Raw genomic sequence first — 59714 nt, 5'->3', positions numbered from 1 at the left:
CCTCCCTTTCAAACATCTTCTAAATTTGTTGTGACCATTTGAGCTTGAAGAGGGTGTTGTTAGCATGGCAGTAAACTGGAGAGCAGAGAGATTGTGCATCACTGATATTACAAAATACTTTGCAAATAGTTGATGTGATTTTGTTATTCATAGTCTGCATGTCCCCAGTTACAGACAAATGGGCAACTGGGAAATAAATGCTTCCACTGCTTATCTTGTGTCAGGTCAGGCACTCATCAGGTGATACCTTCTGATGGCTTAATGAAGTCACCAGAAAGGACGAGAGCTGTCTCAGAAGAGGAGCTTGATCAAGGGAAAAGAGAGAAAGCTAATTTACCAATGGGATTATTTAGAACTTATCATCATTTCCCTTTTTAGACCCAATGGTGATTTATTTACATTCTACTACTTTCTGTTCAAGATTTCTGGAAAATTTTCAAGGTACATCCTAGAACTACCACACGATCTGACCAAGGAAACCAAGTGGATGAGGCCTTCTATAAACAAGTAGGAGCATCTTTACATTCACAAGCCCTGTCCTCATGGGAGGTTTCAGCCACACAGATATCTGTTGGAAGGACAGCAAAGCAGGGCACCAGCAATCTAAGAGGTTCCTGGAGTTCACAGTTCCTCTCTCCAGGTGGTAAAGGAATCCATAAGAAAAGGTGTTATGCTGGACCTTGTCCTCACCAAAAAGGACGGGCTGATGAACGATGTGAAGCTTGAGGGCAGCCTTGGCTCCAGTGACCATGAAATGGTAGAGTTTAAGATCCTCAAAGCATCAAAGAGTTTATGAAGCAAGATCGCTACTCCGGATTTCAATAGAGCAGAGTTCATTCTTCAAAGAATCTGCTTGGTAGAGTGTAATGGGATAAAGCCCTGGAGGGAAAAGGGGCCTAAGAAAGCTGGTCAGTATCCAAGGACCATCTCCTCCAAGCCCAGGAGCAGTGCATGGATGAACAAGGTGCTCCTGGACTTACTTGGCTGAAAAAGGAGAATCTATAAGTAATGGAAGCAAGAATGGGACATGTGGGAGGACTACACAAAAAAGTGTTTGAGCATTTCTGGTGTCCCCAGCAGGGGGGAACTGCTGATGTGAGTTTGGAGGAGGCGGACAAAGATGGTCATAGGCTGGAGCATTTCCCTTATGGGAACAGGCTATGAGAGTTGGGGATGTTCAACCTGGGAAAGAGAAGGTTATAGGGAGACCTTATAGCAGCCTTCCAGTACCTGAAGTGCCATACAAGAAAGCTGAGAAGGGACTTTTTATTGAAGCTTGAGGAGAATAGACTCAGACTGGATAGTGGAAAGAAATTCTTTACTGTGAGGGTGGTGAGACACTGGAGCAGGTTGACCAGGGATGTATGTCCCCTCCCTGGACGTGTTCAAGGCCGGGCTGGATGAGGTTTTGAGCAATCTGGTCTAGTAGAAAGTGTCTCTGTCCATGGCAGAGGGCTTGAAACTGGATGATCTTAAAGATCCTTTCCAATCCAAAAAATTCTGTGAATCTGTGAATCTTTATGAAGGTCCTTATGATTGTCATAAACCCAGATTCAAGAGTCAGGATGCATTGATCCTTTTACAGAAGATAAGACAGTCTTTTATAACTCAGGAGGACTTCAGTCCAACACTGGTAGGAAACTCTTTATTTAGACATATGTATTGACTTGGGGTTTCAGGATCATTTTAAAAGGTGTGTGGGGCAATGACAGTTGGCAACAGCCAATCTGTAACAAAGCACTAGGATCACAGAATCACCGAATCACCAAGGTTGGAAGAGACCTCAAAGATCATCAAATCCCACCTGTCACCACAGACCCCATGACTAAACCATGGCACCCAGTGTCATGCCCAACCCCCTCCTGAACACCTCCAGGGATGGTGACTCCACCACCTCCCCGGGCAGCCCCTTCCAATGGCTAATGACTCTCTTGGTGAAGAACTTTCTCCTCACCTCGAGCCTAAACTTCCCCTGGTGCAGCTTGAGACTGTGTCCTCTTGTTCTGATGTTGGTTGCCTGGGAGAAGAGACCAATCCCCACCTGGCTACAACCTCCCTTCAGGTAGTTGTAGAGAGCAATAAGGTCTCCCCTGAGCCTCCTCTTCTCCAGGCTAAACAGCCCCAGCTCCCTCAGCCTCTCCTCACAGGGCTTGTGCTTGAGGCCTCTCCCCAGCCTCATTGCCCTTCTCTGGACACATTCAAGAGTCTCAATGTCCTTCTTAAACTGATGGGCTCAGAGCTGGACACAGTACTCAAGGTGTGGCCTAACCAATGCAGAGTACAGGGGCACAATGACTTCCCTGCTCCTGCTGGTCACACTATTCTTGATGTATGCCAGGATGCCATTGGCCTTCTTGGCCACCTGGGCACACTGCTGGCTCATGTGTAGGCGGCTGTCAATCTGCACCCCCAGGTCCCTTTCTGTTTGGCAGCTCTCCAGCCATCAGTAAAGACAAATGAGTTAACCCACTCCATCTGACCTCTGAATGTAAAAACAGATCATTCCATTCACTTGCAAGGAATAGAGATATGTTGAAGAGAATGATGACTCAAGTGTTCCTCTCTATGCAGAAGAATTGCCTGAAAAAGTGCAGAGTGGGAGTTTTTTTCACCTCTGTTGCTAGCTCAGTATGCACTCAATGCTTTCTTGCTGCTTGCCTCTGTGAGTCATGTCTGATTTGCATGAAGTGTCAACAGACAAGGGATGAGCTTGACCTTTTCTTTTTACCCCTTGGGCTGACTCAATGCCTTTCTGGCAGCTGTGCAAATGCAATCACTCTGTGGCCAAATAAGCAAAGAAAAAATGTCCTTGAGATCTCCATTGCACGGTATGAACATCAGCATAGCATGTGGCCTTTACTCTTTGAGATCCTGAATCAGGCACTCGAGATATATCAAAAACAGGTGTTGGATATATTCTTACTAAAAGCCCAAATGCTTGACAGCCTGCCTTTCCTGTTGCCCTGTGGCTGAGAAGGCTGTAGGTTGCAGATCAAATGTCTTAGCAGAAGAGGAAAAACACTTCATACAAGAGGTTTGGGGTTTCACCCTGGACAGGATTCTGAGTGCTTTGCAGAACTGCTCTCAAATTCCCTGGGTGTTTCTGGTCTCATCTCACAGATGTCACACCACAGAGCTGATGCCTTGTGATGATGTGGATGCTACCCTGATCAGCAGGTCTCTGTTAAGGGTTGTTGAATCAGAGCAGCACAGTAGTGTGGTGCACAAGCAGGTAAGTTATAGAAAAGAAGGGATTTTTTAGGTTGATCTGCTGATCCTAGTGAACTTCTTAGGGTATGTCCATTTTATCTGATAATGAAACCAAATAGAAACATGCCTCTTGAGAAAAAGAGTTAGAAGCAAAGACCTGATGTCCACACAGTACATGTTTTGAGGATTCCACTTGTGCATGGTTCTACTACAGTCCCATGAACTCAATGCAATTTACAGCTGCAGATTTGATTTAATCCCCAAAGAATCCAGTTTGCACACTCTGGGCCTGTTTGCCTTCAAGATAAACAGAGCTCCATGAAGTCTGGGGCCAGTTATACTTTCTCAGCCTGTTGCTGATAGTTGTCATCAGCTAAAGGGTGTTATTTGGTATCCTGTTTTTCATCTTAGATTATAAGTTCCTCTCCTAATAGTAGCAACTGCTGAAAGACCTGCATTTCCACTCTGCATCGTAGGTATGACTTGGAAATCCATCTGTAAACAACTCTATACAAGTTACTGTTGCACATTCTTGAATGTCAGCTATTCTGCATTTTTGTGAATATAGTATGAGCAGGAACAAAACTGCAAACCTGGTTTTAAAGACAATATCTAGGGAGTAGAGTCTGCTAAGTTTTATAGAGCTACATAATAAAAAAAGTAATTCCCTGTATATCTTATTGGAGTAAGATTTAAAGAAATTATCTGTTTTCCACTTTTACAGAAAACAAGATGATTCTTAAAGAGAATATCCTAGAATATCAACTAAAATTGATGAAGAAAGCCATGCTCACTTTGTGCTGGATCCTAACATTTTTTGTCAGTGGAGCAGAAGCTAGAGAGATTGACTTGTTAGGTAAGAGACTGCTTTGGTGAGGTTTGGTATTTGTGTTGCGTTCTGACAGCTGCAAAAAGTGCATTTGCCATGCATTTTTCCTGTGCCTGTTCAGACAAACAGCTGTCTCTAGCCTTTCAGCAAGCCTTTTAAGTATTGGTAATACAGTTTACCCTAAATATGAGTCAGATTTACTTCCCTAATGATAAGAAAATGGCAAATGTAAAGGAAACTTTCTGGGAAGAAAATGGAGCAAATGAATCACTTCTGTTGATTCCTTGAAATCTCCAAGAGGTGGTCTAAGCCTATTGCAGGGGAGAAAGAAGAGAAAGGCAGAGTGAGACCCATATATCAACCTTCTACTTACACAATGTATCTGAAGAAACTTGATTCACTTCAGTTCACAGAGAGGAACTGAAAATGCAAAGAGTGTCCCAGATGGGTGAAACTGCAGTGAGTATCCTAGGCGGGCAGGTGAGTAATTGAAGATTTCAGCCCCTCCTATTGCAGTGAAATCCTGCCATACTTTCAAGGATTACCACGTCCTGACTGGCAGGAGGCCTTGCATAGCAAGATCAGTCAGCCTTTAGAAAATCTGAGGTTAGGATGCGTGTCCACGGCTTTCATAATCCATAAATTTGTTTCATTTTAGTGACAGCAACTGAAACTTAAGAGGAGAAAGGCTTCAAAGCAGTGAGACAATTGAAAAGCATTGACAGTGCTTGTCAGACTTAGTCTAAGTAGGGAGTTCAGTGAGCAGGTGCTTCTTCAGGTTTATATCAGTCCCTCCTAAGTGCAGGGGTTCTGGAGTAGCTAACTTTTAAAGTTCCCTTTCAACCCAAAGCTTTCTATGATTTCTCGTTAACTTGAGGAGAATACAACAGCTGTGTCTGCTCTTCTACAGAGTTGAGGTTAACACCCATGGGAAAACCTTCAGTCACTAAAAATCTTGGGAAGTCTTTGAATAAACTTTTGAGAACATTGGCAGATTTCGAGTTTAAAGACACAATTCTCCATTAGCCCAGCATGTGGTCACATAAAAAAATCCTTTAACACAAAGAAAGGCAAAGTTGTATTTTTGTAGTATTCCTAACTCTTCATCGTTGTTGTTTTGTTTTTAAGTATGGTGAGCATGTGTTTTTCATGTGGTGCTGATACATTATTGTCCTTCTTTTCAGGATGTTCCCATGTTGAACCTCTGTGGTATCGTGCAATTAGTGATGAAGAGTTTGTTTTACAATGTGCTTTACCAGATGGATATGCTTCACACAGTTACAACACCTCACTTCCAAAACAACACAAGGTGAAATGGTTCTGGAGTAAAAAAGATAAAGAACCACTGAAAGCTATCAAGGAAAGCTCTAATCCTGTTCTCCAAGCAGATGCACTTTTGTTTAAACCAATAAAAGACAGGGCTTCTGGAGTGTATGTCTGCATGATATGGTATGTAGCAGAGCAAAAGGCTTATATTTCTATACAGGAATTGTTTTACTTCAGTTCATGTATTACATGTTTAACTTTTTCCCCCCCTACATCATTCAGGGAACAAATCCCCTGTCGCAAAATTGTTTTGGAGGTTCAAACAAAGGAGGTGGCAAAATGTTCAGGTTATGACACAAATATACTGTATCTTCTTGCTGGCAATGGAAATTCAATAACTTGCCCTGGGACAAAATGCTACAACCATATGAAAAAGTCAGATGTAAAATGGTACAAGGTAAGAATCACTTTCTTGAGTATTCAAAAAAGTGGAGGTAATGCTTCTGGTCTAGTTAATGATTGTGTACCATAAGTTCTTAAATTCTTCTTTGGCAGATGATGCAGTCTGAGAAACTCAGCCCAAAAGCAGAAGATGAAATTGCTACCTATGAAGCCCTTATATAAGAGTTTTGAATAAATTCACCACACCCAAAATATTATTCCATGAAACAGAATCCTAGAAGTACTTTAGCTAAGAGTTTGAAGTGTTCAAAATCAAAATAGGTTCTTTACAAAACTGGTATATTATTGAAATTTAAGTTTTGAAGTTTTATTAGAGCATCTTAAGTTCTGAAAACAGCAAATACACCAAAGAAAATGTGGCTTTGTTAGAAAAAACATTCTTTTAAGATTAATTTTTGAATTGTTCTTTCCAAGGCTCCTGTTTTGAATGAAACACTATTTCACTGAAACATTACTGACTTTTTTCAAATGGCCATTAAAATAGTTGCAAGCTAAAATTTTTTCCTACTCTGTTTGCAAGGATTGTAATATACCTTCTAAACCCTTTATAAGTGAGCAAAATAGAAATAACTGAAATAGCAATTGTTCTTTTTGCTACCTGGTAGTATTTACATTTTTATTTGGTCAAAGCTATTCTTCTTTTACATTCAAACTTTAAATAAGTTACACTTTTATCTACATCTAGATCTTAAACCCACTGAATTTAAGGAGCTTTTTTTTCAGTTTTGCATTAAAGATCATCAAGTTTCATCCCCCCCACTACGGGCAGTGAGACCTTCCACTAAACCAGACTACTCAAGGCCACATCCAATCTGGCCCTGAACACCTCTAGGGAGGGAGCACTCATAACCTCCCTGGGCAAACTGTTGCAGTGTCTCACCACCATTACTGTAAAGGATTTCTTTCTAATATCCAGTCTAAATCTACCCTCCTCAGTGTTCCATCCATTCTCTCTCATCCTACCACCACAAGCCTTTGTAAAAAGTTCCTTCCCAGCTTTCTTAGGGATGAACCTTGTAGAGTAGGGTTATTGGCTGGATGTGGTGATTCTGAGGGTCTTTTCCAACCTGAACATTTCTGTGATTCTTGTAAGCCCCCTTCAGGTACTGGAAGGCTGCTATAAGGTCTCCCCAGAGCCACCTTTTCTCCAGGGTGAACAGCCCCAAATCTTGCAGCCTGTCCCCATAAGTGAGATGTTCCAGTCCTCTAATCATCTTCATGGCCTTCCTCTTCCCCACTCCAGCAGTTCATTGTGCCTCTTATACTAGGGGCACCTGAACTGGATGCAGGACTCCAGGTGGGGTCTTATGAGAGCAGCGTAGAGATGGAGCATTTCTGATAAAAGAAAATTAAATTTTTTAGAAGTAATTTATTTACAAAATAAAAATACCCAGTCCATCAAAAAAGTGATCCTTTTTATTGCTCTTTAGTAGTAGGAGGTTAATTTAGATTGTGTTCATGATTTCATGATTTTCTCATCAACCACAAATTTTAAATAATTTTGAAAAGCCACAGACATTCCCATATTATAAACCAACTTTTTTTTATATAAAACTGACAAATGTCCTCACACTCCTAATATTTTTATTACATTTTATTTTTTTGCTTCAGTGGAAAGTGTCTGGTTAAGCCTTACTGCCATGGTATCCTATCCAAATATCATCAAATAATGGCAGCAATGACCAAAAAAAAAAAAGACTTCTAATTGCTTGACATTCTTTTCTTTTCATTAGGATGGTTATCAGATAAAACATGTGAAAAGAAGACAAAGCCTAAAGCTTAGGCATAATGAAATCTACTTGAATCCCACATATGACAAAGATGCTGGAATGTATGTGTGTGATTACATTCTATATGACAACACTACCAAGTGGACAATGAGAACAATGGTCAAAGTGGAAGTCATTGGTCAGTACTATAATAACTCAGAGTAAACTACCTAAAGTAAATTATGTTTTCTTTATTCTTTCCCAACTATTTATGTCTCATGTTCAGACTCTCTTTCCAAAGAATACATAAACTGAATTAACTATGTGATTATTAAAATCCTCTTATGAGTTTTCTTAGGACATCTTGGGACACCTATTTGAATATTCAATAATAACATATAGCATACAATACCATAATTTTCAAGATCTAATTCCGCCTTGGATTTATTGTAGCTTCTAACAGTGGGGATTCAATCTACAAAAGGATATGATCTGGGGGTAGAATTCATGAAATTCCAACTGGTGCCTATGTTCCCTGTGTACCATATGGGGAGTTTTAGGAAGATATTTGTCTACTAGGTGGAAGAAGTCCTAATCCTGCATGGAAAATGTGGTCAAAAGCAGTGTATTTCAACTCTACATCTGTCCCCGAATTAGACACTTTTGATAGTCTGATAAAAAAAATGTTCCTTGTGATGTGGATGAGAACTTAATTTTTTCACTTGACAGTGATAAGGAAGATGATGTTGATGGGATCATCCATATAGCTTTTTAACAGCAGAGGAAACAGTAGATCCATGAGCAATGTAATTAACAAACAAGCTATTTGTTGTATGTGGTGTTTGGAGGAAAGCATCACTGCCTCCATAACCTGTTCTTTCAGGCTTCATATGGATTACTAAATGAAACTGGCCATAACTCTATGGCACAGTGATATGGCATGGCCTTATATTCTCTTTCAATTCACAATGACTTTCTCTGTTATACTTAATGTCCTCTGCCACCCTTCAGGTGAAGGACAGATACTTCCTGGCAGAGTCCTGTTGGATGACATCCACACTGCGCAAGTGATTATGCTAGCAACTCAGGATCAGGAATGAGGGATACTCTTTAGTTTGATAAAAGAGAGATGTGAATATTTTTTTCTCCAGATGCCTGTATCTGAGTGCTGTAAGACACTCTAATTAAAAGCTCCAGTCACTCACAGGTCTCACATGAAGGCATAGCTACATCTGTTCTATACACTGACCTGGTTGGACACAGTATGGGTGTTTCTGTATGACAACAGCACAGGACATATTCTCAGCACCTTGGTAGAAAGAGCCACTCTGTAGAAGGGACAACAAATTTTAGGGAGTGAAAGGAAGGTGTTAAGTGAGGCAACTGAGTTTTATGGTCTATTTAGGACAGCACTCTGAAACAGCTGGGCACTTTTGCAGATGTTTGCTCCATCTGGTGCTAAGTAGTCATGGGAAAAACATACATTTGATCAGGACAGGGCCTAGGTGTGGACCTTATCAACTTTTGACACCTCTATGTACTGGGTTACAATATCTCAAGTCTTTCACTCTTCTCTATGGCTATATTCCCACAACTGGCATGGACTAGCTCTGATTTTATTCTCATCTGGCTAACCTTGAGCTAACACACTGTGCTTCTCAGTTCTTTTCTTTCACTTCATATCACAGTAAGAAAAACTTGAAAGGAGCCATATGCATATATATTCCCCCTGAATCTTGCATACGTTTCTCTGCTGTGGTTTAGTTTTCAAAAAACCAAGTGTCACGTGGCATCATTTCCTGCAGTATGGGGCTTTCCTAGAGCATCAGAGTTGTGGGTTTTAGTTACTTCAGGCTGTTTTACTGGAGCCTGGGTAATTGCTTAGTAGATGTACAAGCCGTGGGTGTCATCTGTGCCCTCCAGCAGCCACTGTTTCGAAAAGAACATGGTTGTTTTAAATACAAGTACTTGTGCTTCTGAATGAGGTGTGTGTGCTTACTGGGCATGGAATGGGACTTGACAGGGAATGGATATGAGGATTGCACCCTTTAGGGGGGGTTTGGAAAGGAGATCCCTAATGTCTGAATCCTAACCAACCTAAATTGTAGGATAAATGCTGAGTTCCTCAGATCATATAATATGGTAGTGCCTCAGAGTAACTGAGATAGCAGGTCTTTAAGTAGTTAGATAAGTTTTGTGGACAAAACTTCCTTGTCATCCTTATCTGTTCTCTCTCATACACCTCAGCAACTGGAAATTATCTTCTTGAACTTAGGTGCCTAAATTCCATCTAACAATTGGAAAAGAAAAATGTGAAGATATTTTTTCTGTTCTTCTGCACTAATGACAGTATTTTATTTAGTAATAGCATTCCTGTTGATTGCAGCAAAAAACACAATCCATCCACCAAACTTCTTGTATCCCAATGGTATGGTGATCCTTGAAGCAGAGCTTGGTAAGTTTTGATTTCTTATCTAAAAGTTAAAGAAAATGTTTAAATGAGATATTGATAGATAGCAATATAGCTCAATAAAGCAATTTTATATAGAATGTACATTTTTTCTTTATATATATATATATATATAACTGTTTGGATATTAAAGGAAGCATCATGTGTTACACAGAACCCAGGCTATTTAAGAGAAAACCATACCTGGTTTTCCTGTTCTGATTTGTTCTAGGAAAGCCACTTGAATTGGAATGCCGTGTACAGTTTGGGTTTGAAAGACTTTCTCCAATGAGGGTAACATGGAAGAGAAACAACAAAGAGAATATAAATGAAAAATTGAATCAGGAAACAAGGTAAGAAAAAACCCAACCCAGTTCTTTGATTACTACTACAGTCACCAAGTGTAAAAACACTTCTACAACACCACGAGTACATTTTCCAGGAAGAAACTCAGAAGGCTCTGTTCTTCAACATATCGACGTGTATGTCCATAAGCATGTGACAGGCACATGCATTTCACATACATAAGCACATATTGATGGCCATAACATTAAGAAGTCACACAAACTATCATTGGAACTGTCAGAGTGGAAAATAAATGACATCAGTAAAAACAATAGTGTGGACATGGAAAGGAGTTTGGGTGCCTAGATGTTGGGGTGTATTTATGGAGTCAGTCTGAGGAACTGAAGCAATGAATTTCAGGAGTCTCCCCGGGTGTGAATTAACCAGACCCTGCAGAGAAGCAACATGCAGAGGAAAACTTCCTGTCAGTTGAGGATAATCCAAATAGTCACCATGCTTCCCTGTCCTTCCTTTATTTCCTTATCTCATTCACTTATGCCATGCCTAACTTCAGGGAGAAACACAGTGGAGGCAACAGAGGCTAGCACCCTGAATCATTCTTATAGGAAAACTTGTCTGTGCATCTGAGGAAGCAAAACCCCTGCTGACACTGCTACTATCAAATTCTTAATAGGAGTCATACAGGAAAAATTAACAGTTGATGATATCACACATATGCACCACTCATGACATAGATTGGAAAATGGATTTTCCTAACTTTTTTATGTTTAGCTTTGAAATGTTCTTCTAATCAAGTTTTTAGCTTTTTGCTTGTATGCAGTTTACTTTTTAATACCCAAATAAATAAAACACTCCCAAAAGATTTTCCCTAAAAGTTGAATCCTTGCCCATACACTTGCCTGTGTATCTTGATCTAGCACAGGTAAAGTCATGGTAGACTGTGATTTTACAGTGGCATGATGTGAGATGCCTTCAGGACCACCCAGAGATGCCTGTACTTGTGGCTTTCAAAAGAGAAATACTGAACTTCAGAAACCCTGGGTATTTACAAGTGATTGCAGACACAGATCTGTTCAACATAACTCTCACTCAAGCTCAAAGGGAGTTCTCTGTCACCTCTTCATTTTCTATACTTCTGTCCTTTATTTCTGTCTTCCTCTGTTTGCTTTTCACCCCTCTGCAAGAATCTGTGCTGCTCAGCCTTTTTGCCCAACTAGTCCACTCCTAGGGCTCCTTCTTGATGTTTTATTTCCCTGCATTTCCCCCAGGGAAATTTTTTTACATCATAGAAAAGCACAAAAGGGGCTATATATTTAAAATAGACAAGTGCATAAGTATTTTGCTGAACTGATGAATTAAGAATGAACCTTTCAATCTGCAGACTGTTGATGTTAGTATTTTCTCAGAATATTAAAAACCAAACAAAAGGTCCAAACCAGAATATTGCATCACTCTTAAAAGTTCAAGCTGAATGTTAAGAAGTTACAAGCTCCTCTTTTTTTGTGTTTAAGAGAGTTGGGGGTTGTATGAACGAACAGCAAAGTTATCATGCAAATATATTTTTTGTCTCTTTAGCATTTATCGAAAAGGTTTACAGGGGCACACACTTCTTCATGTTGCAAAACTGAAAGCAGTTACTGAAAGGGATCTCAGAAGCAACTTCACATGTTTTGCCGAAAATTTGGTGGGGAATGCCACAGCTGTGATCCAGCTGAAGAGAAAGCAGAGAGGTAAAACTATGAATGGATGACTATCTACCCTTGTCCAGGTTTTGATTTACTTACTGCTACAAATTCATTCCCCATTGACATTGTCTTTTTAGCCAGTTGCAAAAGTTTCTTGAAGCTGAGCAGGAAAAGTCTAATTTGGCAACTATGTAGAATGAAACATTATTCTGAGGATAACTCAGAAGGATAGAAGTATCTGGGGACTTACTGTAGGCAGATGGGCCAAGTAGAAGTTGGAGAGTAACCGGGAAGATGAGAATTAGCATCTCTGAACATTAATAGGCAATCTAATAAAGTAAAGCAGAGGAGCTGCTGAAAGCAATAGTATTCCTCAACTTTCATAGGACATTTATGTTTGTTTCTCCACTCCTTAGCATGTTGGTTTAGAGAATTTATCATAACACATATGAGTATGGCAGCCTTTCAAGCAAAGGCCAAAACCAGAATACATTTAGGTATTAAACTGCTGTGGAGATTTGTCATTTCAGTGGCCCAGAAAGTCTCCATCAGGGCAGTGGGTGCAACTATTTGTGTTCTGGTGAGAGTTTTCCATTTCAAACAGTGATTACTTTCAGCTTTGCTGGGTGCAACACAGATAATTTTCTCTATGCTTTCCATCAATGCTTTCCATGACAGATTGGCTTTTCATACTGTCAAGGAGATATCGTTCAAAGGTCCATGATAGTAGATTGAAACTGTATGTTAAGTTTCTCAGCTTAATGAATTCCTGACTTCCCTAAAGTTTCTTAGTGGGGCAAGAACAAACACTGTGAGATGGTTTGCCCCCATTTCTGGACTGACTTTTTCATCTGAGTGTCAACATTAATTTGGAAAGCCTGAGTGATGAAAGCCTCTTTTCTTTCTACAGTGTTTCTTCTACCCATCTTATGCAGTGTAATTTCTACTCTATTTGCACTCCTTTTGTGCACTGCCTTTATTTACCAGTACTGGATTGAAATAGTGCTGGCATACCGAAGTTATCTGGTCCACAATGAAACTATAGGAGGTAAGAAACATTGTATACTAGTTAATTTTCTCCATGGTTTTTGACTGCCTTTTGCCATGTGAGTTAATCTTGTGTGAATTCAGCATGTAATTAAATTCTCTTAATGACCCTGTTCTCTTTGAGCTGATACAATGGCTGTTAAAGCTAGCAAGATGCTCATTGGATTCAGATGGGAAAAAAATCCCAGGCAACGTGGAGGAAGTATCACCAACTGAAATGCTGCAGTTAGCCTTTGACAAGATTCTTAATTTACCCATGGAGGGTTAGAATAGGAAGCTGAATTTTGGCAGTCCCTTTGGAAGGAATAATGAAGCATTTGTCATTCCCCCAAAGTGTTCAACAGAACCTGTGGAGAAGAATCATATGTTCTGGCAAAACTGTGTGAAGGACTCTAGACACTAATGTATTTTTTCATGAGAAGCCAAATCATTTATCAGAAGAATAAAGGAAAGAGAGAAATAAGATTATATAGGGCACCAACTGACAAGTGCACATTTGGGAAGTATTAGTATTTCCTTTCTAAAAATTGCGTTGACCATCTTGACTTTTATACCAGAGTGATCAGTTTCTAAGATTTCAAATCTCCATAGTAGGATTATCCCATCATCTCAGCTAAAATGGGCCTTCAGCATGGTAGGCAGTTTAAAAATATATCAGAAACTATAATGCCTATTTCAAAGAATTTAACATTTAATTTTCATACATGGGTTGAAAGAAATCTGAAAATACATGCCCAGGAAATTTTTCAACAAATTCTTGAACCTTGATGCAACTCAGGGGTCTGAATCTACTTTTGTGCTTGTACATGTGTATATAATTACACTTGAGTGTGAAATAACTGTGTCTGGATATCTATAAATACATACACAATGAGACAATTAGCTACCCTTTGGAAAGTATTTTTGTGAGCTCTAAGGCATCTGCCAGAAGTAATTTGGGAAATCACTCAAAATTTCCCCTCTATTTGGTATCAAATTGATTTAAGAACCTCTGGAAAGTCCCCTTAGAGCTCACCTCATGTTAGTAAGACAGAGACAAACCTGCCAAAATTTGTGCATTGAAGACACTGTTAGACTCCGCTGTGTCAGCCTCTGCCCTGTTCGCTGACTCATATGTACCACATGCACACAGAACCATTTAAAGCATGCAGGTATGTAGTGCTCAGACCAACTGTGCCTACCCAGATGGTTTTCTGCCGGCAATGACTGTCCAGAAAATGTGCTCTCACCTGCAGGATTATGTCTTTTTTACTTCATGTGGATGTATATCAAGGAGTCTGAGGTCTGAAAGAGTTTGATTATAGAGCAGCAAAGCAGTAATAATGTAGCTTAATTTTGCTGTTTCTTCCTTTCCATCACTTCTTCTTTTCCATTCCCCTTAGTGCAAATCAGAGAATTGCTGTTCATAGAGTGCAGTACAGATCATAGAATGAAGCATCATAGAATCATGTATGCAGCCACTTTGCCTAACTTGGGTATTCTTCATTTCCCACCATTTGAGCATATTAAATGTGCTAAAAGTTCCTTGGGTTGTAACAGGCCTGTACAATGCTAGGGAAAAAGAAAAATCCTTGTGGTGCTTATTGTGTACGTGTTTTTAAGTTGCTTTAGTGATAGTAATATTATAAAGAAAAATGGTGTGTCTGTAACTGGTTGTCATCTAATAAGAATGCAGTGACCTCTGTGTGTCTAGCTGAGAGTAAAATTTATTGTAATTTTAAAACTTTTCAAAGGATATAGTTGAAACAAAGTTCAGCTAAATCAATCTAGTGACCTACTGTCCCACCTTCAAGTATCACACTAGGACTGCATGCCACTAGCTTGTGGCATAAATTATCTCATCTTGGCAGCAAATTAATTCAGTCAATGACAGTGAGTAGCTAGCACAGGAGCTTCAGCACCAGTAGAAGGAAGTGGTGGAGGTTTGTAGCCAGGAGGAGAGGCGATGAGCAAAGAGATAGTATGTGTCATCTAATCATATCCTTGGTCTCTAAACCTAATCTGCACACCTATGTTTTGATGACATACTTTCTGCAACATGATGGTTTTGAATGTAGCAGTTGAACCCCAGCTCCCCCTGCAGTGAGCAGGGACATCCTCCATTAGAAGTTGCCCAGAGACTCATCAAGCCTGACCTTGAATGACCCCAAGGATGGGGCCTCAACTACCTTGCAACCTGTTCCAGTGTTCCACTACCCTCATGGTAAAACACTTCCCGCTAACGTCCAACCTAAATTTACTCTTCTATAATTTAAAACTATTGTCCCTTGTCCTGTCACTACAGTCTTTTGTAAACAGTCCTTTTCCAGCCTTCTTATAGGTGCTTTTCAGGTACTGGAAGGCCACTATTAGGTCTCTCTGAAGTCCTCTCTTCTCCAGGCTGAACAACCCCAGCTCTCTCAGCCCGTCATATGTATTTCTTTTGCTCTGTGGAATCCATATAGACTCTTCTAGATCCTTTGGAACCCTGATAGATCTAGCTCAGGTTTCTGAGCTTAAATCTAGGAATAGAAATCAGGCACAGGGTGATATTCAGCACCATCATTTAAGTCCATACTGGAAGTAGGTGCCTCACTGCACAATGAATATATAGTCAATACAGTAAAATCTAGAGAGCTTGTCAGCTCACTTTGCAACTGCACTCACGGAGTCTGCACTAGGCTGAATTTCTTCCTGGTTTCTATTATCTGTATCAACATATTATACAAATCAATTGATGGAGCATAGGCATCTGATGTAATTTTTACTGTGCAATGATGTCCTGCCACTCCAAATGATTGAGTCTTCAGTAGTTTCCCTGTCAGATGTGGCCATCTCAGCAACCTCAGGATTCCTTAAATGACAGTAAGCAACTACATATGGGGAGCTGGACTGAGTCCACTGTCTTTTGCTATCACCAACAGCTCATTTTGTTTTCCCTCTTCCTCTCTCAAGTGCACTTCAAATTTCATTTTGCAAACAGCTAAGATTTCCTTGTCATTAAGGACGAGCCTAACTGACATAGTTTGTAACAGGGTGTTCCAAAGCTGAGAAGAATTTTATGTATTTTTCATCTGCATCTCACAAACTTATTATTTTAAGATATTGAAGAAAAAATTCAGTAACTGGATAGTACTCAGCATCTGAGATGATATTTGGATGAGATTTGGGTTTTGCTACTTGCACCAGTCTCTCTGAATGCAAGCATAACAGTGTATGAAAATAACATACATTTTGCAAGCAACTGGTATCTGAGAACATTGTTCCTTTAAAATGCACTATGTTTTCAAAATATCTTATGTGTCAAGGAGTATTTTTTGAATCAGCATTGGGGCATATGAGAGAAAAGACTGGAAATTATTCCCTACAATACAGAATTTGCCTGGAAAGGGCCAGGCCTTCCACTGATGAAAACTGGACCACACTTTTGAAAGTACAGGAAAATGTCTGATTTTAAAGTCCTTGTACTATTCATCTGTAGCTTCTTTTGTATATGTCTGCAAAATCTGCAAGACAACGAGGAGAAAGGATTGTCATTGGGTCACTGGCTGTACTTCATGGAGAGGAGATAATTTTAGGTTTGTGTTACACCTATTTAAATATAAGTAGAAACTGAGCATTAAGTAAGGAGCTTCAGAGAGACTTGTTAATGTATACCTTGTTGCTTATTTATTTATTTTAGATGGCAAAGAATTTGATGCATTTGTGTCCTATGCAAAACTAGACTGTTCTGAAAATGACTCTGCTTTAAGTAGTGAGGAAAAATTTGCCCTGGAGGTTCTTCCAGACATGCTGGAAAATAAATATGGATACAAGTTATGCATTCTTGAAAGAGATGTTCTGCCAGGAGGAGGTAAGGTCCCTACGGATGGTAGAAAATATTTAGTTCTTTATAAAATAGTTTTTTGCTTTCCAAAAAGCCTTCTGCGCCAGATCAGTAGATGGTTTATTTTTGTACTGGAGTTTCTGCTCAAATCTTCTTGTTTTTTGATATTTATATCTGGCCTCTGCACTTCAGGCACACACACATCTGAATGTGTGGTCACTGGGGAGCAACAAGGCTGAAACAAAGCTTCTTATCCAAGAATTTAATTGCAAGCAGACTCCAGTCTTTGAGAAAAATAGACCTCAAATATTTCAGTAGTTACTTTCTGAGCAACTTTAGTCAGTGATGCCTAGAGTAATTATAAAGCCCTCAGTACCTGTCTCTGGAAGAGACAAACACAAGTCAAATTGTCCCTTGAGACCCTGTTTGAGTAGCAGCAAAGTTTCAGCTGTGTTCTCTAGTTCCTGAGCAGCAAGTTCTATTCTCCAGGCTGCTTAAGAATGGCTGCAATACTCTCTGATAGCAAACACTTTTCTAGGGGTTATGTGATTGCTTAGCATCCATACGTCTGGATTTCATTATTTTGGGGTTTAAGCTGCTGATAAAGGAACTGTTAAGATAAATACCACATTATAGAAAGCAGTAATGATTGCCAATTTTTTCTCCAGTGTATACAGATGAAGTTGTTACAGCTATTAAACAAAGCAGACGAGTAATAATTATTTTGAGCCCAGCCTATGTCAACGGATCAGGCATCTTTGAACTGCAGGCAGCGGTGAATTGTGCATTGGAAGACAAAAAGATCAAACTGATCTTAGTAAAGTTCCAGCCTTTCCAAGAGCCAGAGACTTTGCCTACACAAGTGAAGAAAGCTCTTAGAATTTTACCAGCAGTTACCTGGAAGTCTTCTATTTCTGCTGCTCCAGAAAAGAAATTCTGGAAATATATGCATTACCATATGCCAGTGAAAATGAGGAAGGTGACGGGAAATTGCAGCCTAAAGGGCTTCTGTCAAAGATTATTCAGCTTAGTATATCGATAACAGAAATTGCACAGAGGGATCACAGCAGACTCAGGAATGGTGATGTGATGGTGAAAGATCTTCCACATCTTCTGACCACTGTGGACTGGCACTACAGTGACACACAGTGAGCAAGAGCTCTCTCCAAAACATTGAGACGGGCTGCAGCAGTTGAGTGCTGAAGCCCCCCAGTAAAACTGAGTGGCACTGCACACAACTGTACATGTGAGCTATCCTTCATACAATTTTTATTTTATTATTTTTAAAATTACTATATACTTTTGCAGTGGTGGTGAAACATACACATGAATGTTTTGTTCTGTGCATGGTATTTCTTTCAGAATAATTTTATACTTGTTTTCTAGAAGAATATTAAAAAGGGGAACTCTGAGGAATCTTGGAGTTTAATGTTCCTGTGCGGTCCAGGGGGACAACTCTACACTCTTTAAATGAGGTAGCTTGTCTTGTGGAAGCACCAAGGAAGTACCATGGGAGACTGCTATAACTGGTTATACTGATGAGGTTGAGAAAAGAAGGAACACTGGGTCAGGGCTGATCCCAGGCACCTCCGTCCTTCCTGCAATGGGAGAAAGCATAAACTACCAGTTGGGAAACACTTCACACTCAGAGATGTCTGTACATTGCTGATCCTGTCTGTTGCTGGTCACTAATGGGTCCCACTGTACCTGTTAGTATTAAGAGTGTGTTATAGTCATAAATCTAAGTCCTGGTTGTCACAGCTAGCAGACTTCCAGAGACTCTGAAGTCTTTCCTTTCCAGTCCTCAGTCTGTTCATAGCACTTACACTCAAGAAATCTTGCAGTGTGTGTGTGCATTGCTGTAGCTAAGTGTAATGCAATGGTTAGTGTTAAGAAAATCTGAGCAGGAAGCCACTGATCTGGTGTTATGCTGACTTAGCTTGGCCTTTAAGTTAAGAAATGGTAGCTTTTGTGGGGAAGAAGCTGAACTTCTAAAAACATGCTCCATGACGGTGAATGTCATGTTGAAGAAGGATAATCTGGTTGTCCAGTTAATGCCTTGCAGGCATGTCTAAAACAAATATTGAATACAAGAGAACTAAAGATCCAGTTTTAGACACATGATGTGACTCACACCTTCCTTTTTCTACTGGTGTTGGGGGGTTGGAAATAGATGATCTTAAATGTCCCTTCCAATCTAAGCCATTCTATGAATCTGTAAGTTACATAGATGTATTTAAGAGAGAAAACTGGTTTCCAAACAAGAACGTCATTTGCATAGTCCTCCACCAGATGTCCCTACTGTAAACCCTGCAGAGTCCATTTATTTACACAACGAGGAGTTTTGTTACCGAGCAAGACACGACCGGTGAGCAGTGGCAAGTGTGGTACCTAAGGTGCCAGTTGTTCTGGAGAGGCAGACGGGGAGTGAGGGCAGGAAAGCAAGTATGGAACAGGATCTCCTGCCTGCCTAGAGTGCCACCATCTCATCCACCTGAGGCTGTTCACTAGTGCTGCCCTTGGTGCCTGAATGGTTTGCACTGCGGATGCTTTTTCTTTTTTTGTTTTTTCTTTTGGCATTGGGGAAGAAATCCAAGCGGCTGCGTAAGTAATGTAGCTGGGAAGGTCTTTTTATTTCTTCACAGTGTGATGCTGTGGCCAAGGTTTATCTGGGGCACAGGAACCTGCAGAACCGGTACCTTCATACAAACTCCAGGTTTGTCTGAAACCAAAGTAACAGGACAGCCACACTGGGGCTTTTAGAATGACCTCTAATAGGAAAATGAAGCAACCCTGAGGAAGAAACGACCATGGTGATGAGCAACCTGAATTAAGAGGTGTGAGTGTTGCGTACTTTCATGCACCCTCTGCATATTCTATCTGTAGTCAGTCACAGATCCGGACATGGCCTTTGCACTGCTTGCACATGCAAAGCTTTTGAACTGTTTGCTGTCACTGGTAGGCTGTTCTGCTGCTGCTTATGTGGATGAGCCCAGCCTAAGCAAGAGTGATGATGAGGCTGTTGTCTCTTCAGAAGATACGAGGCTACATGTTTTCACACTGGACTATGACTATGTGCAAATTCCCTGTGAGGTTACTCTTTGGATCCTCCTTGCTTCTCTTGCAAAAATAGGTAAGTAGAAAATGGGATCTTGGGTCCTGCTGCCTTGGTGAGAAGTTAAAAATGTACCACATAACTATGTATCTTCCATGAATTTTTGTAGCTGGGATAGCTTTTACACCTTCTATCCTCAAAAGAGCATGTGTGTTTGTTACCATGACAATGACATCAGAATAAAGGCAGGCAACTGGGACTGCAATTAATGCAGTAAAAATGGCTCACCATGTATCTTGAATGTCTATAGCTGGGCTAAATTATTTTGACCATTTAGAATTAATGCAACTATATCAAATATATGAAGAAGATGGCAATAATGTGAAGAGATACATACATGTGATAGCCTTGCTCTTTCGATCTCCCATGGAATTTTCAAACCTTTCTATACAACAGGCTGGTAGGTGGGACTGATGATTTTCTAGAGGTGGCATGAAGATAAACATTTTTCATGTCATAGTTACACGATTTTCAAAGACTATTACAGCTGACCAGGATTTGCCAGTTTCATAATAACTGGTGGTCTCAATCCAGCTCCTATATACAGATGTCTTTATTGCTAAAGAGTTTTACAAATCAAGTTATTGTTATTGCATCAGCAGAATGTGCCAGCAGTGAGCATATTGACCAACTTTTTATTCATCATTCATGAAAACACAGAACTTGCCATAAGGCACATTTCCTCTACATTCTTGTTTTTAGCAAGAAATTGATAATTCAGAAGGAATGTATGATGCCTCCCAAGCAGACCTGTTCCTTAGCTGACTGTTGTCCAAAAATATTACTTTTGGTGAAAATTATGAAGCTGCTGACTTTAAATCTGCTTGGAAGAAAGAGATGGTCTGAATATTTTGGTTACTTGAGGAAAGAGTATTCTCAAACTGTGTTTCATTCAAGTATTATCTTATTTCTGGATTTCAGGATTTCAGGGATTTCTGTAAAACTGACAAAAGACTTGGATATGATATTTTATTCATTGAAAAAAATTAATGAGTAGAGTTACGATCATAAGATACTGTTGGATTTTTTAATTGTCTACTAAATAAATTATTTCAAATTCTGTGAAAATAATTTCCTTTACTTTTGAACATTGATAATTCAAGGCTCACATAAATGCAGTCATGCCATTTGCTGCCAGATTTATGACAGTTGACCTAGCTTCAGTCATGGAAATAGCCATTAAATTTATAGATTTCATAATCTGTCTCATTCTTCTAAATGATGAACCATTCCTTATATTCCTAGTTGAGGCACCCCTCAGCTGCGATATGATTATATGATGCCTTTTATAGCAACTAGATGAACCATTCATAGACATTTTCTTAGCATTGGTATCAATGGTATTCATGTCAAATGGGAAAACACATTTATAGATATGAACACAGTTGCAGTAGAATAGAATAGAATAGAATTATCCAGGGTGGAAAAGACCTTCAAGATCATCAAGTCCAACTTATCATCCAACACTATCTAATCAACTAAACCATGGCACCAAGCACCCCATCCAGTCTCTTCCTAAATACCTCCAGTAATGGTGACTCCACCACCTCCCTGGGCAGCCCATTCCAATGGCAAATCACTCTTTTTGTGAAGAATTTAGTAGTAGCACATGAAAGTGGGCAGAAGGGGATTCACACCCACAACATATATATAAGTGTAGCCCTTTCTCTGTCAAACAAGTTGGTTACATTTACACTGGTAAAATAACCAGCACCCTGCCAGGAACCTATGTGTCCCTGTGCATACCATATCAGTGTAGTGATGCTCCTTCTAAGCTCTGGCTAGTGTCAATGAGCCTTTTCCCAGGCAGTGCCCAAAAGGACTCTGGGCTGTGCTCTGCCCCCACAGGCACTTTGGATGTGATGACATCTTGCTGGGGTATGGAAGAGAATTTGACTCTATCAGTGCAAGCTGAACCTTTCTGTCTGGAAAAGTCTTTGTCCTGCTTAATTTCTTAGTTTAGACAGCTTTTATTCTGATGATGGAAAAAAATAAATCTGTCAGGATGCATTATTTTTTCAGATATTGGATAACTGTTGGTAGTTCTTTCAGCTCTTTTGTCATCACTGGTTTTGTTTCAGTGAGCTAACTCATAAAGTTCTTTACAAAATGTTTACCTTATGTAGGAGCAGCAGTCTCCCCAGAAGAGCAAGTTTAATCAGCTTGTACAAAGCCTTATGTTACTGTGGCTTGATTTCTGCTGCTTTAGATATTTTGCTGTTCATGAATACTCACTCTCTTTGTTGATCACCTGGAGTCCATGCACTGCTTCAGGAGAGTGCTGGCAGTGGAGAGAGTTGAGCAGACCATAGCATCTGAGATGACCCCTGCTCTCTTGGGCTTCTACAGGTTTCTGGGTGCCCTAAATCCAGCAGCCATCCCTTTGAGATGCATGGACAACACTGTGCCTCAGAGGTTTGGCAGCAGTGGTTGGGCAGATAGGATTCTTGAAGAAGTAATTTATTTCCAAATTATTGAGTGCATTTGCAAAACTGGGAGTGGGGGTGGCTGACACCCTGTTAGGCTGAGCTGCCATCCAATGAGATCTGGACAGGTTGGAGAGCTGGGCGAAGGTAAACCTCATGAAGGTCCTGTACCTGGCAAGGAATAATAACATGCACAAGTACAGGTTAGGGGGTGCCCTACTGGAGAGCAGCTCCATGGAGAAAGACCTTGGAGTCCTGGTGGACAGCATGTTCTCCATGAGACAGCAAAGTGCTCTTGTGGCCAAGAGGGCCAATGGTATCCCAGGGTGCATCAAGAAAAGTGTGTCCAGGAGGTTCTTCTCCCCCTCTGCTCTGCCCAGATGAGACCATGCCTGGAATACTGTATCCAGTTTTGGGCTCCCCAATTCAAGAGAGACAGGGATCTGATGGAGAGAGTCCAATGGAGAGCCATGAGGATGATTTGAGCATCTCCCCTGTGAAAAGAGACTGAGATCCCTGGGGCTGTTTAGTCTTGAGAAGACTCTTGTGGAGTCTTCTCTGGAGACTTTCAAATCCACCTGGATGCATTCCTGTGTGTTACTAAATGATCCTGCTGTGGCAGAGGGGTTGGACCCGATGATCTCTGCAGGTCCCTTCCAACCTTTAACATTCTGCGATTCTGTGGTTCTTTGTCACACTTGCTCAGAAATGGAGAGCTGGGGATCAGGAAGAGAAGACATTCACAGCCAAACTCTTCCCCTGCTTTAGCAACATAAGTCTTGAAACATTTAATTTCAGAGGGAACAGTTCGGATTGTTTTTACATTCATGATCCCAGGAGGAAATCCTTGCCATCTGAAGGCAAAAGATTCAAAGGCAGAAAAAACATTTATCTGACAACAGGTTAATTTAAACATAATTTTTATTTAAGGTTTCCATCTCTATCACCGATTACCAAGACTCATGCCTGAAAGCTGCATCTTAATTGCCATTGGAGCACTAGTAGGAGCTATCATCTTTGCTTCTCATCATAAATCTCCACCAGTGATGAATACAAGTATTTATTTCTTGTATCTCCTTCCACCCATTGTCCTGGAGGAGGGCTATTTCATGCCAACTCGCCCATTTTTTGAAAACTTCGGATCCATCTTGTGGTGGTCTGTGCTGGGATCTCTGCTAAATTCATTTGGAATTGGTCTCTCCCTCTACGGAATCTGCCAGATTGAAGCCTTTGGCTTGACTGACCTGAACCTGCTGGAGAACCTTCTCTTTGGGAGCATGATTTCAGCAGTGGATCCGGTGGCAGCCCTGGTAGTTTTTGAAGAAGCCTCTGTTAATGAGCAGCTTTACATGATGATTTTTGGAGAGTCATTGCTAAATGATGGCATAACTGTGGTGAGTTTCTTGTCTTCCCCTCTTCAGATTCTTGTGCCTTGTAGGATAAGAACAGGACAAGAACAGCTTTAAGGAGATCCCAGATACATAATTTTTTTTTCATGATTGCTCCAGTACATTATACACAAGTAATTCTAATGCATGAAAAGGTTACATCTTACACTAACTCTTTCAGAAACATACTGTTTTAGGGCTGATGAAAGAGGGAAGCATACACACAGACATTGGACATGACATCTTGCTCTTGCACTCACTGAAATGAATGGATATGCTACAGCTGATTTTTCTGGTAGGATCCATGTAAGATCTTGGAATGTTTTTAATACTGTGCAAGTGAATAAATAGGAAATAGTACTGCTGAAAGACTGAAGGCAAAACAGATAACAATACAGGAGACTCTGCTTTGTCATGTGCCCTCTGTAGGGGGGGGGGGGAAAAGAAGTCCCCAACCACCAACCTCTGGAGCTGGAGGCCACATTGATTCCTCCAGCCTTTTTCTAGGAAGTTCCCCAGAGACCTTAAACAGGAATTCTAATCTAAAAGCCACTAATAACTTTGCATAACTCTTTCTGTCAGTAAAAACATCTGACAAAGGTTCAGCTTGGCTGTCTTACCTCAAGTGTCCAGAAACAATGCTTCTGGAATAAGAGAGATTTTGCTTGGTTTTTTTGGTTGTTTGATTTGGGTTTTGTTTGGGCTGTAGTTTTGTTGTTGTTGTTGTGTTTGGGTTTTATTATTATTATTATTTGTTGTTGGTGGTGTTTGCTTTTTGTTGCTGGCATAGGCTTTTTTGAAATTTTTTGTCTGGAATTTTTGTTTGGTTTTTGTTCTGCTTGCATGTCTTCTGTTGGTTTTGTTTTAAGCAGGAAAATGTTTTTACAGAGCTCCTTTTGCTAGTATTTGCCCCCTTTTCTCATTAGTTCTACTAAAACCTGAAGCAACTTGAGATTCTAACTGTAAACCACAGCAGAAACCTGCACTTGGAGAATGCATGTTTTTTTCAAGGCGAAATTTCAAGCAGGCAATTAATTGCTCAGAAACCAACAGGACTACTCATGTGCTGCAAGTTAACTGCAGGTTAAGGAGTTTTCCTAGATAAGATCTCTACAGAATTTAAATCACAAGAATCTAAACCACATAAAAACTATTCAGATGCTACTGTACGTTAGGTACTGCATAACACAGACTTGTGAAATCTGTACACAGTTCATAGCTGAAAGGCCTCATGGGAGAAGTGCAGTTCATGATTAATGAAAAAAAAAAAAAAAAAGGAATGAAGTAATTTCTTGCAGCCACAGCCTATTGATCATAAATTCTTCCTCTTGTTGAATCTGAGATGTAGAGCTGATGTAGAACTAAGGGACAAATGTTACCTAACTTTACATGCAAATTGCTTATGTGTTATAGGTGTAATGAAAACATCCCTAATGCATTTATCACTTCCACTTGTCTTTCTGATTCCTTCAAGTGAAGGAGCTTGTTTCTGAAGTCTGAAGAGCTTGTTTCACCCTTTTTTGACTGGCTCTGCACTTTGCCTTCCCTTTGTTCCCATCTTTGATTTATGATGTTGGTCCAACTCATGATGTGTATACAAGCTTTCAGTCAGGATCCTGTTACAGCATTTAACAGCGCTGGTATTTAGGTGCTCTTCAGCAGCACTAGTTGTGTTAGCAGAAGTACTGAAAGGGCTGTACATGTGGAACACTTGCCACACCTCTGTAAGTTCCCTTTGTCCTATGCACCCTCATCTTTGAGGTCTTCTCATAGCAGCTATGTTGCAATCATTTTGTCAGCTCCTGCACCATTCTCATCCATTTTCCAGACACTGACATTTTAAAAATGTCTACCTAGCTTCCTGTTTCAAAAGACGGAAGTATTCGTCACCTGGATGGAGCCCAATAGGATACCCACCTTGCTTTTAAAAAAGCTTTAAAACTATTTACCTCAGGTGTTTTATCTTACCATTTCCTTTTTGCTTCTCTCTTAACAGTTTCATTTGAGTTAACTCTATGTGTTTAAAAAGATAATATCACCAAGATAGTATTTTAAATACAAATATCCCCTGGTTCTTTCCAGTCTGCTTATCAGCTTGAATAACTTTTTTTCCCATCAGGAAAAACTGGTATGAATTTTGCTGAACTTGTGTGTCACATTTGAAGCAACGATATCTCCCTCTCCTATGTTTAGTCAAATATCCTGGTAGAAAAACAAACAAAAAACCAAACAAACAAATAAAAGAATAGACTGTGGTATTAGAATGATGATTTAGGAGTTATGCCTTTGACTTAAGGGACTAAAACAAATGTGGATAATTCACCCTTTTTATCCACTTGTACCCTTTCTCATACTCCTCAGTCCTCAGGAGTTCTAGCATGCATCATACATTAGTGGAGTTTCAAAGTACTGTTCAGAACAGTGATGGTGGTAAATTCAGTATAGATTTCATTCAAACCTGCACCTGCTAAAAAGTGTTTTAGGCATCTGAAGCTCTGCTTCTGCATATAGACTGATCATTTCTGTCTCAATGGGGCCTGAGCACCTGTGTGTGTCAAGAAACTGAATATTTTCCTTGACTACTTCAACGCTGAGATTTGATTTTAGAAACACTGAGAATATTTATACATTATGCTATACTCCAAATGAAGTGGCAATGACTGTTTTCTCTAATGGTGTCCTCTTTTCCTTGTATGCAGTTAAAGAAAACTACTGCATGATGGAGAGCCAAGTAAAACTAATTTCTTCATCTAAGGGGATTTGAAATTAACTCTTTGAAAGTGGAGACACTTTCTGTCCTGTTGTTGAATTTGACCCGCTGTGTTTAGAGTGCAATTAAATGCATGTGGTCAGAAAGAGTTATTGGGGTGGAAAGGAAGATTAATCAGGGCTGCCTGTGTTGGTGGTTAAGGCAGTAATTTGAAAACCTGTTTTCTAGTGTTTTTGATGTGGATGGTATGTGCAATGCTTGTATCCTACAGACAGCTGGAGCAGGGACCAGTCCCTGGGGAGGTCCCCTGTGGGCAAGAACATTATGCTCTCTCTTCCTCTCCCTGGCTTTAAAAGCCACTCAGTGGTACACCACTATATAGTAATGTCCCCTCAAAAAAACCAAAACATGACATTTTCAGAGTTGTTAAATGAGGCCAAGTATCAACCCATTACTTCTTTTTGAGTGAACAAAGACATTCTAAGTTGATTCAGATTTTCCTGCCATATAATGAATCAGTACTCCATTGACTGACATAAACACTGCAACGTAACTTAGCCAAGCAGCTGTTGCATGGAGACTTACTTGTATGATGCAGTGCAGGATGTTGCATAGAACAATTTACTCCTACAAAGCATGTTACAAAACAAAGGAAATTATGTCATATTTCCATCACCTACATTTTAATGCCAGTTCATATGGACATTTTAGGACCTAGAAAAAGAGATAAAACCTTACTAAGTCATTTGCTGAGGATAATTTGTTTTATTCACAAGTCAACAAACATTCATGCCTTGGTATCATTTACAAAGAATCAAAAGTCTAAGAGGTTGAAGACTGCAAGAAAATGGAAATAGAGATAAAACAGGCTTTGCAATGAAAAGCTCCATGGCAGGTACAGTAAGGTGGAAATATTAATCCTCTTTTCTTTATCTGCCACTGAAAAGCCTAATTTCATACACAGTCATCTGGAAAAAGCAGCTCTGGATATTTTCTCACCTGCAACATTTTGTTGTGCTTTGTCCATTCCTCGGAAACACTATCAATGAGTCTCCTGGAGAACAGGCTACGTGACAGCTCAAGGTCATATGCTCCCAGCAGCAATTTAAGATTAGATAGTAGCTGGGGAATAATTATTATCCTAATGAGCTTGACTCTTCTACCTGCAAATATCTGCTTTAATCTTCTTAACAGTCTTTTGAAATTAACTATATGAAGAAGACCAAAGGAAACCAGGTAAGGCAAATGATTTTGTGGTTTTGAACTACTGCTTTGGTGCAACAGCTTTGGAGAGTCTTTAGGTGTTCCCTGAATTCCCTTGAAAACTGAAAGGTGACTTTCATGTGTTATATACTCCCTGCAAACAGATCTGACACCAATTAATATTAACTGACCGTCAACAATCTCTAAGACCTTTTTATTACTATGCCACTCATTACTGTGGAAACTATTAGTTTCTAAAAGATGGATGAAAGTGGAACATACTGAAGATTTTTCATCACAAATTAATGCAGAAAATAAATTATTGATAACAGAAGTATGGTAAACTACTCTGCTCTAAGCTAAACTAAATTATGGTTATAGACCAAATTATATAATGTATCAAATTCAAGCTTTCTTCTAATCTGACAATGTTTTACTCTCACTTCTGTAATTTCAAGCTTTCAAGTCAAAACATATGCACAAAGCGTCTTTAGGCCACATAGAGCGGCGCAGCTGTTGGTTCCCACTTTGAGGTTGACACAGATTTCCTGGGGGAGAGGTTAAGTGTTATCAAACCCATAATATATGAGGACAGAGAGGCTACCATTTTCCCTTCCCTTCCCTTCCCTTCCCTTCCCTTCCCTTCCCTTCCCTTCCCTTCCCTTCCCTTCCCTTCCCTTCCCTTCCCTTCCCTTCCCTTCCCTTCCCTTCCCTTCCCTTCCCTTCCCTTCCCTTCCCTTCCCTTCCCTTCCCTTCCCTTCCCTTCCCTTCCCTTCCCTTCCCTTCCCTTCCCTTCCCTTCCCTTCCCTTCCCTTCCCTTCCCTTCCCTTCCCTTCCCTTCCCTTCCCTTCCCTTCCCTTCCCTTCCTTTCCCTTCCCTCTCTAAGCTGGGCTTTCAACATTTGTTAATAATTAAGTTAAACTTCAGAAAAAAAACCTCAATAATGTATTTGTTTTGCCACTTCAACTGCATTTGATACCCCAGAATTTTATGCTTATTATGTAACTATCTGCTCTTCTTGTTTTTTACTATTTTATGACCCTTTTTTTCTGGGTCTTGTTAAGAACCAATAGAGATTTGAGCTATTGCATTGCTGAGCTGTTTAAAACGATTTCAGGCTTTTATCCACACATACACACACTCCCCTGTGAAACGAGTAAGGTTTGGAAAGGTGTTTGACTGCTGTTTCCTTGTTTTCACACACAGGTTTTATATAACATCTTCATCGCCTTCATCCAGATGCACAAGTATGAAGAAATTGAATCCATTGATATCTTCGCTGGCTTTGCTCGCTTCTTTGTGGTGGGGCTGGGTGGCATGCTGTTTGGCATCGTCTTTGGATTTGTTTCAGCATTCATGACTCGGTTCACCCGCAATGTCTCTGCTATTGAACCCCTGCTAGTCTTCATGTTCAGCTACCTGTCATACCTATCTGCGGAAACCCTTTACATCTCAGGCATTTTGGCGTGAGTATCCCTTATGGCTCTTTGGATGCCTTCTTGAAGGAAGTGACATTGGTTTGCTCAAAATTTGTACAATACAAGCATTTTCAGTTTTTCTCCTACATATCTGCAGTAGATGGCTTCTACGGGTTCTGCAAAATACAGTGGTAACTAGAAAAGCAAACCCACAGCCACCATAGGCATAGATATACTAGTGAGGAGTGCATAGCTCCTATGATTTTTTTTAAGATTTTTTTGCCTGCTGGAAAAAGTGCTGCAAGCTATGGGTTAAATGATCAGGCTACCACTTGGGGTAAGATCAGTAGAATAAGAGAATGATTTGATAATAGATCACTGTATCTGTATTTTTTTTAAGCAGCATCACTATCAGATCACAGGAGAGATGAAAAGTAATGAATACAGAAAACACAATAAATAACATCTGAGTTCCTGCTTTTGTTTGCAGCTGTAAGCTCTAACACCATTTACTAGAATTACACTATCTTCGAACACTGTAACTGAAACTGGGCAAAACCAGGCAACAAAGAACATCAGGCTCTGAGGAGACCTAATTGTGGCCTTTCAGTGTCTGAAGGGGGCCTATAAGAAAGCTGGCGAGGGACTTTTTCAGGTGTCAGGTAATTATAGGACTTGGGGGAATGGAAAAAAAATTTGAATGAGTAGATTCAGATTGGATGTTAGGAAGAAGTTCTTCACCATGAGGGTGGTGAGGCACTGGAACAGGTTGCCCAGGGAGGTGGTGGAGGCCCTATCCCTGAAGGTTTTGAAAGCCAGTCTGGATGTGGCTCTGGGCAACCTGACCTAGTGTGATGTGTCCCTGCCCATGGCAGGGGGGTTGGAACTAGATGATCCTTGAGGTTCCTTCCAACTCTAACAATTCTATGATTCTATGATAAGGCACCTATACATACATACACTCATGTACGGGGATATTTACAATCATGTTTTGATGTAACCAGGATTGCTTGATGCTGCTGTAATGCTAGGGACTTCTTCCTTAAGGTGCTGTGATGGCATGGGTGCCTGCTGCAGAGAGAAAGCTAGCAGATTTCTCAACTGGGGTAAATGTGGAAAGAGTGATTTTTTTTTTTGGCAGATAAGATTGCAGTGGGAAAGGAGTCAGAAGATAAAGGAATTAATAGAGTTAAAAGCGAGAGACTTTATGAGAAAACTGCTGGGAGGTGAATTTCAAAGACACTACACCAAACAACCTCTCAGGAGAGTAAAGAAATGGGAACCTAGTGCTGAAGATAGTGCTGATGCCTGCTACATTTTCAGTGTCCAGCTGGTGGGTAACAGCAGCCTTGCATGACTTGTATTGGCTCCGAGATTTCATGCCAGGTCTTGTGAGCCCTGGTGCTCCATAAAGAAGCTCCTTTTATTGAGGACAAACTGGTTTAAACCTCACAAATACAAGTGTGTAGTTGTTGATGTCCAAACTGGTGCATTTACTCACGTCCACTTGTCAAATCCTAATTTCATAGAATCATAGAATAGCTTGGGTGGAAGGGACCTTTGAAGGTCATCTATTTCAACCCCTGCAGTGAGCAGGGACATCTTTAACTCTTTAACTGAATCAAGTTGCTTAGAGCCATATCCAACCTGCCATTGAATGTTTCCTGGGATGGAGAATCTACTCTTCTCTGGGCAACCTGTGCCAGTGTTTCAACACCCTCACTGTAAAAATGTCTTCCTTATATCTCATCTAAATATACTTAATATACTTTTTTTTTTTTTTTTTTAACTCCTTGTCCTAATGAAAGTACTAAAAGGTTTCTCCCAACCTTTCTTATAAGCCCTCTTTAATTATTGAAAGCCTGTGAAAAGGTCTCCCTGGAGCCTTCTCTTCTCCAGGCTAAACAACAATCCTTATTTGTTGGCTTCTGAGAAGAATTTGCTTTATAAAACTAACCTTTGCATGACGGCCTTGAGAAGCAGTATTTGAATGTCTAACCATATTAAACAAGTAGTTAGACAAGAGATTGTCTTTTTCTGAACAAGCAGACAAAGCAGAAAAGTCCTGTCCTGTTTTACATATCTAACACATTTGCTCTGATTGAGCTGACTGGTGACTTTAAGTTGACTTACTATGTAGCAGGCACTAATACCATATGGAATCCTTCCTACCTGCACTGCCTGAAATACTACTTCCCTGCCTATGCATCACACTAGACTACACAGCTCTTTACTTATTTGCTGAAATTATTAGTAATTATTAGTAAAAAAATCAATGCTAATATAATTGGGATTTATTAATCTTACTTCTTCATTATGAAATTATTGCTTGTTTTGTTTTAGGGGTGGGAACTCATTGTCACCTTTCTGAATTATTGAGGAATTCATTCATTTTTCACTTGGATCATGAAAGTCTATTATGCTTGTGTCTCTGAACATCAACAGCATTAAACATTAATGCCTTATGACCTTGTCTCAGAGCATCCTTGGACCTGCTAAATGTCATAGTTCCACCAGGATACCCTTGAGATTTCTTCAGTGGAAGTTAAATGAGCAGAAACTAGACGAAGGGCTATTTAATAAACATCCAGCATCTCTGAATTCACAAGTTTGGAAAAATATCATCATAAAAAACCCTCAGAGACTAAAATAAAATCAGTAGAAACTACATAAGTGATGGAATATGTTACTAGCATAGCATTCTGTCTATTACCTATGGCTATGGAAAGTTAGGGGGGAAGAGGAAAACCCTTTCAGTAGGGCTACTCAAAGACTACTGTTCTATATGACTGTTACCACTACCTGTGCTCGGTTGCTGCTGATGCCTCTGAAGCAGGCTGTAGTCTTGATTAACACTGAAGAGGTGGAAAATGTCCCTTTGCTTCCTTAGGGACACTCCTCACATTCTGGGTAAATAAAAGTGAGGAAGGACACCTCTGTAGGATAACTGAATTTCCCCTTGCTGTCCAGCAATGAGCTGCTGTGGGTAAATAATCACAGAAGCATACCCTGGCCAGCCAGTTGGCAGGGAAGCACCAAGAGCTTTGACCCCAGGACAGGAATACCACCATGTTCTTCAACTACTGCCTCAAAGAGGTAAATCTCTCAGAAGCAGATTATGTCTGTCTAGCCAATTCATCCACAAGCTGGTACAAAACTAACTTGCTCTTTGTTTGATACTCAAACATTTGGTACTTGGTGGTTGTGTCTTAGGCATTCAGGGTAAAATGGACTTTGAACTGGAATGTGATATCCTTGATTCCTCATCATGAAGGCTGTCTGGTTTGCTTCCTATTTCCTAGAATGGAATTGTAAAGCTGAATGAAGATGTTCTTCTATGTTATTAAATGGCTAACATTAATGAGGAAATGAAGTGCTTCTGATATTAGAAAGGTCAGAGGCAAGTGATGGAGAGTGTGGGTAATGAAGGCTGAGGTTGTTCTGAAATGAAAACAAAATGAGATTGCGGCTGATCTCTGATGTTTTGCCTGATACAGGATGACAGCATGTGCAGTGACGATGAAAAAATATGTGGAAGAGAATGTTTCCCAGAATTCCTATACCACCATAAAATACTTCATGAAGATGCTGAGCAGCATCAGCGAGACCCTGATTTTTGTTTTCATGGGAGTGTCTACAGTGGGGAAAAACCACGAGTGGAGCTGGGCCTTCATTTTCTTCACTCTGCTCTTCTGCCTAATTTGGAGGACACTGAGTAAGTCAACCTTTGTAAACAACCTTCTCTGCACCTCTGAAAGTAACTCTCTGGTGCAAAGGTATGTTAGAAGGTTTTGTGCAGACTGGCATAACCGGTTTGATAACGAATTTACTAGGCTTATGTTACTGATAAGTTAATTTCACAAATCTACACAGGTAGAAAAATAGGGAAAAATCCCCCAACAAATCTGAACACTAGTCTGCAAGTATGATAGAATCATAGAATCAGTCAGGGTTGGAAGGGACCACAAGGATCATCTAGTTCCAACCCCTGTGCCATGGGGGATACACACTTTATGTGTACACACTTTATGTTAGGTGAGAATGGAGTGTTGTAAACAAAATTAAAATATTACCATGATTATGCCTACACAAATGCTTATATCTTAGTTAACTATATGCCCTTGGGTAAGTGGGCTTCATAATGACTTAATTGGATACTGTAATTAACTTACTAATTAGACAATGTACATCACCACAGTTCTGGTGATATAACACTCCAGAGCCTGGGCTGAGAGTGCCAGAGGCAATGAAAAAAGAAGAAAGGTGAAAATTAGCACTGATAGATAATTGAACAGGGACTGGTCCCTTATTTATACCACACCTAGTCCAGCCATGCTATGCTACTGCTCCTCACAAGTCCAATGTGAAGTCTTAAACTGTTATAAAAGACAGTATGTTTGGAATTATTCATTTACTACACACTGTTTCTCCTCATTCCTGCAAAGGTCTCTTTACTCCTTAACTTGTGAGACTGGGATTCCTCCCACATGGGCAAGGCATTTTATAAAGGATGTCACACAAGCTATGAAATAGAGTTTCTTATCTTCTCTTACTGTCCAAGATGGGTTAACAGTAACACTGAAAAAGAAAGCACTAAGAAGGCTGATGGAACACTGATCAGATGCTGTTGTCACTTAAATTTAGTTAAAAATATGAATGAATGATGCTTTTGTAATGAAAGAGTCTTTGGAAGTAGTACATACGAGAGAGTAAAAAATGCATTATACAGGAAACCTTATTTTTGACAGTTTTAAACTTCTGAGTACCTGAATTGGCCATCTTAATAATATTCCTTTAAAAAAAAAAAGAGTATGATTTTTCAGAGTCATTTACATTTTTAAAGAAAATGAGAAATCCAAATGCTTCATGAGGTGGCTTTGAATGAGATATTCTGACTACTGAAATTTAGGCATTTGCCTTGCCTAACCAATTTAGTAGGTTAGTTCCCCCATGCTTCATTTATAATCAAGCAAGGCTTCTTTGGAACATCTTACAGGGCAGAAATCTACATTGGGCAGCTGTCACCAACTTTTCCAGCCTTTAGCACTGGTCTATATTCCCTTTACATACAAATCCCAGGTTAATCTCGGCGTATTGGCCCTGCATCTGCTGGTATTGAGGAGGAAAAAGACCCTTCAGGAAGAGAACAGCAACAAGGGATTGAGAGGAAAAGGAAGGTGCTAGATGCTGGAGATGTGAATAAATCAACATGAGAATAGTATCATAGTATCATAGTATCATTCAGGGTTGGAAGGGACCACAAGGATCATCTAGTTCCAACCCCCCTGCCATGGGCAGGGACACCCCACACTACATCAGGCTGGCCAGAGCCTCATCCAGCCTGCTCTTAAACACCTCCAGGGACAGGGCCTCGACCACCTCCCTGGACAACCCATTCCAGGGTTTCACCACTCTCATGGTGAAGAACCTCCTCCTCACATCCAGCCTGAATCTCCCCACCTCCAGCTTCATTCCATTCCCCCTAGTCCTATCACTAGCTGAGATCCTGAGAAGTCCTTCCCCAGCCTTCCTGTAGGCCCCCTTCAGATACTGGAAGGCCACAATTAGGTCTCCTCGGAGCCTTCTCTTCTCCAGACTGAACAGCCCCAACTCCTTCAGTCTGTCCTCATAGGAGAGGTGCTCCAGCCCTCTGATCATCCTTGTGGCCCTTCTCTGGACACGTTCCAGCACCTCCACATCCCTCTTGGAATAGGGGCTCCAGAACTGGACACAGTACTCCAGGTGGGGTCCCACCAGGGCTGAGTAGAGGGGGAGGATCACGTCCCTTGCCCTGCTGGCCACACTTCTCCTGATGCAGTCCAGGATCTGATTGGCTTTGTGGGCTGCAAGTGCACACTGAGAGCTCATGTTGAGCTTCTTGTCCACCAGCACCTCCAAGTCTCTCTCCTCACGGCTGCTTTCCAGCCAGTCACTGCCCAGCCTGTATTTGTGTCTGGGATTGCCTCGACCCAGATGCAGGACCCTGCACTTGCTCTTATTGAACTTCATGAGGTTGGCTTGTGCCCACCTCTCCAGCCTGTCAAGGTCCCTCTGGATGGCCTCCCTTCCCTCCAGCGTGTCTGCTGCACCACACAGCTTGGTGTCATCAGCAAACTTGCTGAGGGTGCACTCAATGCCACTGTCCATGTCACCCACAAAGATGTTGAACAAGACAGGTCCCAGGACTGATCCCTGAGGGACTCCGCTTGTCCCTGGCCTCCACTGGGACATGGAGCCATTGACAGCCACTCTTTGGGTGCGGCCATCAAGCCAGCTCCTTATCCATCTAGTGGTCCACCCATCAAACCCATGTGTCACCAGCCTGGAGACCAGGATGTGGTGCGGGACAGTGTCGAAGGCTTTGCTCAGGTCCAGGTAAATGACATCAGTTGCTCGCCCCTCGTCTATTAATTTTGTCACCTGTTCATAGAAGGCCACCAGGTTTGTCAGGCAGGATTTGCCCTTGGCAAAGCCATGCTGACTGTTCCCAATCACCTCTTCACTATTCTTCTGTGTCAGTAGTGCCTCCAGGAGGATCTGCTCCATTATCTTTCCAGGCACAGAGGTGAGACTGACTGGCCTGTAGTTCCCTGGTTCCTCCTTCTTACCCTTTTTGAAGATGGGGGCAATGTTTCCCCTTTTCCAGTCTGTGGGGACTTCACCAGACTGCCATGACTTTTGAAATATAATAGAGAGGGGTTTAGCAACCTCATCTGCCAGTTCTCTCAGTACCCGTGGGTGTATCCTGTCGGGTCCCATGGACTTGAACACTTTCAGGTTCTTCAGGTGATCACGAACCTGATCTTCACTTACAATGGGCAGTTCTTCCTCCCCGTCCCTGGCATTGTCTTCCATAACATCAGGAGTGTGGCTAGAGGCCCTTGCAGTGAAGACTGAGGTAAAGAAGTTATTAAGTACCTCAGCCTTTTCCTCATCACTTGTGACCATGTCACCAGTTTCCTTTCTGAGGGGGCCCACACCTTCCCTAGTCTTCTTCTTCCCATTAATATACCTGTAGAAGTTCTTAGTGTTCCCTTTAATCTCCCTGGCTAGATTCAATTCAAACTCTGCTTTGGCTTTCCTAACCAGGACTCTTGCTGCTCGGGCAGCTGCCTTATATACCCCCTGTTCTAGCTGTCCTTTCTCCATTTCCTGTAGAGTTTCTTTTTAAGTAATAGTGTGTCCAGTAACTCCTTGCTCATCCAGGCAGGCCTCCTAGCATTCTTACCTGCTTTTCTCTTTGTTGGTACACAGAGCTCCTGGACACAGAGGAGGTGGTCCTTGAATACTGACCAGCTGTCCTGGGTCCCTCTTCCCTCCAGGGCTTTGTCCCACGACACTTTGGCTAGCAGATCCCTGAAGCGATCAAAATCTGCATACCTAAAGTCTAGGGTCCTGAGCTTGGAATACTTCCTCCTGATTGCCCTGAGGATATTAAATTCAACTGCTTCATGGTCACTGCAGCCAAGGCCGTCTATGAGCCTCACATTGCTTACCAGCCCTTCCCTGTTGGTGAGAACAAGGTCCAGCATAGCACCATTTCTTGTTGGTTCCTCCACCATTTGGAGGAGGAAGTTGTCTTCTATGCAGTCCAGGAACATCCTGGATTGCTGGTGCCTTGCTGTGTTGTCCCTCCAGCAGATGTCAGGGTGGTTGAAATCACCCATGAGGACCAGGGCTTGTGACCTGGAAGCTGCTTCTATTTGCCTGTGGAGGGCCTCATCTGCTTGGATCTGCTGGTCAGGTGGCCTGCAGGAGACCCCCACAGTAATATCTCCTTCCCCTTTGTCTTCTCTTCCACTTAAAAAAAAGAAGAAATAAATGGCTGAAGATGTGAAAATTGAAGGCAACTTTAATTGCAGTGACCACAAATATAATGAAAGGTGTGAGCAAGCTGATAAACAGCAGAATTACAGCCCTGAACTTCAAAGAACCAAGTTTGGCCAGCTGAAGTGGTTGATAATGAGGGAAGGGAATTGACTTGGACTCCTAGGTTCAAAATACCATAGCTGGTGGCTAATGTCATTCCTCAGGGCTAAGTACAGGAAACAATACTGTTTTAATGTATGGTTAATGACCTAGAGGATGGAATGGAGTGCCCACCAAGTAAGTTTGTCGCTGACATCAAACTGAAGGATGTAGTCAATATTCTATATGGCTTCCATTCAAAGGGACCTGGACAGGCTGGAGAAATGGACTAACAAAAAGCTTATTAAGTTCAAAACTAGCATGTGCAAGGACTTACATGTGGGTTGGAATAAATCCACACATCAATATAGGCTTGGAATCTAGTAAGCAGCTCTGTAGAAAAGGACCTGTCCTGGCAGACAACACATTGAATACATGCCAAAATTATGTTCTTGTCATAAAGTGAATCAGCTGTGTCCTGGGCTGCATTAGCAAACATGTAGACAGCAGATCCAGTGAAGTATTTCTTCCCCTCTCTTTAACACTGATGGAAAGGTGTGCTGTCCCCAGTGTGCAATAGATGCAAGCTAGTACATGCAAAATTCTGACTAGACAGTAGGAACCCATTTCTCAATGTGAGAGAGATCCAATTATTGTAAGTGTCCTACCTCTCCATTCTTAAAGGTATTCAAGACTTGACTGGAGTTTTGACCGACTCAACCTGATTAGTTCTAATTCAAGTAGGGATGTGGACTAGATGGCCTCCAAAGGTCCTCTCCAGCCTACAGTAATTTGAGTCTAACATTTGGAACCATCAAACATCTGAGATGAAGGGGTTATTTCTTGAACCTCTCATGTGCCTTATCCCTCAGTCGAGTGAATACCAGAGCAGAATGAAGGTTTGAAAATCAAAGATGGTGCAAATTTTAAGACTTTTGACTTTTAAGCCTGGGAGCCTTGGAAGAAGGCATTTAACTAGAGGGAAAAGAGGAAAGGGAAACTTGTGAAAGTTCAAGCATATGCATCTGAACAGCTCTATTATATAGGGATGGCACAAGTACTCAACAAGTAGAGGTGATATGATTCTTGTAGATAAGGCTTTAATTTTTTTTAAAGCTTATTTTCAGAGTCTATATTGGAATATCCTTTCAAATAAGACAGGAAAAGTGCTCTCCTGATACAAGAGAGATACATTGCTTGCCACATGTCCATCCTTCTCTCAAACACCAAGGGGAGTGCTAGAGCTTTCCAAAGAAAGGTTGAAATATTTTCCATAAAATTTGCTTGTGAAAATTATTACATCATTTTCTCTGGAGCTTAACAATAAGATTTGGCCTGAGGGTGATACCTCACATACACAGTTTCAGCCTGAGTAACTGATGTCTACCATAATTATAAGTAATCAGAATAGATTTTGTGTAAAGCAGTATAATCTATACAAAAACATACTGCAACTGGCTTTACCTATAATAATCCACTGACTTTATCAGTGGCTGCTGTGTATAATAACAAATAATTATCAACATTTGTCAGCTTTTAATTCAGGAATGTAGCAGTGTCCATGCAAAATATAGGATACATATTTCTCATGGAATATAGATTATGAGTGAATCAAGCAAATTGCTCAATGTACTCTATGAAGAAAAGATGCAGTCCTTACACAGCCACAGGCTGTCTGATTAATTTTAGCTTTTATTAAAAAGAAAATGAAATTTGAGAAATAAACAGAGAATTACAGTCACAGTAAGACAGAAGATTAAAAACTAAATGCTATTACTCTTCGCCTTTCACTGAAATTGTCCTCAGGACTTGTTGGCAATAAGTGTTCAAACACTTTGATCAGATTTTGTGCAGAAAACAGGAAACACTGCAAGGGAAGGCACAGGGAAAACTCTTATCCAGCAGTAGGTCTTGTCTCTAGAACACTTTGGAGAAAATCCCACTTCTGAACTGCATAAGTGAATTTAAACCCTGAAGCAGTTAGGAGATTGTTTAAAACAAAACACAGCCAGTTGTTGGTTAAAGAGAAGGTACAAGAATTCAAAATTGTAATGAAAGGTCTGACAACAGCTACCTGAGTCAAGAAGTTGTTTTTCCTCCTTGATTAATAATAGCGGTGTCTTTTCCCTTTCTAGGTGTATTTGCCCTCTTCTACATCAGTAACAAGTTCCGAACATACCCCTTCACCTTCAAAGACCAACTCATTATTTCTTACAGTGGCCTTAGAGGAGCCAGCAGCTTCTCTCTTGCATTCTTACTTCCAGTGAATCTCTTCCCAAGAAAAAAACTGTTCATTACTGCTACTCTTGTAGTTATATATTTCACTATGTTCATCCAGGTAAGTATATCTTTTAATGGATTGCCTTCATGTAATGGAGGGAACTGAAAGCTTCACAATGAAGGTTGCATTGAGTTTACTCTTAAGTGTGGCCAGATTTAGCACTCCTGTATGTAATTACCCTTTCAGAGCTTTTTAGAAGGTCTGTACTGACAACCTGTTTCTCCTGAAATATTCAGGGGAAAGGACACTTTGCATCCAAAATTAAAAAGCATCTTAACTTCATGCTCCAGCACAGAATCATTCTCTGGTAGTGGTGTATCTCAGACTGAGAAGGTTTTGTACTTTTTGCTTTCATCTTGGAGACCAGTACGTGACAATGGGGCACTATACACCTATGGTTAGGCACTTAGATTCCCCAAACGTTTCAGCAAAAAAAATCCCAAACAACATTTTGTTTCTAATTTCCATTTTAAATGCTATTCTCTGGTGCAGTAAAGAATTGGGAACAACTGAAAAATAGTTTATAAGTGAAAAAAAAATCCCACACATTTATTTCTGAAACAAAGCTGTTTCCAGACTGTAAGAATCTCAAGAAAAAAAAATGTTTTCTTTCAAGTGAGTGCTGTTTTGAAGAAGGCTGGCAATGAGTCATCTACTTTACACAGTTAAAACTTGTGAATAAATGCAGTCTTGCTAAGGAAAAAAAAAAAAAGAAAAAAGAACCACTTTTTAAAATTCTTGAGTTTTAATTGTCTTCTGTAACTCTCGGCCATTGGAATGGGCTGCCCAGGGAGGTGGTGGAGTCACCATCACTGGAGGTGTTTAGGAAGAGACTAGATGGGGGCACTTGGTGCCATGGTTTAGTTGATAAGATGGTGTTGGGTGATAGGTTGGACTCAATAATCTTGAAGGTGTTTTCCAACTGGGTTAATTCTATTCTATTCTATTCTATTCTATTCTATTCTATTCTATTCTATTCTATTCTATTCTATTCTATTCTATTCTCTGTACAAGTAACATATCTTTCTTTTGTCTAAGATACAGCTTTCCTAATTGATTAAAATTAAATCCTTTCAATTTATTTCTGTTTTTTCCCCCCTCTTTTTTTCTTTTTTATCTAAAAGATATTGAATATTTCAACTCATTGTTCCAAATGCAGGGAATCACAATTGGACCACTGGTCAGATATCTAGATGTTAAGAAGACCAACAAAAAGGAGTCTATCAATGAAGAAATTCATGTGCGAGTAAGTTTTTTATATCAGTAGCTGGTATCCTAAAAAGAAGAGAAAGGACATTCCAAAGGAGCTGGACAGAGGGAAGCATTTAGTGGCACTGGAAGTCCAAGGCATAATTTTCCAAGTCTCATTTATATTACAGTGACTACCAAATTATAATAATATACTGCAAGTGTCATGGTGTAGCAAGGTCCTTACCTCTTAACACTTGTGACTGTGGGAGGACAGAAACATAGGAGTAGCATTTACAAGATACAGTCCTGTTTAGATTTGTCAGATACTTTTGTTGCCAGCTCTTGTCTGGCTCTAAACACACTAACACCTTTAAAGTCTTTAATAAAGTTGTATTCAACTGAAATGAATTGAAAAATTGGTCTGCAAATTTAGTTTCAAGTTATTCTGAGTAACGATATTTTCCCCTCTCAAACATTTGCTTTAGCTTTCAAATTGCTATTATATAAAGTAACAGAAAGGTTCTCAAATTGATTTAACAACACTGTACAAAATATATGTCCATGCTTTCATTTGCACAATAGGGAATATATTTGAAATTAACAGAAATGCTGTGCCTTAGAATTTAGCATGTGCAGAGACATTGGCAAAATTAGAGCATCTCAAATTATTTGAATTTGAAGTACATGTAATTCTTACTATTTCAGCCTTGACATTTTACCTTGAAAGCAATTTATGTTTCAAAGCACCACTTGTACTAATACCTATGTCAGAATCAGCCATTTTGATGTCTGCTTCTATAACAACAGAAACACACAAAAGATGACTGAAAATACTGGTAGTTAATAGTGATGGACTTAACAGTTTCATGAAAATTTAAAAAATCCTCAGAGGACTTGTTGGCCAAAGTAAAGGTTAAGGTGTGGGACACCTCACCCGATGCCACTCTCAGGGAGGTCACATGTGGAATGGAAGCTTGGACCACAGAGCCAAGAATTTAGCTTTTGGCCTCAGTAGACAAAGAGGAACAGGCAATTTGGATGTTCACTATCATCTTTCACTGGGCATAGTCCTTTACTTGGGCCTATATATTGCTGGGTGATGGTGACATGATAGCAGCCTGACATACTTGTCTCCTCCATGTAACTATTGGCACTGCAGACAGGAGAAGGAGCTATTACAGTGGGATCTTCCCACTGTTTTTTAGAGAAATGTAGATGCTTTCAGAATTAATTCACACTCTCCAACTAATAAATCTCAAAAGCCCATCAACAAATGTATATTTGTGGTGGCATAATATTGTCATAATGATCACTTAAATTTTTTCTATATTTGCTTCTCCAGTTGATGGATCACTTTAAGGCTGGTGTTGAAGACATATGTGGACATTGGAGTCATTATCAACTAAGAGATAAGTAAGCATCTCTTATGGCAGCCTGCTATTATAAAACAACCTATCTATCATCTAAAATACAATAGGCAAATAAAATAGGAAATAATCTTGTGCCCCATAAATCTAAAATAACACAAAAGTATTTGGGGCATGCAATATCTCTTTTTATAAAGTGAGCTCCTGAGTAACTGTTATCTGTTGGGAGTGCAGAGTTCATATATTGCCTGCTAAATTGCTTCTGCACAAACCAGCAGAAAATAAGCCTTCTAAAAGAAAAACATAACATGGGAACTCATGCTGAAGACGTCAGCATATGCATAGAGCATAGGTCTGGTGGTAGAACAGTCTCTATTTAAAATGTCTGTGCTTCACTGAGTTTTGCTATAAGCCTCCACAGCAAATATGATCCTTTGATGGTGAGTACAGATTCAGTAACAATTAGTTACCTGTCCTTACAGACCTTTGTATTTAGTGATATTTAGAATAAGAGCACTGAAAACAATTGTTGACTCTATATATGCAGTAGCATAAACAGAAACTTTCAAGCTGACCTTCACTTATAAATGCAGGACTTTTGTGTTGTGTTCTTCTTTGTAAAGAAAAATTAGTCTGATCCAGAAATTTCTATTCACAATGAAGACAGAGGAGTCTTGTAAAACTTATTTGAATAAAGGGAGAGTCCACAGGACAATTCTCTGTGGGGTCTCTCAAACTGCTGGAAGGCACAGCTTCCCTTTTATCCTAAATTCCCAGATGCATATTTCCCTTTCCCCATTGGCTAAGGTACTTAGGATTTACAGTCTTTCCTGAAATGCCTACTACATGTACCCCTCTGCTTCTCTGGGTGGAGAAGTTAATATTCAGTAGTCTATTAACCCTGTGCTCTGTCCTAAAAGTTCAGAAGTTCGGGCTGTGTTCAGTGTCTGCTATATTCAAGCAGCCCCCTACTGATTTTACAGATGGATACCAGGTAAGGCACTTAGCAGAGGCCCTTTGTGATTTATATACGCATAGATAAGGTGAACTGTCAGGGTCTTCCTTTGCTATTTCGGTTGCCTCTTAGCCAAGTCCTTTGTAAAGGCACTACCTAATTTTAATCCCACCATCTATAATCTGGATGACATGGGTTTGTGAAGCTTTTTGGCTATTCCTATTCCAGGCACTTGCTCAGAAGAGATGGATCTGCCATTCTGAGCTGCCGTTCCCTTTACCTTTTCCATAATAGAACCCTGTGATTATGGTTGCTACTACAGTATGTGAAGGGAAGCGTGGAGAGACACGAATCTTGATTTTCCACAAACATGATGCCATGGGCTAAAATTTATCCATTAGGCTATGCCTAGACTTCTCTGCTGGAGTCCTCTGTCTCACCTTTCAATACTGCACCCCAGTATCATAGCTGAGAGTCTGCTGGGACATGGGGCAACACCTTTTATGACTGCGTTTCTCTCTATGGAAATTAGGAATTAAGAGTGGGAAGAAAGTGGCTGGTTTGCACCCAGTTCTTGTCCCGACAGAGAATAACAATATATCTAGGGCACACACCTGTGAGAAATTGTTTTTAAGATTTGGCTTTCGCAAGGAGAATTGCTGGGGACTGTGAGGCTCGATCTTTGGGCTGATTGGTTGGTCGTGGTCTTTATTGTGTGGGGTTTTGGGAGAGAAAGGTGAGGCGCCAACATGTCTGAAGACTGGCCAGGTCAAAAGTGCAGGTTTTGTCCCAGCCCTGATGGAGACGGCGGGGGCGGGGGGGGCGGGGGAAACACACTGGGGAAAGGTATGAATATAAATGAATAGGTATATTTGACGTCTATATAAGTTGTTATGGTGCGCCTCTAGCAAACCTGCTCTGTTTTGCCTTTATTTTATGATAAACAAGTTGTATTTAAAATTTAGTAGTGAGCTCGTTTCTCACACACCTCAATCAAGATGCTAAAAAGTCCTCTTAACTATCACAGTACAGAGATAGCTTTCAGATGTCCACAGGGACCACACGAAAATCTGTGCAATAAATAAACTAAACAAATTCCTCTTGAAGCACTAGTTTCATTGAAATAGCTGCTTTTCCACACTGGTGAAAAAATGTTACTTCCTCTTATCTCATATCTACCCAGCAGCTATGAAAAGAAAAATTTGTGGAAACTAGTATAAACATACTGTTTCATTTCAGGGTCAGATTCAAGCAACACTATATATGTGAAAACATGTAAGATTGTATTCAAAGGCATTCCCTAGGTTTCATCACTTTAAAGACGCTTAGTACATGTACATCAGAATTAATTACCTAAGTGATGGCATTCCAGGAGGCTTTCTCTTTCACAGAAAAACATAAAGAGCTATAATACCAATGGAAACATTTGTGTACCCTTCTCTGATATTAATATATAAAAACTAGCCTTTGTTAAGAAAAAAATGTCCAAACTGTAGTGCTTTTATTAGCATTGTGGAGCACATTACCTTGCTGTGGTAAACTGCTCCTTTGGAAGAAACATGTAAGAGGATCTGCTGTTCTGCTAAACATCTGCCTGAAGGATATACCTGTTCCAAAGTGTGCACAGACATTCACATTCAAATTATGACACACATTAGCAATATTTTACAATCTGCGGCATGCAAGCACATAGTATTTTGTGGTCCATTCAATCTCCCTGTTATTCAGAACACAAAGAAATGTATTTTCTCTGCTCTAATTGTCAGGATTCAAAATTATCAGCAACATAATGGGCCCAAACTACTGTAACTGCTGGGCCATTTAGAGCCTCATTGGTGGCTGCCTGAATAGGCCAGGATTACTGTAAAAGCAGCTGCTGCTGTTATGCCCCACTAGAATACACCATTTGTACAAAAGAGTGGAGACTGGCCATATTCTTTTCTGACAAATGTGGCAGAGTTATATGCAAACACACACCCAACCCTCTCTTTTGCTCTGATTGCAGCTTGTTTCTTTCTTTTGTCTGGTGGGCTTTGCAATCTCTGTGGACCAGTAGACCATGCCAAATGCCCTCTTAAAGGTCTTCACTCACCAGGCCTTCAGGAGTCCACAGGTGCCTCCAATTTGGATTCAGTTTCCTCCACTGAAATAAATATGTGTGCACTTGAATGAAAATCGATTTCTGCCACAGAAATAAAAACATATTTATTTTTAATATTCTTTTTGCACTGTTAATATCTCTTTTCCAGATTCAAAAAGTTTGACAATAAGTATTTGAAGAAGATCTTAATTCGGGAACACCAGCCCAAATCCAGCCTTGTGTCATTGTACAAAAAGATGGAGATTAAACTGGCCATCGAGATGGCTGAGAGTAGCATGAAAGTTTCAAAATCATCCACAGCATCTTTACAGTGAGTACTGACTTTCCAACCCTTTGCAGAGTAGAGACATAAAGGAAAGGGATACAAAAGAGCAAATAACCAAGGGATTTTATGATTTCAATAGAAATGTAAGAAAGAAGAGACAGTTTTGAAAAGAGAAGTTGATGGTTTATGTTGGCAACTTGGTGTTCATCGTATTTGCACTTTGGGTCTTTGTTCACAGAGCAAAAATTAAAAGCAGGGACATTTTCCCTGGTTATCTTCAATGATGAGCAGTTCTGAAGAGGAATCATGAGTCAGGCTCCATAGCCACTCTGGCTACTTTAAATCACAGCAGTGGTTCAGTGTGGTCATACTCATCACTCAGTTGGCCAGTGGGTTTTGCTTATCACTTCTAGGTGCTGAAACACCCACAGGAGAGTTTAGAGTACAGGTCTTGACTCCATTGTCCCAATTACAGATTTTTACTGAGAGCAGACTTCATTAGCATTTGCAGTTTTTTGCTACTGCAGCCTGCAGTCCTTCAAACTATTTTGCCATATTTTGGTCGTTCTGTAAGTTTGTCCAATTACACACTGAAAGCAGCCCTGCAGAGATGTGCCTGGGGATACTGATAGATGAAAAGCTGGACATGAGCTGTCAATGTACACTTGCAGTCTGGAATGCCAATTGTATCCCAGGCTTCATCAAAAGCAAAGGGGCCAGCAGGTCAAGGGAGGTGATTCTGCTGTTCTGCTCCACTCTGCTCCACAAGAATTATTGTATGCAGCTCTGAAGCCCTCAGCAGAGGAAAGATAGGGACCTGTCCAGAGGAAGACCACAAAAAATATGTTAATGATATAGTGCCTTTCCTGTGAGGCGAGGCTGAGAGTGTTGGAATTGTTCAGTCTGGAGAAGAGAAAGTTCCAAGGAGACCTTATTGCAGCCTTTGGATAATTAAAGGGGCCTTATATGAAAGGTGGGACAGACACTTTAATAGGCCCTGTGGCAGTAAGACAAAGGGTAACTAAATGAAAAGGCTGTAGATTCCAACTAGATACAAGAAAGAGATTTCTTATGGTGAGGGTGGGGAAACACTGGAAAGGATTGCCCAGAGAGGTGTTTGAAACCCCATTCCTAGAAACATTCAAGGTCAGTTTGGATGGGACTATGAGCAACCAGATCTAGCTGAATATGTCCCTGGGCTTGATCAGATGACCTCTGAACGTCCCTTTCAACCCAAACCATTCTGTGATTCTATAATTCTATAATCATTAAATAGTAATGCAACTTGGCATCAAACAGAATGGGAAAAAAACTGTTGGGATCTCCAGAGCCATCACTGAGGGAACTACCCTCTTGGAGAGAAGACTGTACAAATCTTTATTCCTGTATACTTTAACTGCTGTGCATGTATTTATCTTCACCTTCCAACACGCTGTCCAGGCACTAAATGCCCACAAACCCTTCCTGGGCTTCTGCTGGCCACTGTTGCTGCCACTACCTGCTCTTTGCCGCTGCACCCTTCAACTTCTCCATTTCGTATCACCCTCTGGCAGGGCCAAGCATATTTTTTTTGAATCATCATCTAAACCAATAAACATCATTTAAATCAACACCAAAAGCCCAAATACCAACTAGATGCTAAATTAAAATTTATACTGAAACTTCAACTTAATCATGTCAAGATTAATCTCCTTTCTTGAAACTCATGTCAGCATGCAGTATAAGACCTAGCTCTTTTCTTTTCCAAATAATTTTTTTTGCTGTATGGATGATATTAAAACAACTGCATGTCTGTTAGGCTCCTTTCTGTCTGCTGTATTCCCTTTGCTGTTGTGAGCCAAGAGAAAATGTGCAAGGCTGGTGGACCATCTCCGGCAATCAAACCACATTCTACTTCTTTTCCTGAGGGAAAGAGAAAAGAAGACCAATTGCTTCATCATAGTTCAGAAATTCTCTCATGAGCTGAGAATTCAGATTGAAAAATATTCTCCATTAGGATCAATACAGTGAATTTTATTATGATTTTTTGAAGAATATATGCCTTAGAAATAAGGATAGAAATGGCAAAAGCAGTCAAGCAGATATTATCAAAACTGTGTTTGTATGGCTGCTTTTTGGAGGAAATAGAACCAATGGAGATGGTTTGATGCTGAGCTTACTTAAAATGGGCTTTGTGTTACTGCAATACCAATTTTGGCAAATCTTAGACTGTATCAGTGCAGTACAGATCAGAATCAAGTGCCTTGTTGACATTTATGGTGGTGCAATTGTGCAAGAGCTATGCCTAATGAATGATTGGTGTACAGTTCACAAAGTCCAAAATTTTCGATATGAAATATAAAAAATAGTCTTACAAGGTTTGTAGAAGGCATTTTATTTCCTCCATATATCAACTATCTCTATGTCTACAGAAGAAAGAGATACTGCTATGGCACTCAATACAGAAAGACAGTCAGTGTTCATGGCATTATTATAATTAGAGTCTTCACAAAATCTATCTCCTATTCAGTAACCTATTCAGTATTCCTAAGGTTGGAAGAGACCTCAAATATCATCGAGTCCAACCTGTCACCACAGACCTCATGACTAGAGTAGGGAGGACACTACCGCCCACTGCAGGCTTGAACTCACAACTTTCCCATAAAGGGTCTGATGCACTACCAACTGAGCCACTGTGCTGTGCTGTGTTCTAACATTCTGAAAGATTCAATAAGAACAAAGAAATAGTTTCAGTAAGGATTGCTTTATGTGTTTGGTAACATACAAAACCTGTTTGTTTGTTTGTTTGTTTGTTTGTTTTTTGAAAGTTCTTTAAAAAAATGTATTCTATATTGCAAAATGTAAAAGTAATCTGTTCCTTATTACCATACCTGTGCATTTTTGTCAGTTGGGTATGTTAATATCTAATACCATGAAAACAATGCACATTTTTTATTTAAGCTCTGTAACAATACAGACTGTCTTCATGCTGCTTGTTCTCTTCCTATCCCAGTTCAGCTGAAATTCAACAATTAAGGGCAACAAAGTTGGTGAGGGGTTTGGAACACAAGCCCTATGAGGAGAGGCTGAGGGAGCTGGGGTTGCTTAGCCTGGAGAAGAGGAGGCTCAGGGGAGACCTTATTGCTCTCTACAACTACCTGAAGGGAGGTTGTAGACAGGTGGGGGCTGATCTCTTCTCCCAGGCAACCAGCACTGGAACAAGAGGACACAGTCTCAAGCTCCACCTGGGGAGGTTCAGATTGGATGTTAAGAAGTTCTACATAGAGAGAGTGATTGCTCATTGGAATGTGCTGCCCGGGGAGGTGGTGAAGTCGCCATCATTAGAGGTGTTTAAAAGGAGACTTGGTATGGTGCTTGGTTGTATGGTCTAGTTGATTAGGTGATGTTGGATGATAGGTTGGACGCAATGATCTTGAAGGTCTCTTCCAACCTGGTCTGGTCTATTCTATTCTATTCTATTCTATTCTATTCTATTCTATTCTATTCTATTCTATTCTATTCTCAATGAAATGTTGATTTTTTTTTTTTTTTTAATTTAAGTCACTTCAAGAGCCAAATTTAAATTTAAACTTAAAAATGAACAATTCTGTGGATGGCAGGTGGATGGGCTCAGCTATGTGGTTGGAAATGGAAAGAGATAATTTGAGTTCTGCTTTCCTTTATTCATTCCAAACTGTAAGGTAGACACTGTAGAGACACTAAGTGAAGCACGGGCTAGGAGAAAGTTATTCCCTGTGATGTCAAAGCCAGTTGCATCAGCTATAGCAGTTCAATTTGCATTACACAAATAAGCCAACTCTGCATCTTATAGACAACTACTCATTAACCATCTACATTGCCATTAATGCCCAGGGTCTCTCTGTTGTCCAAAGGGACAGAAGCTAGGGGCTACTGACAACAAGGAAACTGGTTTCCTTGCTGTTGGGAGTAGCATACATTGACTGTCCCACAGCCTACAACGTGACAGATCCAGCATGGAGTAAAGGTATGTTACACTAAGCCTGGAAACTTGGTGGCATCCCTGGACCCTCTCAATGTTATCACTGAGAATTGATGAATGTTGATTAAACATTTGTTGAGAAGGATTCATAAGTGCCAGGACAATGTCTCTGGTCAAATCCAGAAAGGGAGTCCTTTTCTGTCACTCTGGCTTGCCAATAGCTGAGTTATAGATTCATAGGCCTCTCAGTGAGATCCTTTAACTTATTGGTTATTGCAGTGCTAACTCCAAACATTATACCTTAACATAGTGTTAATTTATCACTATTTACCTCATGAAAAGTTTGGTAGATCTCAGCTTTGGCCTGATGCAGAATCAAAACACATTCTGAAATATTGAAATCTATCAATATACGTATTCTTGTATTCCAAGGAGTTTGGACAGGGCCAAGCCACCAGTACTTACTATCTACTTGATGGTAAGAGGCAGTAAAACATAGAATCCAGGCAACTCATGATGGTCCTACAAGTTTTCAAGATGTTCATGTTTGATTGTAGCACAAAACTGTGGTAATCTTGTTAAACTACCTGCAATTGCAAGTTCCAACCTTTTTCTTATATCTACAGCATTTTAGCTTGAATCCATCTGATTTTGCCATTAAAAGTTTTAAATGTATTTTAGGAATAATACAAAATAAATTCACAGAAAGCTTTGGCAATACTGTGCATTGAATATAATATATTCTTTAAATGTACAGTCTGCAGACAACACTTCAAGGACATAATTTAGCTGGGAATAAAGATTTGCAATTTTTTAAAATTTTGTTTTCTTTTTAAAGGGAAGGAGACAAAACAGAGAAAGGAAAAATACCAGAAACAAGATTAATTCAGGCTGATTAATCCTGGGTGATCACTATCTATTTCCCTTTCTTTTCTTGGGAATTCTGCCAACTGCCAACTCTCACGCAGACTGACTGATTTAGCAAAACTACTCAATATTTCACAGCAGCCTTCTTCCATTGTTTTGTTAGTGAAAAAGCCAGGCAGCTACAAATGGCTGTGGGCTCCTTGTCACAGTTTGCTAAAAACCAAAAAGATCATGATCTTTTATGTAGTTCTTTCATTTTAAATGAAGAAACAGGCTTAGTAGCAAGGAAACCCTATACATTCTCCTGACCACAGGTGAGGAAACAGGGCAGGTCTCTTCCACTTCTTCACTGGCATGTGCCTTAACCCTTAAGGATTTGCTGCACATTCTCAAAGAAGCTAAAACCAGTAAGACTGCATGGCAGAGAATGCTAGCATGTTGAAGGACATATTCAGATGGAAGGAGAACCTTGCAGTGCCTTCCTGAACATGCAGCTGGTAGTTGCCAACTCTTGACCATAAATAAGAACTTCATTATGAAGCTTTGAGAAAGAAAATAAAAGTTTCTGCAACCAGATGCAGGAGGGTTTAGGGTCCATTCTAATTACTCAGTATATCAATAAAACCTGGGAAAGGGCAAATTCTGTCATTTTCTATTAATCTTTGTATGATTGTGTGGTGGTCACTGAAAGCCTCTTCATAGCCTTCTGTCCTAGCACTAAAAGTAGTTCATGCATCATTTTAGGGCAATAGAATGTAAACAACTCATAATATTTAAAGCTATCTTTTATTTACAGGAGGGGTAGAAATCGACGTGTGCATAGGCTCTCCCCCGCAGAGGTGGAGTCCATGAGAGATGTCCTGGCACATAATCTATATCAAGTGCGACAAAGGGTGTGTAAGTGACCTGCTGTTGCATGCTATTTGCAGATTGAAAGCTCTTATTTGCCCTTCTGATATCATAGCCATGTTGGGTGGTAGTACTGGGACCAGCCCTGGGGTCACGTTGGTGGCAAACGTGGACCTGGAGGCTTCAGTCACTCTGGTCCAGGAGCTGTGTGGGGATAGGGAGGCAGGGAAGGAGCCCTTTCTTGGGGCACACTCCTGGGTGGAAAAAATGAAAGCACTTATCCCCCAGCAGATGTTCACCCTGATGGCAGCAGTAAAAGCCAGAAAATTCTGTGACTGAGCTGTAGAGGTCAGACTTTCCCTGCAGCACAGCTACCTGTGACACGACACCACCTTCCTAAGCCTGCCGAACCTTGGCGAGTTCGAGGTGCCAGGCCCTCCGCCTGGGGTCATGCAGAGCCCACAAGGCGAAGGGTGTCTGGGCGGCCCGTGAGCCGCTGGAGCAGCCTGGGGCAACTGATGCTGGGCAGGCGGCTACTCGGCACCCGGAGACAGGTGCAGGTCTTCGTAGGAGGCAGCAGGCTGGCAAGTTGCCAGCAGAAGCGAAACTCCCCTGTGGAAGTGGGCGGATCAGTGGCGGTAAACATTGCGTAGCCCAAAGTCAGTTGAGAGTCAGGCTGGTAAATCCTGTGTCTGCGTGGGAGCAATACTTCACCCTTGCCACAGGAGGAGAAAGGGGGAAAAAAATTCCACCTCCTCTGGCGTTTCCCTTTACACATTTGTGAAGCTCCCTCCCCCCTTAAATAAGGGTAATAATACCCTAGCAGTGATTTGTCTAGTGGAAATTTGTCCTGATTCTGATGCAGCCCATCGTATAATATCTATTTAATCTGATTCTTGGGCCAGAATAAATAACTGACTGTTCTCCTCAGCAATACATGGTAGAATATATATTATAGTAACCTTGAAATTATGCGGATAAACGGGACTAACTTGTGTAACACACGTTTGCTAGAAAGTGCTTAGCCCCCTGATTTAAATGTGTCATTATTAATATGATATCCATTCCTAATATTGTTTGATTTGCCATGGCCAATTATCCTTATGATATTAATTTCTTATCTTACTGGTAACAATTTGCATATATGGCTGCCTCTTAGATTACTGAAATGAACTCTCTGTCTTCAAAATCAATTACAGTAATGACAATTTGTGCCAGTCACTTCCTATGCAGTACTGAGAACTGTGCACTTTTGGAAATGAAAGATTGGTAAATTAAAGCCTCTTCTAATACTTCACTTTCATCTTTGAAGGTCTGCTACTCTCTGGCTCACTAGACCATCTTTACAAGGACCTTTGCAATTGAAAGCGAGATTAGAGTCTGCTTTTTAAAAGGATTTAAAACTTAAGTGAAATTTTCTCTTTGAATAAGATATGTGCAATAAATTAAAATGCTTGTCCTAAAAGATGAAATTTTTAGAACAATATGAAGGTGCTGTTTGTGTATGGAAAGGAAACTCAACTGTGCATCTCATTCAGGATGTGCTTTATTTAACACAGCCTTTTGCTCCTGGGCACATCTGCAACATGCTCCTGGCTCAGTAATATTTGCAACAAGGCTCTGAGATGGGTTAAACAGCTGCCTCTTCCTTGGGATCTGCCTCCGATCTGTAACTCCCAATTGTGTGATTAGAACAGGGTTGACAAAGGGAGGACAATCCCAGAGATGTTAACAGCCTTGTGTAAGTGGGTGTATTTTTATATAACAGTTTGAGCAGCCATGATTCTGTCAAAAATGGCATCAAAATGTAGCTCTTGAGGCCTGAGACTTACAGTTATGTTCATGCTTCCTCTCATCTTGCTCTGCAGCAGTGAGGATAATAGAAGACACTACTTTTCCATGTGATACCAAAGATAGTTGTGGTGAATCAGTGGCCAAGCTGGGGCAGATGTCCTCTTGGCTGTTGCAAGTGTGAAGAGAATCAACTGGGTCCATTTTCTGTTTCAGGCACCAGCATACAACCGACACAACCTGCCTGCCAACACAAATGAGAAACAAGCCCAAGAAATTCTCATCCGTCGGCAGCACAGCCTGAGGCAGAGTTGCAGGAAGGGACACAGCTTACCTTCGTGTAGACCGGTACCTGTTGTACGTATACTACTATTCATGTGAAAAATACCTCTGCTTCTGTGTGAATAAGGAAAGAGACACCAATTTTTATTGGCTTTTTTCAATAACTAAAATGGATAGTTTGCCCAATGTCCTCATGCAACACCTGACAAGAAGGAGCTTGACTTAGCATGTGGACAGGAATATTTTTATGCTCTACCTCTATACATTGGTCAGAAATCATCCACTCTGCTGTAAGTAGTGGAAAAAAAGTAACTTGCATTCTTTTGTCACATGTAAAACATAGTATTTTACTGGCTGTGTGAATTTTTGGATTCACAAAAAGCTTGATGCAAAGTCCTTGGCACCTTGCACTGATAGTTTCAGCTCTTGATCAGTGAGATTTGTCTGACCCAACATAAGCATTGGATAGCATAGACATTCACAGATTAGATAATCACAGTTAAGGAGAAATAAATTCTTGCTGGATATATTAATTTTATTTAAAGTTGAGAAATAAATCTTAGAAGATTATATTTATTCTGCTGACTGTGAAAAAACCCTTTGGGCTGTTATATCAGGCATAAACATTTTCACTGGAGCTGATCCTGAGCTCAACTATCCAACATCTCTCTAAATTTGGCTGCAAAGGTGCAGAATCACAACAGAAAAAGCTTATAACCATCTCTCTTTACTGTCTCACCAAATAAGTGCAAACTGCAGAGGCAATTACAAGTACTGAACACATTTTTGTCTCATACACAGGCTAGCGGCAAGGAAGTGCACTACTTCTCTTTGCCTCAGGGCCCCAGCCAGCACACTAGACGAAAAGCCAGGCATGTTACTTTTACAGGTAATGATAGTGCTTTATTCTGTATCCTGCTCCTGCAGTAAATGAAACTTTGCCAGTTGCTCAGTGGATTTAACAGTACTAAATGAATACTCTCATGGAAGTCCCTGGCCTCTTTAAGTGAGCTACGCCCTTCTCTCCTATCTTTTTTATCTATGTTGTTTATACGGTCATTACTGCAGTAGTTTCTCTCTCATTCCAGCTCCGCCCAGTTTTCTCTTTTTCCCTCTTGCACAAATATTCCTGTGAGCCCTGTGGTTTGGCCTAGCTATGAGAACATCCATGTAAGCCCACGGATGCAATTTATCTGTTCCCTGCAGCTCCACAGGCAACATTGCACTCAAACTCATTAAGAGCTGCTGAACCCATAAGCCCAGTGGAGGTGTGAAGCTGCCACAGCTCCATGCCCCCAGACCCTGCTGGTAGTGAGGCTGGGCAGGTGCTCCTACTCACACAGACAGCACTGACAGCCTTGTCCCGGTCCTCTCTCACTGATCAGGAAATAGCCCCTGGGTTAGTCAGGCCTATGAGCCCCTGGGGACAAAGGCCCATGGCAGCTGCTGGTACTCTGACTTAGATACACGCAGACACGCATGCACAAATGCTCTTCTACCCCACCCATGCATTGTAGGTACCTTCGGTAGCTGGTCATGGACAACCAGTCTTTCCTGTAGCAGTCTCCTGGATCCTGTGGTCTCCCTTTGCCTCATACACAGGGACAGAGATATGAAAACACATCTCTTCGGTATTGGGTCCAGACTACAGCCTGACTAGTAGCCATCCTCACTTACACTTGAACAAGACAGAGGCTGAGGATTGGAGCAAGACTAAATTGCCCAAGAAAACAGCAAAACAGCTAACAGGAAGCATGGAATTTAGGAGACTGAAATGTTCATCATTGTCTCTATCTGTAATCTCCCTGACTTCTTTCTGAGTTTATTTATGTGAATCTGAAAGGCATTAGTGTTCTTTAGAAAATATCCTTTTCATTTATGGCAAAATTAGGTTTAGCCATTGAAACCAAACATTTAATTCTTTGTCTTTGTATAAAAAGCAATATTTATTTTTTTCCTTCCTTTCTATTTTACTGTGAAAGAGAAGAAAGCAAAAGACATATGTGTAGGTAAACCATTGCCTTGGGGCTGGACATTCACACATGAAGGCAGCAGAACAGAAATCCCTAGCCTCTGTTCAGAGGGTTGAATAAAAGTTACTTAAGGAGGTTTAATTGTTTTTGCATATAGCTGATTCTTTTCTGTTCCATTTGTCAGGAAATCATGATGGGTGATAGGTCTTTCTGAGAAACTCAAATTCTACACAGGAGCCTCAGACCTAAATGCCTTTCAGGGACTTTCACGGGATGCAGAACTCTACAGAAAGGCATATTATTTCAGTGGAGAGAAATAAATCCTGAAGCATGAATGCAAAAACTTTTTTTACTAATAGCTAGACATGAATTTGAGCCCTGCCTTGTGATCTATACAAATAATTAAACTTCTTGGTTCAGTTTCTGGCCCTGTCTTAGGTCCACTGTGCAGCATTCACACCATTTTAATTGTCTGCAGCAGGAGGAAGTCGTCCTAAAGTCCTCCCATAAACTTTGTAAGAATGAGATGAATTGCACTTGGGCAAAAATTAGAATTAAAACCTCATATATGCACATATGCATATACAGAGATAAATGTCACCTCTTCTGTCTATGCCTGGAAGCCCTTCTGGAACAAGCATCCTCCAGCAAGTTTGTTTTAGCTTTTCTATATAACGTGCAGAAAGTCATAACCTCACTTGCAGAAAAGACCACAAATCATTAAACCATCTAACAGGTCTTTCTGCCACTCATACAAATGAATTATTTCTTTGATAGTACATATCACTCATACTTTGTAGCAGTGATGCTCACAAAGGGCTAGGCAAAATCCCTTCAAATTTAAGAAAGCTTATACTATTTTATTGATTATGGTGTGGTATGCCCACATGACCTGCAAGAAGCAGGTTCTGCTATTACAGAAATCTGTGCCCCTGTTTGGTAGAGGTAGGTGCTGGTGCACTCATTCTTACTTTGTGCCAACTGTGAAGTAAGTATTAGTTCAAAGCAATATAATATTTATTATGTGGCAATAGCTTGATAAATTTTGACTGTACGTCTATAGCTAATACACGTGTGCTTTAACTGCAGCAGAATAGAGTCTAATCTCACTGTTCATAGACCTTTGTGTTTATCTCACAATACCTCCTAGCTTGTTGCAAGTTGTTTCTCAAATTGACTAATTTACCAGTGCACAGCCAGACTGCAAGTGGATTTAAGAAAAGTGAAAAGGTATGTTCTATAAACTCAACAGAATGAGAAAACCAGTTATTGGCCTATTGCTGGCAAATTTTTGTTGTGTACTTGTAGCAAAGAAAGCTAGTAGGAGCAGGTCCGACACACCCAACATAATCAAAGAGCCCTAGAGTCAAACTCCTGGTTTCGGGTGAAACTGTTTTCTTCCCAGTTGTTAATGACAGGTGGCTGGTAAACTTGATTTTTCAATGGCATTAGAGTGCCTTAGTCACTTTTTTGTCTTCTGCTGTGAATTTCACAATGCTTTTCAACCACAGTACTGGATATACTTGTGGGATTTGAAAAAAAAAAAGGCAAGCTAAGTAAAGGAGCACTTACGCTGTGAAGACATTGAGCAGCTCTGTGATGCATTAAAAGATAGCTGAATGTACTTATTCACTGAGGTTTCAGGGTAGAGGCAAGATCAATAAAATCTTTTAAACACTAGCTTTGGGATCAAAATAAAAATTTAGTGCTATTTTTAGTTCTTGACGGCTCTCTTATTCTATAGCAATGATTTTAAATGCTCCAGTTCTAGGGTTTAAAGCTTCAATGCTGTATTTTATTGAATACACTTTAACTGTCTGTGGCAATACATCGTGTTTCTCTTTTCTCTTCATCAAAATATGAATGATTTGTCTATTATCCATCAGATCACCACAGAAATGGCTCTAATACTGGAGTTCCAGTAATGTCTAGACCCCAGCCCCAACTGCATCCACTTGAAGCAAAGAAACACCAGGAGGAGCTGATTCCAATGGTACACTTGGACAGACAAGCAGGCCCACCCAATCCATCAGGTCGACGAAGAAATTCAAGCAACCAGCATCATTTCACTAGGGCAGACAATCTAGCTCTGAGGCCAAAGTCTCTATTCACTATGGGAGAAGAAGAGGGCTATGAGTCAGAAGTCTTCCTATGAAGAAAGACTGAGAGACCTGGGACTGTTTAGTCTGGAGAAGAGAAGGCTGAGAGGGGATCTTACTAATGTCTATAAATATCTGAGGGGTGGGTGTCAAGAGGAAGGGGACAGGCTCTTTTCATTGGCACATGGTAATAGGATAAGAAATGATGTATATAAGCTAGAACACAGGAAGTACCGCCTCAACATGAAGAGAAACTTCTTTACTGTGAAAGTGATGGAGCACTGGAACAGGCTGCCCAGAGAGGTTGTGGAGTCTCCTTCTCTGGACACTTTCAAAGCCAAGCTGGATGTATTCCTATGTGGCCTGCTGTAGGTGATCCTGCTTTGGCAGTGGGGGCGGACCAGATGATCTCTGGAGGTCCCTTCCAATCCCTAACATTCTGTGATTCTGTGGAAAGCTGGTTTCACTTGGACAGAGGAGCAGGCCCACTCAATCCATCAGGTCAAAGAGGAAATTCAAGCAACCAGCATCATTTCACCAAAGCAGACAATCTAGTTCTGATGCCAAAGTCACAATTCACTGTGGGAGAAGTAGAGGGGTATGAGTCAGAAGAGGAGACAGAAGCAATGGCACCAGCCAGGCCATTAGCCATATTAGGAGCAGAGAAGAGCAATGTTTCATCCCTAGGGTCATTTGTGCACTGCTTCAGAGAAACAAAACTCTTACATGAACCAAACCACAATTTTCCTTCTGGGACCAGTGCACTTCTTCTTGTATCACTTTCAAGTACTGTATCAAGGTATACTGATAACATACTTAATAGCCTAGAGAAGACTCAAATTCTTATGTTTATACTAAGCTTTCTTTCCAACAAAACACTGCAGGAAAGAGAGGAACATGATCGTTGTAAAGGTTTGGACATGTAGCTGGGCACATGCAGTGTTATGGATGGAAGTTTATATTGCCTTCCTCTGTTCTTCACTATGGCCTACATCCAGAAGAAAGAAACACTGAAGGACATGCCTGGCACATAGGTGCCCAGATTGGTAACTTCAACCAGCCTAGTACTTTTGACCTCAGAGTACTTTAGATATTCCAGGCATCGCAGGATGCCTTTTACTTGCAAGCATGGGACAAGAAGAATCTACACAGTATTCATAAGGTTCAGCAAGTGGAAGGCTTCACTGCAGAGAACCTAACCTCCATTCCCCATGCTCACCTTGCCAGTGTGGTGGACCACTCTTCACACTGAATCAACACTGCAAATAAGAAGCAATAAAGAAGCATAGAAGGTAAGGGGAGCCTAATGATGTAGCCTCCTGCGGGCTGGCAGGAAACAGAGGCCCTGTGTTTAGCTTCCAGTGTGTTTTTCACATCTTGCTGAGTGTTTTGTTATGTGTTGTAAATGGAAGCATTTGCTAAAAAAAAAAAGAGCATTAAAAACCAGGAGGACATGCACTGGAGCCTGTGACTTCCCAACTTTCCTGCTGAGCTCCCTTCCAGCTGGATATGTGCATCCATTCTCCAGTCTCAATGGTTGGTTTCCCTAGTGGTGGGAGAAGCAAGAAGCTATGGTCTCAGTAATTTTCAATGAAGTCTAAAATCCCAGACATCAAGTGCCTCTGATGAAGCTCTTTTCCACAAAATGGAAGCAGCATTGCCACTGTCACCTGTGTCTTGAAACTGTAGGTGAGCTGGTTTATCTAAAGGGATGGTTTGAGTCCAGAAGTCTGTAAATGTACCCTTACAGGTACACTAATATTCATAGCTGAGAAATTATTTCTTCAAGTTTCCCTCCCTCTCCTCCACTCAGTTGGGCTTAGCTGACAGACTTGGGGTCTGTAAATGCTACTATAAGAGTCAGAAATGTAAGAATTAGAGATAGTAATGGTCTTTATGCTTCTCCTTGTGTGTCCTGGTCTAGAAAAACAAATTAAATCTAAGTTAAATGATTTCACATTTCTTACAATGGATTTCCTATGCAGGACAGGTAGCATCTAAACTAACAAATTTGAGAAGTGCCTCCAGAGGAAAAATTTAAAAGCCCTTCCCCCTCTTATCTCATTTTTGCAGCTTTTATGTTTAGCATGTCATGAATCATCAGTACTGAAATTGTACAAAGCTTCGTGAAACTTATGTCCTGTTTGCATTTCTTCATTTTACCAGAGAAATTATACAACTTCCTTTTATGAAAGCAGTGGTGCATTATTAAATAAGGGTAGGCTTTTGTACTGACACTGAATAAGCAATGAAATACAGTTCTGTACCTGAAAATCAACAAATAAACTTAGCTCCACCAAAAGACCAAGTGTTCCACATAGTGGTTTTTTAAAAAAAACCAAACAAAACCCAACCCTTGTGCCAGATTTCAATCCTATAGCAAGTTATGTTGACATATAAGTCTCAAAGAATACTTTAAGGATAGGAGTTATCATACAAAGTAAGGTCTTAAATGGCTGGCAGTCAGATTTGGCTACCAAGTTGCCATATGAAATTTAATTGAGGGTAAAATCATCACCCGTGTGATGTGGTCCTTAGGCCACAGAGCTGACATAGGTCCATGTAGTGGGGGATGGAGGGATGGGGGATGGAGAGATGGGGTCTGCTGCTGTGTTGAAGAGTCTGGAGACAATTCTTGGGAACAGTGATCAAGACAAAGTGAAAATCTGAGAGGAGGGTGAAGAAGTGATAATGTCTTATTTTCAGATGAAGGCGGAGGAGAGAGATTTAAACAGTGGCATTACTGTGAGCTGCAAATTCAGCATTTCCTCTTTAAGAGGATTTAATCAACAGGTTGTCAGGGGAAAATGGTTAGAT

General features: G+C 40.6%; 2 protein-coding genes and 1 long non-coding RNA gene across 4 annotated transcripts; 2 read left to right on the top strand and 1 right to left on the bottom strand.

Moving 5' to 3' along the window:
• Positions 1 to 733: 733 nt before the first annotated feature.
• On the top strand, positions 734 to 19531 carry IL18RAP (interleukin 18 receptor accessory protein). Of its 2 annotated transcripts, XR_010987333.1 has the most exons (12): positions 734 to 757; positions 3935 to 4066; positions 5224 to 5488; positions 5588 to 5762; positions 7501 to 7675; positions 9863 to 9931; positions 10158 to 10278; positions 11807 to 11961; positions 12827 to 12964; positions 16625 to 16795; positions 17437 to 18014; positions 19414 to 19531. XR_010987333.1 is itself a non-coding variant. In XM_068137971.1 (11 exons), exons 2-11 carry the CDS (start codon positions 3943 to 3945, stop codon positions 17808 to 17810), a joined length of 1767 nt encoding a protein of 588 aa, XP_067994072.1. In that variant the 5' UTR covers positions 734 to 757; positions 3935 to 3942; the 3' UTR covers positions 17811 to 18474. The 2 variants fall into 2 exon arrangements, 1 of the variants encoding a protein (XP_067994072.1); XM_068137971.1 differs by lacking the exon at positions 19414 to 19531 and having other exon boundaries at positions 17437 to 18474.
• A 9-nt stretch (positions 19532 to 19540) lies between these two features.
• On the top strand, positions 19541 to 59194 carry LOC137441112 (sodium/hydrogen exchanger 4-like). The gene is made up of 13 exons (XM_068137989.1): positions 19541 to 19901; positions 23240 to 23703; positions 28817 to 29076; positions 32526 to 32743; positions 39072 to 39274; positions 40377 to 40463; positions 41751 to 41821; positions 44980 to 45141; positions 50700 to 50796; positions 52760 to 52900; positions 53627 to 53714; positions 56685 to 56831; positions 57399 to 59194. The coding sequence occupies exons 1-13, from the start codon at positions 19673 to 19675 to the stop codon at positions 57821 to 57823; spliced, it is 2592 nt and encodes an 863-aa protein (XP_067994090.1). The 5' UTR covers positions 19541 to 19672; the 3' UTR covers positions 57824 to 59194.
• Positions 23611 to 44863, bottom strand: LOC137441117 (uncharacterized). The gene is made up of 3 exons (XR_010987334.1): positions 44823 to 44863; positions 26993 to 27121; positions 23611 to 23740 (listed from the first exon to the last, which is right to left on the bottom strand). It is a non-coding gene; the product is annotated as an uncharacterized lncRNA (long non-coding RNA).
• Positions 59195 to 59714: the final 520 nt, after the last annotated feature.

Source organism: Melanerpes formicivorus, unplaced genomic scaffold (assembly GCF_026170545.1).
Source record: "Melanerpes formicivorus ecotype bairdi unplaced genomic scaffold, bMelFor1.0.p_v2 SCAF_1, whole genome shotgun sequence".
NCBI classification, from domain to species: domain Eukaryota; kingdom Metazoa; phylum Chordata; class Aves; order Piciformes; family Picidae; genus Melanerpes; species Melanerpes formicivorus.
This window is presented reverse-complemented; position numbering and strand designations above follow the sequence as displayed.

Bases quoted from the DNA above. Each gene is read 5' to 3' on its own strand.
- IL18RAP (XM_068137971.1), top strand. From the start codon at position 3,943: ATGATTCTTAAAGAGAATATCCTAGAATATCAACTAAAATTGATGAAG. The intron at 4,067-5,223 runs GTAAGAGACTGC...CCTTCTTTTCAG, and splicing joins TAGAGAGATTGACTTGTTAG to GATGTTCCCATGTTGAACCT. The intron at 5,489-5,587 runs GTATGTAGCAGA...TACATCATTCAG, and splicing joins GTGTATGTCTGCATGATATG to GGAACAAATCCCCTGTCGCA.
- LOC137441112 (XM_068137989.1), top strand. From the start codon at position 19,673: ATGGCCTTTGCACTGCTTGCACATGCAAAGCTTTTGAACTGTTTGCTG. The intron at 50,797-52,759 runs GTGTGTAAGTGA...TTTCTGTTTCAG, and splicing joins TATATCAAGTGCGACAAAGG to GCACCAGCATACAACCGACA. The intron at 56,832-57,398 runs GTCGACGAAGAA...TCAATCCATCAG, and splicing joins AGGCCCACCCAATCCATCAG to GTCAAAGAGGAAATTCAAGC.